We start from the raw sequence: 53,886 nt of genomic DNA, 5'->3' as shown, positions 1-53,886 counted from the left end.
GCTTATTTTTTCCCTGTCATACAAAATGTTCATTATAAAATGATTAGTAAGAATTGTAGCTGGGTGGATGTTTTTTTGTTTTTTATTCTTTAAGCGATGTGCAGCTCAGCAATATTTCACTCACAGCTCTAAATAGGATTATTTAAAATGAAGATAAACAGTGAACAGAACCCTGATCTGGTTGGTCTGATTCCAATGATTTAAATTTCTACTCTTTATTCTGACCGAGCAATACATATTTATATTTAGAATGACATTTTACCCAACATGACTTGCAAATATTGTAAAATATTATCATGAATCGTGCATTAAATACATTGCCAGAAGGCTCAAATTTGGCGCTGAACATTCTGGAGTTCTGGGAATAAGTCTTGCAGTCGCATGTATTTAACTTTAACACAAGATCTTTAGTATTTATTTCCATCACATCCAGGTCCATGTGCACAGCAAGGTGAAACGTCATGGGTCCAGAACACAAAAGAACGCATAAAATATGCAATAAAGAAATTGCAGATCAGTTTGTTTGATGTGTTGAGTGAGAAAGCTGCCTGTGTTTCTGCAGGAAATGCTCTGATGAAGAGTGGAGAGACGGAGAATCAGATCGGAGCCGCCGAAAGAGAGTTCATCCAAAGCTCGGCTATTAATTTCCTCACCCCTTTCAGGAACTTTCTGGAGGGTGATTTTAAAACTATACTGGTGAGTTTAGCCTGAGTAGTTAACTATTTGATGTAGTTTTGGACCCAAATGAAAGTTTTTATATACGCTACGTTTACGAAAATCTAAAACACAGCCGATACCCAAAAGCCTTTGTTAAAAGCCTAAGATTTAACAAATGAGTTCTAAGTGCCTCTTTGCCACCCCTATCTGTGTCCGGAGAAAATAATCTAAATCTTCACACAGTCAAGGTCATTAGCTGACTCTACACATGAGCAGTGCATTATTCTTCCTCTCTGTGGTGTTCATCCTGGTGAATAGATTTTCTGTGCGTATATGAACGCTTTCCATCATAGCATAAGCCTCTAGGTGTAAACTGTCAGAAATTCTTCTTGACAGTGGGCTGTAGATAAGCAACTGGTATTATACGCATGGAGAGAAAAATCTATATTTTAAAGGAAGGATATAACAAATAGTAATTTACATTTGTCAACATTGGCAGACTGTAAAAGTGGAGAAGTTCAACTTGTTCACAGTGTCTATCAGTTGGTGCACCCGGGTGTGCATGTTGAAGTCTGCTGTCCTGTGTACCTACAGTCACCACACATAGAATCTTATTTAATGCAGCCTGTCATAGCTTTATATAAAAATCTAACTCTGTCATGGTATTCACACTGTGAAAGTATATTCCCATATGATCCATTTTATCCAATATCAGAGTGAATTATTAAAAAATTTTATTAAAACTTCAAGCCTAGATATTGTTCTTTTAGTTTTTTTCAGGAAAGAACTGCACTGACTGATTCCCGGTTTAAAGCATTCCAGGTTTTACCCTAGAGGTCGACCTATCCATCCAATCTGTTTTGCCGATTAAAAGGCACCGGTAGTTGATATGCATACCGGTAGGTTTTCTTGGTTGCTGGAGTGGCTGAGAAGGTCCGCTGTCATTATACAGTATCGGCCCCTAGAAGCGAATTACTGACGCCATGTGCTGTTTGTTAAAGTGTTTTTTTTTTTCATTCATTTTGTATGTAACTTTTTATTTATTTGGAATGTTACTGCTTGCTTTAGTTTGAATCCATGTCTTTTATTTTTCCTAAATATTTATTAATGCAATTATTTATTAATGCATATTTATTTCATTTAGCACATTTTAATGAATCAAGACTATTTTAAGTTTTAGTTTTTTATTTTGTGATAAAGCTCAGTACTATTTTATATGGAGTGTTATGTTTGTTTTTTTTATTATCTAAAATTAATTGAAATATACTTAAAATATACCACACAGATTTTTTTTGCAGTAATTCTAAAATATTGAATGAGCAGAGAGCAGTGAGGCATGAAAAAAGTATGAAGTATTTTGTGATGATGTGATCCTGGTATTCTTTCACAACAGAAAGAACGCAAGTTGCTGCAAATCAAGCGGCTGGATCTCGATGCGGCCAAAACGAAGTTAAAGAAAGCCAAAATGGCTGAAGCAAGAGCTGCTGTGAGTTACTGCTTCATTTCTTTGATTAGTAGGTTTCAAATGGGTGTGATATTTAGATTTGATGTTTTTTTGGTACTGAATTTGGCAGATTGCTATTGTGCTGTTAGCATATTATAGTGTACTTTAATGGCTGCCTGGATTCGACTGGTAATAAGTTAGGAATGAGAAATTGATGATGTGCTGCAGGGATGGTGAAGTCCACACATCCTTCACTTAAGTAGAAGTACGGATACTCATGGTTTAAAAGACTCTGGTAAAGGTTGAAGTACTAACTACACTTTTTAACTGTAGTTAAAGTAAAGAGGTTTGGGTTCTAAAGTGTACTTAAGTAAAAGTAGCCTTTTCTACTTACTGTTTTAGTGTCACGTTGGTAACTGAAACTCACATCATATTAACATATTAATATAAAAGAATTTCACAGTTTGTAACCTAATAAATTTATCCAGGCTGAACATCCACCATAAAGAACACAAGCAGAGCAAAGATGATGATGATCATGTGATCAGGAATAAATTCAATTCAATTAATTTTTATTTGTATTGCGCTTTTGTCAATGAACACAATTTTAAAGCAGCTTTACACAGATAATGTGATAAAAATTAATAAGATTTTCTTTCTAAATGTAGGTTTGTCCCTGATGAGCGAGCAGGAATGTCTCTGTTATCAGTCATGTTTACATCACTGACACCTTCTGTCTCATCCACATTAACCCCAGACTTCTTGTTGTCTTCTCCCCTGCTTTTTGTTTGCTTTGTAAACTGGTCTGTGGTGCGTGAGAGCCAGGAATTGATACAACAGTGGTTAATTAAAAAAGCTGCGCAATGAGAAGAAACAGGTTGATGGACTGAAAACGTAGAGCAATGAGAAGATGAAATATTGATTATGTCACCAAATAGATTAAGACTAAAGTAACGAGTCTGCTCATTACAACTGATTATTTTTTATTGCATCGTGTTTCTCGTTTATCGCACCATCTTCCCAGGGACATATTAAACACGTTTAAATGAATGCCGTGTAATGGCTTTTACTTATAGTAAAGTTTAATTTTGTGTTGTGTTAGTTCCTGTTATCACTTACGTCAGCTTCTTATTTCCTCTCTTAATGTTAATGAAAAAAGAAAACAGCTGGTCATGTTTTGTAAAATCACAAAAACACACAGTCCTCAGTCCTTATGGCTTTTCTGTGGCAGAAAAATGTATAGTTGTTTCATTCACTGAGACTCCTTTTCTACTTGTTAATTAAAAACATTAATTACAGATCAACAATTCAATGTATTCACTTCAATAACAACGTTTCAAATTATATTTCAATCTTTATTTGATGTCTGAGATTAGAATATTGAATTCTCTTCATTTGTTTTGCTCTTATCTGCCTTCTGTTCAAGAATCTTTCGTTTAGCAAACCTGCTTTGGATGAAATGGTTGCAGATTGGTTGCGTAGTTTGTGTGTGTTTGTGTGTGTGTGTGTGTGTGTGTGTGTGTGTGTGTGTGTGTGTGTGTGTGTGTGTGTGTGCGTGCGTGTGTGTGTGTGTGTGTTTTGGCTAGCTGGAGGGTGTAAAGTTCCTCTTATTGAGCTGCTGATTAAGCTCAAGAGAATTTCCATGTTTGCAACAGCTGTAAAACTCTAAAAACTCTAAAAGCTCTACACATACATGTTTATATCTTTTTCGACAAATGGTGAGGATGATATTCTCATGGTTGGGACAGAACTTAAAGGCACATCATACCCTTACAAACACACACACACACACACACACACACACACACACACACACACACACACACACACACACACACACACACACACACACACACACACACACAGACTGTGCTGATGGCAGCTGACCCATTGAGCAATTCCAGATCACATGATTCAGCCTTTTTCTTTTAACTAGCAACATGGCAGTGATGCAGTGTTTCTCTACACACACCCCATGCCACTGCTCAGATGTAGCAACAGTAGTTCTTGGGTATTCAGGCCTTTAAATCAGTTTCGCAAAGCAACTTTAGAGCAATCCAGTTGCTGGGAACTCGTCTCAAATGGGTGACACTTGTGATGAAAGTGTGATCACACAGTACTGAGTGTGTTTAAAGGATGTTCAGTGTAAGTCTCTTCTACAGTCTTTATGATTATAGCAGCACTTTCTAGGTCTTCAGGGTCTAGGTGAGATTATTCACTGAAGAAGGGCGAGACTTGGGCATTAGCAGTTTTGGGGAAATTACATTTTTAGAGTATTCAGGAGAACTGCAGCAATGAGATATGAGTCAGAAGGAGAGACGATCCAATCAGAAAGAGGAATGAATCGGGTACAGGCATCACAAGAGTCTTTTTTGTGTGTGTGTGTGTGTGTGTGTGTGTGTGTGTGTGTGTGTGTGTGTGTGTGTGTGTGTGTGTGTGTGTGTTACTGGTCTGCATTGGGATTAGAGTGTAAGCATGGACATATTAAATAGAAAAGCCATTTTACTATCAGCAAAACTGATAGAAAAACAGATTCCTCATGAAGAAACAGCACTGAAAGACTTTGAGAGAGCAAAGTAAAGGAGTCTATCACCTTTATTTGCACCTTTTACTAAGTTTACTAAATTTTTCAGCTTCTTCAGATGTAAACTATAATCCTCCATGTGTTTCAAATCTGCTTATTATCTGACTTTCATTACATTCCTTGTCTCATCATATATATATATATATATTTTACCAGGCATTTTTATATGTAATTTTACCAGGGAAAACAAAGAGCAATTATTTGTGCATTACATACATGATCTCTAATCACTGTACACCCCTTTCTCTATCCCTTTCTCTCTCTCTCTCACTTTCTCTCTCTCTCTCTCTCTCTCTCTCTCTCTCTCTCTCTCTCTCTCTCTCTCTCTCTCTCTCTCTCTCACACACACACACACACACACACACACACACACACACACATACACACACACACACACACACACACACACACACACACACACACACACACAGGCTGAGCAGGAGCTGAAGGTGACCCAGAGTGAGTTTGACAGGCAAGCTGAGATAACCAGATTGCTCCTGGAGGGAATCAGCAGTACACACGTAAGCACTGCAACTTCACACGATTTCTCATTCAAGGGCAAACAGAGGCATTTATTTATTTTTTATCCGCTGCTCACGCATTCTATTAATTGTTAGCATTTACTTCATACATTGTATATTGTGTATTTCTGTCATGCAGGCTCACCACCTTCGCTGTCTGAACGACTTTGTTGAGGCTCAGGCCACGTATTACGCTCAGTGTTATCAGTACATGGTGGATCTGCAAAAACAGCTGGGAAGGTCACTTTTAATAAATAGAATTTCATATTTTTGTGGATTGATTTATAGAACATAGCCACAGTTTCTATTTTTCGATATGAGTCATTCTTGTGATGCTTTTCCTTCCTATTACAGCTTTCCTTCCTCATTCTGTTCCAACAATAACCAGTGTTCATCAGGGGCAGCAGCCACCATCTCTGTACCCACTCTGCCCGTTTCCACTGATCCCACTGCCAGTGCCAGACAGAGTCACTCAGGCTTCAGTGAGCTGTTGAGCTCTGGCGCGAGCCGCAAGGCACGGGTACTATATGATTACGATGCTGCGGGCAGCAATGAGCTCTCCTTATTGGCCGATGAAGTGAGTGCACACCAGTCTGTCTAGAGTCCTCTGCTTCATAAAATTCACTATTAGCTCTTTTATTTTTTAAACGAAATACAGCCTACAGCAGCCATTAAAAGAACTTCTGCAGATGCCATGACTTAAAACAAAATGTGAGGTTTGCTGTGAAGTAGGAATACTTCTCAGTATCTTAATTCAGTTTTATTTGTATAACACATTTAGTTTCAAAATGAAGCCTTGTTTACGATAAAACAGACTTTAAAGTTAAACGTCCTTCTCTTCCCACGTGCATCAATGACCCTGTCACCGGTTCACCACTGTCCCTTCCTTGGACCACTTTTGATAGAAACTGAACACTGCAGACCAGGAACCTTCCACAAGTGCTGCAGTTTTGAAGATGATCTGACCCAGTCGACTAGTAGTCACAATTTGGCCCCCTTCCTCAAATCCTTATGCTTGCCCATTTTTCCTGCATCTAACACATCAACTTTGAGTGGAAAATGTTCACTTGCTGCCTAATACTGTAAATCCTACCCATGAACAGGTGCCATAATGAAAAGATAATCAGTGTTATTCACTTCACCATTCATAATGTTATAATGTTATGTCTGATCGGTGTATAATTCAGCAGCCTGTGGCACCAGATAAATGTAAATTTGAATATAATTAAAGTGTAAAGTCGACCCAAATCCATTCATCATTGAGTGTAGTTAGTTTAAAATGAGTGTGTGCAGAATTCTATGCTCCACACACATGGAAATTATGTTTTAACTGGAGTGTGTGAAGTGGACATAGATCTTTATTCAAGATGTGTCAATCCACAGAGAAGCGATACGTTTAATTTCAGATCAATTTGGTTTTATTTGAGCACTTTAAACAATGGACATTGTCTCACAGTAGCTTTACAGATATTAAAGGGTTATGAAGTTTGAATTAATAAGTTCATGTGGTTTTACGTTAATCCAACGTTATAAGTTTATTCCTAATAAGCGAGCCAGTGGTAACAGTGACAAGGAAAAATTCCCTGAGATGGTATGATGAAGAAATCTTTTTTTCTGTTTACTGATGTTTGAGCACTAATACTAATAAAAAAATATTTTAGTAATAAAACCAGAGCAATTAATTATAACTAACAACCAAACATTTGTATTTAATTACACTGAGCAACAAGTTATCTGAAGAAAGAGCAGTGTGTTACAATGCTGTTCAGGCACAGTGTTCCATTGCTCTTCAGGCAAAGTGTGTTCCAATGCTGTTCAGGCATAGCATTTAAAAAAATGAACTTTTGGGCCTTTAATGGGACAATATTTACTGAGAACATGAAACACTAAGTGCTGGACCTGCTATAAAGGGTTAATTGTGTGTACTTTCTTCTTCAGGTGATTACTGTGAGCAGCATCCCAGGCATGGATTCGGATTGGCTGATGGGAGAGCGTGGGAACCAGCGGGGCAAAGTGCCAATTACATACCTAGAGCTCCTAAACTGAGTGCCAACAAAGAAAAACAAAATACACATACACTTCAAATTGGATTACACCATATCCCTTGTGTTTATTCGACTGTGCTGCATCTGTGAGCTGCTTTCTGGATATTTAGCTTCAGCAGGGAAGGAGAGTCTCGCCCAAGTCATTTCTGTTTACAAGCTGATTTAACACATAAGTGCTTCTGGTGGAAATTCCATCTTTACTGCATTGTAACTTATAACTGGAAGTCTTTTATCATGCTAAAGTAAAACTAATACAGGATTTCACAATTCACTTCAGATTGAATTTCTGAATTGACTCAGATTGAATTTCTCTCTTTTTTTTTTTTTCAGGAATTCCTGTAACTCATTGGCAGGGATAGAAATTAAAATGGTTTATTTTATTGCGAGTGATTTAGTTTATAACATCCATAGTAGCCATTGTACCTCAGATTTAATTTATCATTTTATTTGTGTATTTGCATTAAAAAAATGCCATCGATTTGAGTACAGATTGTAAACCAGTGTATTTCAAAGACTTTTTTCAAACACTCAATATTGTTTTTATTTGTGAAATAATTAGAAGAGTTGTTCAGGCATTTCGATAAAGAGAGAACAGACAGTATTGTGTACATTAACGTGTTCAGAGAAAGCACATCGTGAGGTTCTGTAGAGTTAAACGCTTGACGTAAGGTGCATCTCGTTCACTTGATTTTATACTCTTGCTTCCAGTGTCGTGTGCCTTAAATACCGCTGTGCCTTTTTATTAAGCGCTTTTTTTTTTTTGTACGACTGTACAGTGTACAATACTGCAAACGTTTAAATATGTGCAAGTCTTAATATGATGCTTTGTGTGAAAATGTTCATTTTAAGTTATGAGTTAAAAATTATAGCCAAGTAAGTGTTCAAAATCAAACACATCTTTTATTAATATACTCAGCTTTATGGCCCTCATCTCAGAGTCAGTTTGTGGTTTCTTTTTCCCGTGCTCTTGATGCATCTCAGAATAGTTCTTAATCTGGCTTCATCTAACTCGAGTTTCAGCTTGCGTATCATCCTCTCGAGGTCCACAAGTCTCCTGAATTCTTCTGCAGTTTTGTTTCATTACAAATGAATACATTTTACATTATTTACCGTATAAAGTACATGCATGAATTTTAAGAGTTTTGTGGGAAGCAGGTTTATTTGCCTTATCTATTTTTTTCTCCTGACACATTTATATTATATATAAAATGAAAAAAAATAATAATAAAAAATACATTAAATGACTACCTTTTACTGTGTGGTGTTTGAGTTTCAGCTGCATATGAATCGACCAACAGGGGTCCATTCATCAATCAGTGTTGCATTAAAACTGTATTTTTCCCAGCATTTTTATGTGTAAAATTCTTACACCTTAACTTAGCATTTCTCATTTTAGTAATATTTTACAAGTAGCTTAAATACCTAGCTACTCCTTTCTTACAAGTGTGGGTTTAATACGGGACTGAGGTTTATTCTACAGTTCTGAAGTGTATAGTTTCATGATTTGACTCATTCGTGTACAGTTTGTGTGATTTGCTAGTGCCTTCACTACACTGTTGTCAGTGCAGAGAGGGTTAAGTGGAAGTGGAGATGAGCATGCTGTTCACTTCCTGTGCTGTGGTTCTGCAAGCCGTCCGTTCCTGGTGTCCGTTACTCACTCTCGCATGCTAAAGTGGAGTCATGTTCAGTTCCTTTATGAAAATATGAATGTGAGTTCAGGGTTGGTCAGCTTCCGCTCCACCGCTCTTCTGCCTTCTGTGTCTGCTGTATGGATTGCAAAATGCTGTCTTATGGTTTGAATATTAGACAGTTGTTGGTTTTGTTTTTGTGCTTTGATTATTTCTTCATTTTAATCTTGATGTCTACATCAATTTTGACCTTTGACCTCAACAGATCTACGTAGTATTAAAGCTTCTTTGTTAAGCACATTGGTTCTTAGTGATCACCGCAGCTTATTATCAATTGCTATATAATAAAAGACAGTACAGCTACATGCAGTTTTCATGATGCAACATAACTTTTTACAGTTTGCTAACATTCAATTCAGATCTGGTGTCCCTTTTTAGAGCAAGGAAACTCAGAACACTGAATCAGTTTCGGTTTCACTAAAAGAACGTTTCCTTTTGTTTGCTTTTTTAGATTTCTGTTTATCTATTTGCTAAACATGTGAATTTCTGCCTTTCCCATGACTTCATGTGACACCGGGTGAGAATCACAAGAACTGTCAGGAGGTTCATAAAACACTTAAGCGATGTTCCTAGACTATAAATATTTAACCCCATTCTCTCATGATATAAATACTTTGAACTACTTTATAATCCCAAACTGGGTTTAGTTTGTTGAAAGCTCTTATGTCACCACCACATGACCCCTTTTTTTAATAAACTTAACTGATTATTAAGAGTCAAACCCTCATGGTGGCAGGCTGTGGCCTTCCTCTGAGATCTCCAGTTTCTCTTTCTCACCGTGCTCAAACCACCATGACCCAGAGCATCACCACAGTGGTATTCTGGTTACACTCTGGTTTAGCCTCCACACGCTGTATTCAGTAAGCTTCAAATATACAAGCAAAGGTTCCCTTGCTTCAAGCCTTCTTCATTCACTGAAACTAATTTGCCACCATTTGTTTTTTTTAGGCAAGGTAAGGCAAGTTAGAAAAAAACTAGCCCAATGAAAAGTGGGAAAACAGTAGTAAGTGTTATATTCTGTGGTCTGACCCGACGCTGAATTGGCACACTGGTCTCTGTGGATACTTGCCACAAAGGACCTCACCACTAATATGCGTTTTACTTAGATGGTTTCATAGATAGATAGATTCATAGATAGAGACACTGTATATGTCTCTCTCTCTCTCTCTCTCGCTCTCTCTCTCTCTCTATCTATCTATCTATCTATCTATCTATCTATCTATCTATCTATCTATCTATCTATCTATCTATCTATCTATCTATCTATCTATCTATCTATCTATCTAGTATATATATGTATATAGAGGGAGAGAGAAAGAGGTTTAATGTATAGTCATTTATGTTAAAATTTGGAATTACCGATTGCTTCATGACAGAAAATTGAAACTGCTTATTCTATAAAGTGTTATTTAATTTGATTTGTAAGGGTTGTGTATAAACTGCCATTCTCAAACGTTTTGCTATTTTGTTGTATTTTGGGGAAGCAAACCTCAATCCCACCTCCCCACCCCCATTCTCTCCTGAAACTGGCCAATTGCTACACAATGCATCACAACAGGAAATTTCAGTTTCCTCTGCTGTTTTTTTATGCTTTTTGCAACACACTTTTGCAATGCCTGGGCATCCAATACCTCTGCTAACTAAGTGTGTAAAAGTGAATTTCACAGTGTGCCTCATAATAATTTAAAGGCATGAAATAGAGCATGCGTAAAAAAAAAACGATAGAAAAACAAACCGCAGTAAATTGGTTTCATAAACGGAATGAGTTCCAGCTGACATTTTGGTTATTTGGGTTAACAGTTTGTATTTTTTTCTAAATATATGTTAAATAAGGTAATATAGCTAATAGCTTAATGTGTTATTTTTAATATATTCCCACCATCTACAATGCTGTGAAAAAGTATTGTGCCCTCTTCCTGTTTATTTTTTTATTTTGTATATTTGTCACACTTAAAAGATCATCAAGCAAATTTTAACATTACACAAAGATAATCCGATTAAATAAAAAATAAAAAACTGTTTTTAAATGATGATTTCATTTTTTAGGTGAAAAAAGCTGTCAAAACCTCAAATCACCCAGAACAACATCAGAACAAATAAAATCAGGAAGAGGGCGTTGTACGTTACTAGGAACACAAACTCTTGCACATTTATGCAGTTATCAAGTCCCCCATTCACATGGCATCAGCATAACATCAGAGTGTAGCATTATACATGTCAAACATGTTAAGAGAATCAAATAGTGTTACCATCACATGTCAGAATGGGAAAAAATGTGAGCTCTGTGACTTCAAATTTGTCATGGTCATTGTTACCAGAAAGGCATTCCATGTAAACTGTTTTGAAAATGTTGTGTGTAAAAATCACAGGGGATCAGCAGTTTCTAAAACAAGACCCTTCTTGTACCATCATCCATGCTACAGTTAGGATCACAGAGCTCACACTTGTTCTTCATTCTGATGTTTAATGTGAACATTAACCGGAGCTCATCATCGTTTTCAGCATGATTTTATATTATATTTCGCCACTGCCATGAGATTCTGATCAGTTAACTGCATACACGATCCTAATAAAGTGAGCAGGGAGTGTATACATCACTACTTGATGTAATCTTTCAATAGGTAAGTGTGGTGACCTTTTGATTTGGCCCATGCTATATATTTAAATATATATATATATATATATATATATATATATATATATATATATATATATATATATATATATATATATATATATATATATATATATATGTGAACTCTAATGCACTATAAATAAGTGTTTATACTACACTATTTCTAAGTTTAAAACATTTTAACTGAATGTAAAATTACAGAGTAATCAGCAATTAATGCAAGTTTACTTTCAGTTAATTTTTTTTCTAGTCTAGTACTGTTTTCTGATTACTCTGTAATCTGCAATGAATTTTAACTATGCTTCAGATGCATGTGTGCAATACTTGAGTGTACACTTTTGTTCTTCAGGAATGACAGGTCATGGTATATTACTGCATTCCTTTATTAACACACAGCAATAATGTTTAGGTTTTTTTTTTTGGGGGGGGGGGGGGTTTGAGGAAAAAAGAAAGTCAAACCATAGTAATTTATAATCAACACAATCAAAGAATGATGACGACAACAATAACAACAACAACAACAACATGCCAAAACACCGGCAGGAAATCAGTAGAGAAATACAGCCTCAATACAGTCAGGCATGTATGTGTACAGATTTATTATATACAATATTATCTCAGGTCATGAACAAACATTAAATGGAACAATATTTACATATCATTGCTCGCAAAAACTGCAGTGAAAGTCTTAAACCTTTAACATAAGAATTATGAATTTAACACAAGAATTAAAAACACACCATCATCCAAACTACTTGGAAATTGCTTTCATTGTAGTTTCATGGTTTTATTCTCTTATTTTCTCTCTCTCTCTGTAATAAAACATTAATCTTGAATCAGTCCATGTATTTTTACTTAATGTTATTTACTTAGACTAAGACTGAAGCTCGTTTATGGTAGAGTATTATAAAAGATGTATGATTTAAAAAATGAACTTTTAAAAAATGTGCATTAAAACATTAAAACGAAACATGAAAAGTCAAACCGAAAGCCGAGCTGTACTTCCTGAAATTAATTATAAGTGTAGTAGAAGAAAACAATGCCATAAAAGCTTAATTCAATTCAAGTACCTGAAAATAATAAGCACAAAACAGCTCTCTGATTGCTACCGTTTAAACATTTCTCAAATATGAATGTTGTTTTGCGCCAAAATAACCAGTTCTTTATTTTAATGATTTACAGAATATCCCAACAGGTAATCTGTAATCATTACATTTGGTTTGTAAATAAAATTAAATCTGACATAATGAACTCTGAAAGTCTCTTACAAAAGTTGAGAATCATGTACATCTGTATCTTATTTAACAAGACACTTGAATTGGTTGCAAAAAAAAAAAAAAAAGCCTGACTTTTTTGCTCCTTAGAGTAATGTGAGACTACTTCAGTATCTGTAGATTTATTAAATTTTTTTACATTTATACTTTTTTTTTTTATAGTTGCTCTTTAATATGTTGTAGGCTTCCAGCATTTCTTCTTAATTACACGTGGCAGTAGTCTTGGTCTGAAAGTCAGGAAATAAATGACAGAGACACCCACCATGGACACACCAACAGATAAAAATAGCAAAATGTACCAGAAAATAGACTCCTCTCTGCTTTTACCCCCACAAAGGACAGAATCAAAAACACCAGCTTTTATTCTCTGCTGGTGTAGGTCTACACATGTGATCTCTAAAAGATCAGCAACATGGAGGATTGTGGACTCCTCAAATGTCCTGTACCACTCTAACTGGCAGCAATTAAAATAGTTCCCATTCATATAAACAATCTGCACTCGTTTAGCTAGCACAGTGGCATGTTCTGGTTTAATTGTGGGCAACCTGTTGTCCCTCAAGTCCAGGAGCTTTAAGTTCAGTGTCATTAGAGATGCAGGAAGCTCTGATAAGGAGTTTTTGGAGATGTTTAAAGATTTTAACTGTCTAAATGGAGAAAAGTTAAAGTCCTGCAAACCTGTGTTGCTCAGGCCTAGGTGCTGTAGAGTCCCACTGAGACCTGATAAACAGTCTTGGCTAAAGTGCAGGTCTGGGTTGTGGGATAGGTCAAGATGTGTTAGTTGCGTGCCATCAAACGCTGATGGTGGAATATTGATTAAGTTGCACCCAGCAATGTGGAGCTGTTTTAATGAGGGCAAAGGTGTCCAAAGAGCACATGCTGATGAGTTTAAGTTGGGTAGCTCTATGGGATGACACATTCCCACTGTGTTATAACTGAGGTCCACGAAGCTGAGCCGGGGTAAAGTAGTGAACAGTCGAGGAGGAAGCTTCTGTATGTTGTTTAAACTCAGGTTCAAATGTGTAAGGTTATTCAGTTCACTGACTGAGCTGGAGTGTGCATGCAGTTCAGTGAGTCTGTTGTTGCTCACATCCAGCTCATATACTGTTACAGGAAGATAGTCTCCTGTTAGATTCAGTGATTCTAAGCAGTTGCTTCTCATTCTGAGCCAGTAGAGATGAGGCATTTTCTGAAGAAACCCCTGAGGGAAGTATCTCACCTGATTAACACTGAGATCCAGAAATTCCACAGAAGATATATCTCCATAAAGGTCATCGTTCCAAAGTTCTGCTGTAACATTGCTGGCATTTCCACCCAAATTGTAGAACTCAATGGTATTGGTCCAGTTTAAAGAGGTATTTTGTGAGAGATGACTGTAAAAGCCAATATGGTTATTGGGTAATAACAGTGTTTTAATGCGATTGTCGGTTGGAAGGAATGGAAAATACAGGAGCCGATTATCAGTCAAGTCCAGCGTCTCCAGCTCAAAGGTGTCTGTGATGTCCTGATTCGTTATGAACCATTCAATGAGATTGTGACTGGCATTAAGTACCAATAACTGGGTCATATCAAATTTCACGAGGCATGGCAAAGAATTGAATGCCAGATTAAGCCGCCTGAGCTTTTTTAACTTGTCAAATGCCCCATCAATCTCAAACAAGTTATTCCTTTCTAGATTCAGTTCTTTGAGTTGATGAAGATCTTGAAATGTGTACTCGTCCAATCGCAGAAGAGCATTCCTTGACAAATCTAGGAACTCAAGCGATGTGAGATTATGTAAGAGCTCAGAAACCATGTCCTCTGTGAGCCCATTGGCAGAAAAATCCAGAAATCGCAAATTGGTCAACAAACCAAGAGCCTGGGAAAGCAGCTTGTAGTCGTTGTGAAGTTCATTGCTGGCAAAATTTAGGCTCTCTATCCAATGTGACCTGGAGAACACTTGCACATCTACGGCTTTTAAATAACAGTTTGCACAGCTCAATGTGCGAAGGAAAGGATAGCTTGAGAGACATCCGTTCTGTAATTTTGAAATAATGTTCTGATTTAAAAAAAGCTCTTCTATTTGCTGTGGCAAGTTGCTGGGAACAGAAAAGAGTTGGAGGTTGTTACATATAGCCGTCTTTTGAGTCTGGAGAAAGAAAGAGAGAGAGAGAATTTATTTATTTTATAGTCTTTAATCAAAATATTTAAATACTCATTAAAAACTTTACAGCTCATTACTTTACATGGTACTTACCAGTGTGCAGGGGGTGTAAGGATGGCAAAGAACTGGTAGAACAGCCACCAAGCTAAAGTAGAGAAAGACTCTAATGCCCGGCATCTTTTCATGCTCACTAGAGTGAAGATAAAAGTGCCAGTTTGAACAGAAAACTTTTTATAAACTTTTTTTTTCGCATCTCACAGTAAAAACTTATCGTGCATGCTTTATAAACTTCATAAACAATTTTAATTAAATGCATGTCATGTTTATTTTAATGTTGTAACTCTTGTGGAAAACACAAATAACTATTATTGAAAGTTCCTTTTAAAGATGGATTGACAAATCACTTGAACTGAAAATAGTTTTTTCAAACAGACAGGCTCAAAATAATGTCTAATTGAATGTAATTTGTAATAAAACACGTCATAATGTACAGTAAACACATAATACACATTTAATTAATACGCCTAAAATCTCTGAGTGTGTGTGTGTGTATGTATATATATATATATATATATATATATATATATATATATATATATATATATATATATATATATATTACACTACATGACTGATGCAGGATAAAGCCAGTAGTATCTGTTTCAGGTTTAGTCAGATATAACATCAACGGTGTCAAAACAGTCATCAGTGCATTCACTACAGTTTTACACAGATGGTGTTCCAGACAAATTTGGATAGAAAGTGCATTAAAAAGAATCCTCCAAGTAACATTCAAGACACAATGCTTTGCAAATAATGCAACATCTACAATGAATTGTTTACTTGGCTGAAATGAATGGAGAGAGTGCACAGAGCAGAGCTGCGTCTTACCGCGGTGGTTTGGTTGGTGTGCTCCTGCCTCACTGCACACCATCACTACATCTGAAGTTGATGGAGAAAATTTAGCTGCTTCCTCGCCTCGGACTAACAAATGTGCTCTGCTAGGGTGCAGAAATGTCTATATGTATTTGCGGAAGCAAGAGAGCAACGGAAGCCAAAGTCACATGTAGAGCTGTCAAGAGACACAGTGAGACTCACAGAGCACGCACACAGCTACATCTTTATTTACACCATGCACCCGTACTTCTGCTTCACTTGCTGCACTTTCTCTGCTCTCTGGAGCATATATAGCCACAACAGATATATGCAAAGACACTTTCATAAGAACTGAAAAAGTGTGTTTGTGTATAAGTGCTTATATGCAAGTGGTCAAATATTCCATTACATTTTTAAACAGCTTTGCAAGTGACACCGAATAGAACAAAAACATAAATAAACTCTTTCAGGTATGATCACAATAAAAAAAAGTTTGTACTTAAGCCTTAACAGACCACATGAATCTTTAAAAGGAAACACGCCCATGTCAGCCACTACTGGTTTCACTCGTCAGATACTACTGAAGAGGAAACCGCTGAGAGCTCACACCCTTCCTGTCAAAAGCAAAAAGCCATCACTTTGTGCTACAAGATAAAAACCTTCATGCACCATTTGTCACACTTTAGCATTCCTGTGAAAACGTTCCTCTGTAAGCACCTAACACTATCGAGTGCATTTCATCTGTTGATGGACTTGAAAAGTTCTTGAAGTATTCTGACTCTTTTGTGTAACACATTTTAGGTTAAAAAAAAAAGAAAAAATAACTACAGCCCACACATTCAGCTTAATCCCCTGGCCACTGGAGTGAAGCCTCCACGTATCATTTAACACAGTAGGCCTGAAAGTAGTCAAGCCCAGACAACACGACTGCTTTTATAGCACAGAATATAGAGGGACCACAGGCAATAAAAATAAACTATTATTATTGAATTATTGCACATGTTCCAGGTGACTATAAGCACAGCACTGATATTTATTGCAGTAGAGATTTAAAATCCCTCATTACAGAAAACTTCTGTCTGTAAATACTACTGAAGTACCTGATAATAATAATAATTATTGATTAATTACATTAATTTCAATCAGTGTATAATGTTTATTAATTAAAATTTTTAACAGTACCTATGACAACAGGCCTCACAGCAAAGCAAACCACAGGTTTGTCGTCTTAAATGTTATTGTTTCTGTCGAGAACCAAGTGAACATAACTAGAGGTAACGGCTAACACTGATAAGCTGACTTTGAAGAGAGTAACTTTAAGAAACAGTTTCTGAAATCTGGATCTGGATCTGCAGCTGTATGAATGTATGCATTGAACTGATGCCACTTTTTTGGTTAATTGGATAACTGCATAAATGAGCAGTACATACATACATACACACAGACACACATACACACAGACACACACACACACACACACACACACACACACACACACACACACACACACACACACACATATATATATTAGGGCTGCAACAACTAATCGATAAAATAATATTGATAATAATGTAATTCGTTGTCAACGAAAGCCGCTATTGATTAGTTGCACTGCTCAAGTTACGGCAATATAACTAGTGGTGGACGAAGTACACAAACCATGTACTTGAGTTAAAGTAGAGCTACAGTAGGTAAAATATTACTCCAGTATATGCAAAAGTTCTCCCTTTAAACATTCACTTGAGTAAAAGTACAAAAGTATTTGCCTTTAAATGTACTTAAGTATCCAAAGTACTATGATTTATTATGGCTTTAAATGTTCCTATTATTATTTTTGTCACAAGATTTCCGCTTCATCAACTCAGTTTATGTGAAAAGACTTTAATGTTACACTTTAGTGCACCGATCTATTAATAGACTGATATTAATTAATCAAATACTGATTGGCATATAATAAATTATCATGAGCCCAAAACCTTCTTTTCAACGACTTAAAAGAATCTTGTAAATAAGGCCACAGGTGTTGTGGCAAGTTAAAGTCAGGAGTTTCTTCCATCATTTAATCCTTTCAAAATGTTCTGTTTAATGTTGAACTGATGCTGAAATGTATGTTCACGCCTTAGCGTGTAGACACCACCGAGCGGCAATGGCGGTTCTAGCTTGAATGACTCCCTGGGTGAACCACGCCATGACCCAGAGTCTCCACCATTGATTAGTTTCAGCTTTGAGAGCTGAGCTCCTCTCTGCTTCAGACCTACACAAGGCTGGAATGGGCTACAAGACCATCAGCAAGAAGCTTGGTGAGAAAGAGACCACTGTTGGCGTGATAATTCGAAAATGGAAGAAATACAAGATAAGTCAATCGCTATCGCTCTGGAGCTCCATGCAAATTCTCACCTCATGGGGTGAGGATGATTCTGAGAAAGGTGAGGGATCTTGGGAGAATATAATGTTTGTCAGATGAGACCAAAATTGAGCTTTTGGGCATCAACTTGACTTGACTCCAAGAACACCATCCCCACTGTCATGGAGAAGGAAACATTCTGCTTTGGGGCTGTTTCTCTGCTAAGGGTTCGAAAAGACTTCACCACATGAACAGGGAGATGAACTGTAGAATCTTGGATGAGAACCTCCTGCCCTCAGACGGAACACTGAAGATGGGTCATGGATGGTTTCTTCCAGTATGAAAATGATCAAAAACATATGGCCAAGGCAACCATCTCATGATCTTGAAGCCCATTCCAGCCTTGTGCAGGTCTACAGTTCAATCTTGTCCCTGACGTCCTTTGACAGCTCTTTGGTCTTGTCCATGGTGGTGGAGAGGTTTAAATGGGTTGATAGGTTGATTCTGTGACTGGTGTCTTTTATACACAATGAGTTGATAAAAGGAGCTCTTTCTTAAAGGGACACGACTAATTTGGTATTGGATCAAATACTTATTTTACTCGATCAAATACAAATTCATTTATAACCTTTGTTTACTGTTATTTTTTTTATGGATTTTGTTTTAAATAATGTCTCTCTGTTAAAGTAAATCTACCATAAAAATTCTAGACTGTTCATTACTTTATAAAATCAGCAGGGGATCAAATAATTATTTCCCCCACTCTAGTAAATTTTTAGTTACTGTTGTGGCTTTCAGCGAATGCTTATGCATTTGTACACCAAAGCATATTTATTCCTTTTTTAATGAGGTCTGTTAGCTTACTGCGTTTCTCAGTTCCATTCTCTTTTTATAGCATTTGTCAACTACAACAGTAAACATATCTGTTTCCAAACATGATTTACTGCAGCTTTACTATGTTCAAATGCTTGTTTTCACGTTTGTATATTTAATTTATGCATATATAATTTAATTATGTAAAATGTTATTAATTATATATTCTAGATGCTTATGTCTTCACAACTATCATTATGTTTTTTCCCAACAAAAATTGTCAAAACTACAATTTTATTTTATATGGATTTTTTTTTTAAGCATGGTTGTCAACTTGCCATCTGCAATTATCATTAAAAACAGTACAAACTTTGATTTATACAAATTGCTTTACCTTGCATACTCAAATGCTGTTTTGTTTGTTTTACAGAAAGAAGCAACCGAGGATGAATGAATTTGTTTAAAGGAGAAATCCCCCATGCACTCAACAAGCAGCCACTATAAGCTTTAAAATGTCTAAATTAACTCAATATCTGGCTTTTGCATTTGTTTAAAAGAACTTTTATACATAAATACCCTGAATTAGGATTTTATATAGTTATAAATAATAAACAATTTTTTTATTTGATTTATTGAAAAAATAATCATCCGATTAATTGATTAATCGTTTGTTGCAACCACATATGTATATATATATATATATATATATATATATATATATATATATGGGTGCAACAAACGGTTCTGTGTCACACGTGTGTGTGTATATACAGTGGTGATCAAAATTAGAGAACAATTTATAAACAATTGAACAATGCTGAAAAAATGTCATCTTCACTGCTCAACAGTTGAAGGAGTTTTTGTCTTGTCTATACTATGCTACCAGAACACCTTTTCCACAAAATAACTACGGCATTTAAAAAAACATTATTTTGCAGAAAACACACTGATCAAAATTAGAGAACACTTTCAGATTCCTTCCAGTTATTGGTGTTAATCTGGTACCTGGTGCTAATTTCCTTGATTATCTGTCACCCCCTATTTAACTGGCAGCCTAACTTCCAGTTTTACTGACTCTGCAAGATGGTGGGCCATTCTAAAGTGAATGAAAGCCTCTGGCAGCAGGTTGTCCAGATGAAGGCCAAAGGGATGACCCTATCGGCCAAAGCAAGACAAGTTGGTCGTTCCAAATCTGTGATTTCAAGAATATTAAATCTTTACAACATCACAAACTCATTCAAGTCCGCCAAGAAGGCTGGTCATCCACGGAAGACAAATACAAGAGAGGACAGAGAGAGGATCTCAATGGGCAATCGTTTCCACACTGCAGCTGGAATTGCTCACCAGTTCAGCGCTGAACAGGGGAAGGATCTGTCTCGTCATACAGTGTCTCGACGTTTAAGAGCATTTGGACTGGAAGCCCACTCTGAACTGTGGAGGAGACTGGAAGAAGAGTGGACCAAAATCACACCACAGCAGTGTGAGAGATTAGTGCTGTCCTGTGGCTGCAGATGTGCTGAAGTCATTCAGAGCAGAGGCCTGTACACTTCCTACTAATTGCTGACTGTTGTAACCTTCAGAACATTTAGTTGTAATCTTTTTCCATGCTACAGTCATTGTTGTTCTCTAATTTTGATCAGTGTGTTTTTTGCAAAATAAAGGTTTTTTTTTGGAAATGCCTTAGTTATTTTGTGGAAAAGGTGTTCTGGTAGCATGGTATAGACAGGACAAAAACTCCTTCAACTGTTGAGCAGTGAAGATGACATTATTTCAGAATTATTCAATTGTTTATAAATTGTTCTCTTATTTTGATCACCACTGTATATATTATATATATAAAAATGTGACACGGAACTGTCTTTCACAACCTCACCGTTTTTTGTGTGTGCATTTTAAGCTGTTATGCACCCAGTTTTAAGCCTCCTACTAAACCCATTAGCACCTGTTTGGTATATTTGTTCAATCATACACTGGACTCCTGACCTGATTTTACAAAATCTCTGAGTTTGTGCTAGAGTACAAAGTGTGCAGGTGTACGATTTAAAACACATAGAAATGTCACACACAAAAAAAAAACCACTTATTTGCTTAAGATTTCCCTTCTGTTCATTTCCTTTTCCTTTTGAAAATTAATAAAAATAAATGAACAAACGCTTCTATTTTTTTTTTTAAACATTCTTAATTTACTGCCTTTTTCACATCTGCCTAAAACATTTGCACATTACCACGAGGTGTCATGAACAGCCAGTGTTCAGTATGAGAGAATTGTACTCAAAGCACCAAATTTTAACTGCTCTAATACAAGATACACAAATTGGTCGGTTCCTACAAAGCAGATAAAAACAAACATCATGAACAGTTGGTTGAGTTAAAAATGCTCCTGAGGTTCCAGTGACCAGTATTCCTGCCTCACTCCTCTCCCCAGAATAAAGACATTCTATATAATTATGTGCTTTCAACATACATACATATACACACATTATATATATATATATATATATATATATATATATATATATATATATATATATATATATATATACACACACACACACACACACACACATATATATATATATATATATACACACACACACACACACACACATACATATATATATATATATATATATATATATATACACACACACACACACACACACACATATATATATATATATATATATATATATATATATATATGCGTGTGTGTGTGTGTGTGATGCTCAGGTGTCCACAGACCTAAAATATAGTGCATTTCATCTGGTCACTTCAAATAAAAATAATTAGACAATAATGTTAGATTTAGGCATGTTAGACCCAACTACTGTAATATTGAAGAATAATAAAAGATGTTAAATATTGTTAAATGTTAAATCAAACCCCATTCAATATTTTCAAACTTTAAAAAAAATCAGGTGTTTCAACAAATTGTTTATTTTGTTTGGTATATTTGTCATTTCCAATTCAAGCCGATAATAAGACAGATTTCTTCACCTTGCATTCAATAACTAGCATGATGCAAACCAATATACAGACTAACACATAGCTGTCACAGTTATGATACGCAAGATATGGGGGTGATGACAGATAAGTATTTGTGGCCACACACACCGGGTTGTAAGGAAGAATCCTTGAATATCTGGAGCTCAGGTGTATAGGATTTAAGGTGTTGTATATGTACTTGTATATTTATGGACAAAAATGCCATTACATCTGAAACATATGGAATTCTGGTTTATAAACCAGAAAAGTGAGAAATGTAACCTATGGGACATTTGCACTCAACTGCACCTGTTTCCATTGTCTTCCAGGTCTATAATTAAAATTATAATTAAATTCTGCCCCTGTTTCATCACCTAACCTTTCATTTCCCCTTACCTTTTAAATAATCTTATACAGCTGCTGTACTCTGTTTATTTTACACATATAATAAAATCCCTACCTCTGGTGCTGTGTGTGACAAGCATGTGTGTGTGTGTATATAAACTCAAAGTAGAGTGTAAACGTGGATTATTTGATTAATGTGCATTAGATACCCCCTTGTGGCAGTAAAAATAACGACAACAACAGCAAATCGTCACCTTATATATTCCATTGAACGATGAAAGACTGTTATTAAAAACAAAACAAAACTGCCACTTTTACAGACTGGCACCATATCATTTATTTATCGGTCCCATAACCTTAGTGATACCAAGGATAAAACCTAATAAATTAATATCATACACTAGTACATCACAAATAATTATTATAGTAACATGACCATGTCGTTTGGATTTCCTGCACGAACACCAATGGCAACAGACAGCTTCAACTACACTGCATGCAAAGCACTAACTCTAGTGAAGCAGTCTTGCATTTAAGTTCAAAATGGTCAAGCTGTGTAGAGGTAATCAAACATCGTTTTTGGCATGTCATTGCCTACATATAGGTTGTATTTGTGATGTGGAGTAAAATTCAAAAACCATCCAGTTTCTGTAGAATTGCAATCCTCGCAGTCCCTCATCGCTGTAACGTGTTATAAATGCATTCCTTGACTGCGGTTAAAGGTTCAAACCTGCCACTAATCAGGCTGGATTAACAAACTATAAATGGGACAGAGCCCAATGTCTGTTTATAAATTACAATTAAAATCAGCTTTAAAAACTATTGTCTTTATCCATCCGGAGATTTCTGTAATCCAGAGAGGCATCTTTTGGAGAGTTATAACCCATAATCCCGGTTAATAATCTGCATATTTCTGCCCGGATTAATCGTCTCTCTCACTGTAGACTGCTCAGAGTCATTAGGATGCCATCTGGATGCCTCCTTGGCATTTGGCTTTGTCAGCAGGGCACTGAGATCCTCCTCAGCCGTCTAGAGGTTTTCCAAGGTACACCATCGTGACTTCAGTGTTACCGTAAACAGCCGAAACAGCTGGGAAGAGGCAGGTCTTGGGCAGTCCCCTGAACGCCACTCCGAGAAACTCAAACCCTCGCTCAAACGCCAGCGTCTTGTCGTCCATGTCCAGAATCACACGTATTCGCTCTCCTATCTGGAACGTTACAAAAGAAAGAAGCATAGCTATTAATTTTACAGAAGAACATTTAGTATAAATTTCTTACACAATGTTTGAAGGGAACTGGTCAAGTGTGAACACCCCTAAAACAGTGGTCAAGAAATAAAATACATATAATATTAACATTAAGTTTAGAAATATATTTATACAAGCCTGATAAAAAAAAAAAGAAAGCATTCTAAATTTAAACCGATTTCCCCTCAACTAAGCGATTAGTTGGATATTTTTTAAATATATAAATTTTTTTTATAAACTACATTTGTTTATAGCATTTGATTTGGCTACTTTACTAAAATATGTCACTGATTACAATCCAACATTAGTGCCATTAATCAGATAATCTATTATAGCATGTCAACATTAGAGGTCGACCAATAGTGGATTTTATAGATACTGATGGGTACTGCTAGGATGGATCGTACTTGCCAGAAACCAATGAATCAACCGGGTTAATTTATTTTAAATGGATTCTGGATTTAAAAACAATGAAAAAGAGTACTGAATTTTATTTAAAAAAAAATAAATAAATATGAATACATTAATTATAGTAAAAGATATTGCGGATTATAAAAAAAAAGTGCATTCAAGAGAAACGAAATGAAAAGAAAAAAAAAAAAATACCACCCACCCCAAACAAAATAAAAACAGTAACATCCAAAATGAATTTAATAAAAGACGCTTTAACAAACAGCACGTGAAGTCGTGATTCGCCTCTAGAGGCTGCTCTTGTACTGTATAATGACACGGAAAAACTGTCAATAACAATTTTGCCGATTATTGGTGCCGGTAAATCAGCAAAACCGATGAATTGGTTGACCTCTAGTGAACATGATTAAGTGTCGACCAAATAATGCACTCAGACTACAGAAGGGTGACAGCTTTCTGTACAGGTTTAGTGGCTCCACAAACTACTGCATCTGTAAGTTCTCTCTGAGCTTCAAAGCCTTAATATGTTCAGTTCTGTCCAGATCATTTTAAATATAGGCACAATAAATATTGACTGACCTTTGTCTTCAGAACTCTCATATGCTTAATTTATCTTGCTTGTATTGTGTGTGTGAAGAATCACATCTAAAACCTTTAGGGTTGAATTCTGGTTTATGAGTCTGTTTGGAATCGAACTGAAAGCAGAACAGTGACAGATATTTATTGTGTACATACTAAACAAGGTTTTATAGGGTCAAAAAATAGCCAATAGTTTTATTGGACCAAAGAAATAGCTTAACTATAAGCATACTGGCTAAAGTAACTCTTGCTACTCGAAGCCTATCACTGCACAATAAACAGGCTTTATAACAGTTCATAAGGTGTTCAAATGTTTGTCTTAGTGATTGAAACCATGTTTTATTTTCAACCTGTCCAGTTTTCATACAAAGCACCTACCTTCTAGCCAGAGTAGAACAAGAAAATGTTTCTGATAAGGCATGATGGACCAATATGAACATATGACATGTGTTACAGCTAGAAAAACAGAGGGAGATCTCAATTCATGGCTGATTTCCACATTACCATAAATAAATAATTGCAAATAAGAATTACTCTTGTGCAAGCATGAGAAACTTTGATATCAAAAGCACAGTGCAGACTCTGATACTTCAGATAGAGAGAGAGCAGTGCTGCTCTGTAACTTCCATTAAATACAGAAATGCAAGTTGCATACTATATTCCGTCTAATCAATAATAGATTTACTGCCAACTATTTTTTATATCTGAATGGTTTTGGTGCAGTCCTACTGGATGGCATTGCTGGATGTGCTTCACAACAAAGAACAAAACCATATTCATGTATACCAGGGATGGTAAGATTCACTGATCGGTGAAAAAGTTTACGATGTGATGCATCAATTTGAAAAGGGATACAATGTCGCATTTGTATTGTGATGCATCGTTCTGAACATATTTGCATTGGTAAGAGCTGATTGATTTCTATATAATTAGTAGTAGATGCGCTATACTTTTATTATTTATAAAGTGACTAATAATGTGTGACCAATATGTTATTTCTCCTCACTAAACTGTTTCTCAAGCACATTTTTTCAGCACTATACTACGGATGCCGAGGCATGTCCTGAGAGTCACATAGAATACAGATTGACATGGCAGAGGTAGAGCTGCATTTTCCTGGAGACAGAACAGGAAAAGAACGTCTGGTTTTATTGAATCTATTTTTTTGCACTACAAAGGGCCTGTTTGTGAAGGGGCCATGCGTTAGAAGTCAGAAGTCACTAAAGTAAATTGCTGATTCATATTTTTTCCCATTGCATTAAATTGCACAGAATCGCATTGTGTTGAATCAAATCGCACTGCAACATAATAGAAGTGAATTGTATTGCATCACATTGGTAGCTGCTTCATGTGTATCTAACATATTGTACAGTAAGAGTGTAGTGGAGGTGAAGAGATTTTCTGATAGGGTGATGAACATAAAGTGGAAGTTGAAGGGGTGATGATAAATGTCATCAATGCTTATGATCCACAAGACGGCTGCGAGATGGAGGAAAATGAAAAATTCTGGAGTGAATTAGATGAAGTGGTAGATGGTGGTCCTAGGAATAAAAAATTAGTGATTGTGGCAGACTCAAATGGGCATGTTGTTAAAGGGAACAGAGGTGATGAGGAGGTGATGGGTAGGTATGGCCTTAAGGGGAGGAATGTAGAAGGACAGTTGGTGGTAGGTTTTGCTAAAAGGATGATTAAGGCAGTGGTGAACACTTATTTTAAGAAGAAGGATGATCATAGGGTGACATATAAGAGTGGAGGAAGGTGCACACAGGTGGACTATGTTCTATGTAGGAGATGCAACCTGAAAGAGATTAGAGACTGTAAGGTGTTGGCAGGGGACGGTGTAGCTAGACAGCATCGGATGGTGGTCTGTAAGATGGTTTGGAGGTAAAGAAGAAGAGGAGGAGAATGAAGACTGAAAGAAGAATAAGATGGTGGAAACTGAATGAGGAAGACTGTAGTGTGAGATTCAGGGAAGAGGTCAGACAGAGGTTTTGTGGTGGTGAAGAGGTGCTGGATGACTGGGTAACTACTGCAGAAGTGTTAAGGGAGGAAGCTAGAAAGGTACTTGGTGTGACATCTGGAAATAGAAAGGAAGACAAAGAGACGTGGTGGTGGAATGAGGAAGTGCAAGAGAGCATAAGGAGAAAGAGGTTGGCAAAACAGAATTGGAATCGACAGAGAGATGAGAAAAGTAGGCAGGAGTACAAGGAGATGCGGCAGCAGGTAAAGAGGGAGGTGGCGAAAGCCAAGGAAAAGCCAAAAGGAGGAGCTGTATGAGAGGTTGAACTCTAAGGATGGAGAAAAGGATTTGTACTGATTGGCCAGGCAGAGGAACCGAGCTGGGAAGGATGTGCTGCAAGTTAGAGCAATAAAGGATGGAGAGGGAAATGTGTTGACTAGTGAGGAGAGTGTGTTGAGAAGATGGAGGGAGTATTTTGAGCAGCTGATGAATGAGGAAAATCAGAGAGAGAAAAGGTTGGATGATGTGGAGTTGGTGAAGCAGGAAGTGGATAGGATTAGTAAAGAGGAAGTGAGAGCAGCTATTAAGAGGATGAAGAGTGAAAAGTCGGTAGGACCAGATGACATACCGGTAGAAGCATGGAGATGTTTAGGAGAGATGGCAGTGGAGTTTTTAACCAGATTGTTTAACAGGATTCTGGAAGGGGAGAGGATGCCTGAGGAATGGAGAAGGAGTGTGCTGGTACCGATCTTTAAGCATAAGGGAGATGTGCAGACCTGCAGTAACTACAGGGGAATTAAGTTTATCAGTCACACCATGAAGTTATGGGAAAGCCAGGCTGAGAGAAGAGGTGACCATCTGTGAGCAACAGTATTGTTTCATGCCGAGGAAGAGCACCACAGATGCCTTATTTGCTTTGAGGATGTTGATGGAGAAGTATAGAGAAGGTCAGAAGGAGTTGCATTGCGTATTTGTGGATTTAGAGAAAGCGTACGACAGAGTAGAGGAGTTGTGGTATTGTATGAGGAAGTCAGGTGTGTCAGAGAAGTATGTGAGGGTGGTGCAGGACATGTATGAGGACAGTGTGACAGCAGTGAAGTGTGCAGTAGAAACAACATACTGGTTCAAGATAAAGGACAGACGAGGTCAGACAGGCGTCTCCATGGACTATGATGTTTGCGGATGATATTGTGATTTTTGGTGAGAGTAGTGAGCAGGTTGGGAAGAGCCTGGAGAGGTAGAGGTACATGCTGGGGATAACGGGAATGAAGGCCAGTAGGAGTAAGACAGAGTACATGTGTGTAAATAAGAGGGAGGGCAGTGAAGTGGTGCGGTTGCAGGGAGAAGAGGTGGAGAAGGTGGAGGAGTTCAGGTACCTGGGGTCAACAGTGCAAAGTAATGGAGAGTGTGTTACAGAAGTAAAGAAAAGAGTGCAGGCAGGGTGGAGTGGGTGGAGAAGAGTGATAGCAGGATTGATTTGTGATAGAAGAGTATCTGCGAGAGTGAAAGGGAAAGTTTATAGGACTGTGGTGAGACCTGCGATGTTGTATGGTTTAGAGACAGTGGCATTGAGAAAAAAACAGGAGGTGGAGCTGGAGGTAGCAGAGCTGAAGATGTTGAGGTTTTCGTTGACGACGATGGACAGGATTAGAAATAAGTTTATTAGAGGGACAGCGCATGTAGGACGTTTTGGAGACAAGGTGAGGGAGGTAAGATTGAGATGGTTTGGACATGTGCAGAGGAGGAACATTGGGTATATCAGTAGGAGAATGCTGAGGATGGAGCCACCAGGAAGGAGGAAAAGAGGAAGGCCAAGGAGGTGGTTTATGGATGTGGTGAGGGAAGACATGCAGGTAGTTGGTTTGAAAGAGGCAAATGTAGAGGACAGGGGGGTGTGGAGGTGTGGTGATCCGCTGTGGAGACCCCTAATGGGAGCAGCCGAAAGAAAAAGAATGCAACGTCATATTTATTTCCATCAAGATTTGCATGACATTTTAGCTAAGATCCTGTATTGGCGATTGCGGTTTATTCCTCATGCTCTCTGAACCACTCTTTTATAATTTTAGCCTGATTAAATTTGGCATCATCATCTTCCAGGCCATCAGGGGGAAAATACACTATTGATGGGATAGCCTGATCTTTCAGTACATTCAAGTGCTCGGCAGAGTTCATCTTATTGCTGCATAATGTTACTGGACCTGACCGCTTCAGAGTGTGTTTTAGGGAAACACAGAATCTTCTGCTGCAGAATTTTAGCGCAACCTAGAAAGGAGCACTCATGTCAGCGGTATTATTTTAAAGCAGTAGTGTCACCGATACATCACAACTGGACACGTATCCTGCTGAAATACCTATTTGCAGAAGCGATAATCCACTTGACTACCGGTGCAGGAATAAAGAGCGATTTCAATCACTTGCATAGAGTTTTTTTTTTTTATCTGCCCCAAGCAACAGCACAGTGTGTGAAAGTCTATTCAGTACAGCATCTCAAGTTCACAATGAGAGGAGGAACCTTCTCTCTTACCAGAAAGCTGAGCAACTGTTGTTCTCGAAGAGAAACCTGCCACTTTTATTGAAATAGAAAGCAGTCCAATTTGTTATGTGCAGTTACATAAAAATTTGTGGAGCCTTAAAAACTTGTGGCTACATCTGTTATTTACAGTTTGAAGTCGGTTCTACTTTGTATTTCTGCTGTTTTGCACAAAAATTATTCATTTTTATTTTGTTTGAAAAGAAGTTTGTTCCAAAATATTTTGACACGTTTGTTTTTTCCAATTTGTTCAATGAAAAATTTAAAGTGAGATTATTTTATTGGTTGTAGTTTTTCAGTTCAGATTAATAAATTAAAAATTGTCTAAAAAATGTAAATGTCTAATATTAATACAATAAAGTATGCAAAAAGTATTTTTAAATAATTTTACAATAAGCCATTTTTGGTTTCAGCCAAGTGTATCCTGAGATTTCAGTTCTGACCAGAATTTTCATTCCGATGCATCCCTTGTTTGTTTAGTAGGCACTAGGCATGATGGGTACACCAATTCATGCACTTCCCTTCTGTGAACACGATCATTTAGCAGTTCACTACTATCCTTTCAGCTTTTAACAATACCCTGGACATTCCTTAACCCAATTCCAGAGATTTTGGAAGTTACCGTAGTTGTTTACATTACCTGATGTAAGCTAACAGTTTGCCCCTTTCAGAAAGACAGAAAATCTTTTCCCGACCATGGGATCCATCTCCGACATGGTAATTAAAGAAATGAGAAGCTCTATAATGCATCAGCTTGGATTAAATTACCTATTGCCAGCTGAAACAATAATCATGGCAATATTGATCCAATCAAAGACTCTTATTACGCTTATTTAAATTCAAACAGTGACCTTTCTTTGGACTGGAAAACGTAATTGTGAACGAGTCACGAGTCAAGACTTTCCATAAAAATCTCCATGAACAGGCTAGTACAGGCAGAAAGTATCACAGCTACCATAATTCTATAAATATAGAAGCTGAAAGTGGATCCACATGAACAGACTAAAGATTATTGCAGTTAGAGAGCAACTCAAGAGATAGGAGGATGGGTTTAGACTGTAATTAATATAAATAGTTTGCCACAACAGCTTAAGAGTGAAAATTGCACGAACAGTTATGCATTTAAGGACCACAACCTCTCATGGTTTCTTCCTCATTCCATCTCAGGGAGTTTTTACTTGCCAATAATTGTGCTCATTACGAATAAACTTACAGGCACTAACATAAAAATTCTAATTCTATAACCTATTTATCTGAGTAAAACTGCATTGGGACAATGTCCATTGTTAAAAGTGCTACACAAATAAAACTGAATTGAACTGAATTGAATCGATGCTTGTATCTATTCATTTAAGGACGATGATTGATGAAATTCCGAAGTAAGAATGGGAGCTTTAAGGATGGATTTGGACTGTAGTTATAACAACAGTCTTGACTTAGGACTACAGTTTACTGCTGATCACCATAACTGTACCCCACAACATCGTATATCTCCAATAAATGGACTTTTGGTGCCACCCACATGAGTATGTGTTCCCCCTTTTAAATCTGGTTCCTCTCAAGGTTTCTTCCTTATGCCATCTCGGGGAGTTTTTCCTTGACACAGTCACCACTCTCACGCTCATTAGATACAAACTTACACTTATAAAGAACATATTAATTTTTTATCACCACATAATCTGTGTAAAGCAGCTTTGAGAAAATGTTCATTGTTAAATGAATACAAATAAAAATTAATTGAATTTATGTTGTTATTTCAGCAACAGCATGATTTATTTCCCTAATTTAATCAGGTTACCTAATAGTGAGCTTAAAATTATTATTATTATTATTATTATTGTGAATTAAGCTGCTCACACTACACAATTCCACCAGACATTTCCTACTATATTGTGTCAAAATTTACAGGATGATGCCAGTCATAAATCTGATTGTGAATGTGGAATAATGTGTTTTACGTGTCAGATTACATGATGTTAATATATTTTGCTATACAGCTACTGAACTACTGAAAGTTTTCTGTCACCGCCAGAAATTTGTCATCATTAGTCGGAGCTGGACTAAATCTGCCCCTGGTGAGTCACATTATACCCCAAAACTAAACTTATGACCAAAGATTATCTTTTACAATGTGGATTATCTCTGCAATGGGACACTGTATAGAACAGACCTGGGCAAACTACGGCCCGCGGGCCACATCTGGCCCTTTGTACGTCCCTGTCCGGCCCGCGTGAGGCCAATCATAAATTACAGGGATGCACCGAAAATTTGGCCAGCGGAAAATTTTCGGCCGACATACCTAAATCACCAAAACAACACGGCAGAAACACAATTGTAATGACGCAATAAAAAGCGCAGCAGCACACGGTTACCTGGATAAGAGCAACATGTCTGCGGTGTGCGGAGAGCGATTTGCAAAACATGCAATGCTAAAATTTCAAGAGGGGGTGTATCTGCAAAGAGTTTCTCCAAGTTGGGTTTAATGTATCACCTGAAATCCAAACATCACGATTGGCATTCTAAATATGAGAAGAACACGGCACAGAAAAGTAAAGTCAATCCGAGCATGCGCACTCCGTCTGTAGAGGACGTTTTTGAAAAGGCAGGAAAGTTTTCCAGTGATGGTGCCAAGGCAAAAGGCATAACACAAAAAAAGATGGAATTCATTGCCTTAGATCAGTGGTCTCTAGTGGCTCGACAGGTTGATCTTTGAAACATTCCCCGTGGATCCTGAAAATAATAATTATTATAATATAATATTTATTACACGGCTCTTCACGGCACTTGAATGGGCTTCCAAACTTTTGGCGGTCAATTATTTTTGTTTAACAGACCCGTTGCTAATAATAATTGACCGCTGCCTGTCTGTCAATACTATGAACGGTAACAAATAAATAACAATATATAATAATAAATAAAAAACTTTTGTAATTTATTTATTCTTTGAATTGCAATGCATTGATTTTAGTGAGGTTAGTACACACTCATAGCCATAAATGCAATGGTTCTAATAATTGACAATCTTTTCTTTCGGTTTTGGCCTTGGTTTCCTCATTTTTGGTTTTTGGTTTCGGCCAAGAATTTTCATTTGGTGCATCCCTAAAATATTATCGTTGGTGTGGCCCTCTGACACATTTCGGGTTTCTAATGTGGCCCCTTGCAAAAATTAATTGCCCACCCCTGGTATAGAATAACAGCCAGACCAAACACAAAATACTGTCCAGTGTAAAGCCGGGAATGACGATGATTTGAAAGCTAGCTAGTTCCCTGGTCTAGTCAGTCTCATTAGCTAAAAAGCTTTCGAAAAAGACCTTCAAAGTAGCTGAAACGGTTTGCATACAGAACATCAATACCTGGTTCAGAACGGGATTTTTTTCTGGCTTACCTGGTACTTGGGTGCGTTATTGCACTGCGGGAAGTTTCCGTTGACCTCACCGTTGTGAAGCAGGTTATTATCAACAAGATTCCAGCCCCAGCTCTGATCATCACTCCCCAGGAGTGCAACATAGCCCTGGCACTGCATGGGCGCCCTCTTGGTTGCGATGCCAATCACTGCCACGGTGCCCAGCGGTCCCTCCCACCAGATTTCCCAAGCATGTCTGCCCTCCGTGAAGCCAATTTTTGCCCGAGCGCCATCAGTACTCTGAGCAATCGGGTTGCGATGGAGAGTGAAGCCATTTTTCTTGACATACACATTCCTGGAGCAGTCATGGGAGCTCAGTGCATGCTGAAATGACTTCAACTGTGGAGGAAAGAACAGAGAGACAGAAAGAGGTGATACCACCAGTCTCATTAACTAAAGTTCAACTATTCTTTCTTGTATTTATCTTTTTTTAGGCATTATGACTTCTTTCGGAGAAATAGATACATTATCTTTTCTCATTCCAGTGGAAGCAAACAGCACTTTAGGACAACACACACTATCACATGACTTATATATTTACATCTTTTTTGTTTCTTTTTGCATGTGATGCCAAGAACGTCAATGAAATGAGGAAGTGTAGGAAGCGTTTTAAGCTGTGTTGCTTAATGAAATGAGTTGGTGCAGTGACATCATTTTAATCCTGGTTTAATTCATTCATCAGAATGTAGGAAAAAAAAAAACTCAATAGTGCACAGATATCACAGGCATCATCAGCACTTTTTTATGACCCTGACTTACTCTCAAGCACAGGCAGCTGAATGGACATTTATTTTTATGTATTAATTGTCTCATGGTCTTGTATTTAACATTAAATTATTATATATATATTTTTAAATGTCATTAAAAGGATGCGGTTAATGTAAATGTCTGGGGTCATACTTCAGCTGGCTTTTCCGTTACTGATCTGAGGGAGAAAGTAGCTTGGTGCTTAAGGCAGAGGACTTTGGATCTGAAAGTCATGAGTGCCACTCCAGGGCCCCTGAGCAAGGCTCTTAACCCCATAGCTATTCAGCTGTATGAATGAGATAAATGTAAGTCACCCTGGATAAGGGCATCTGCTAAATGCCATAAATGTAAATAACTAAAGATATTGTGATGTGATTTGAAAGCATGGAGTGTATCCATACTGTAATGCATCAGATATACATATACACACACACACACACACACACACACACACACACACACACACACACACACTGCGGTGATTCAAAGATTACAATCGGTCACGGGGAACGCGTTTGGAGAAATCGCTAAAATCCCCCAGCTGGGTTTGTGTGTGTGTGTGTGTGTGTGTGTGTGTGTGTGTGTGTGTGTGTGTGTGTGTGTGTGTGTGTGTTGTGTGTGTGTAAAATCCAATGACGTCGTGTATAAAACAATGTTATTGCCTCTCTACAGTGACGTCATGACTAAGAGGTGAACTGCTGTGCTTTCTGCAGATCATCAGCACTGTTTTTGCTAAATTATTTATTATATTAAATTAATATCTTACACTAATTATTATATTAAATAACATGCTGCAAAATGTGAGAATGTGGATATGGCTTTGTTTTTAATTTAATACACATTTCACGCGTGCACACGCGCACACACACAGTTACTACGACCCAGATTACCAGATTTAAATCCGTTTCAATTCGCGATCACACTGTAGTCAGTGAATGCGGCACGACAGTGTGTGTTTCATATCTTACTTTTCCTTTGTAAGTGGCCAGGTTGCAGAGGATATCGGAGCGCAGCGCCTCTTCGCTGAGTGAACGCGCACACTGGCTCCGCCACACCTCGCTATTTTCATCCGCCAGGCAGCGGTTCCAGTGCCAGCAGACCAGCGAGCAGCGCATCAGGTCCGATAGATCCAAGTAGGAGAAAATGTGCTCCAAAACGCGGATCGGCAGCCGCCCAGCGACCCCCGAAGCCCCGCATGCCGCGCCCGAGCCGGTGCCCGCGCCGGAGCCGCCAACGCTGGCGGCAGCAGCAGGCGCCACGCCGGACATGTAGAGCTGGACCGCGACTCGTTGCCAATGCGCCGAACAGCCGGCGGTCTCGAAGCACCGGAGCCGGTCAGGACCAAGCCAGGATTCCTGCAAACATATTTGTGCTGGGAGCGGCCGCCCGACACCTTCCACTGTGTGTTTGTAGAGAAACCAGCAAATCTTGGTGCACCATTGTAAAGGTCCTGGTAGGGCGTACACTAAAATACACTGCGCTCCAAAATTAATTAAAAAACAACCTAATATACAAATTACAGCTATACTAATTTATACACGATTAAAACTCTCTTGAGGAAAGCTGAATTATTTTACATACTCTGTTCCGAAATAAAGAGACGCTTATTGTCTCTTATTATACTACAATCCTGAAAGGACCTGCTTAACGATGACGTCTCTGTTATTCAGTTCGCCGACAGGGGGCGCCGAGAGGTTGAAACGCAAACGGTTGCTGGCTGCGTTCCAATCGGAGAACTGGACTAAATAAATGGTGACCAGAAATAACCAGGCGGATTTAAAGCGTCTATGAGATTGCTGAAATATCTTCATTCTGTAATTTGCTTCAGAGAAAATACAAAAGAATAGCTGAAAATGCGTCCAAACAAAATAATTGATGTGCAAGTGGTTCAATCCTGGCACCTAAACAATTTGCACATGTATTATTTTTATTCTGAAGGTATTTTAACTGTTCTTGTGTATTTAATCTTTCATTTTTCTTATTAAAATTATATAGGAACAACAACTGCAACTCCTGTAAAATGCCACAATCCAGTAATCAGCTAGTTAACAGATTAGTTACCTTTTAACAAATAATAAAATATATGTATTTAGATAAACCTGTGAAATCAGGTTTTATATCCAGGTAACTTATCATGAAGGTTATGTTTAAATGTCCAGTGTGCCAAGTTTGCTCTTTGGGCCAGTGGATAAAGGTTTTTCACCCTTTAGAATCATATATTTTCTAATCACATACAATCATCATAGGTATCTTAAGGCATTGGGCTTTGAATCCACTGGTTGTGAGTTCTAATCCCAGCCACATCAAACTACCACTCCTGAGCAAGGCCTTTAACTTCATATCTGCTTAGTTGTATGAATGAGATAAATGTAAGTTGCTCTGGATAAGGGGGTCTGCCAAATGCGGTAAATATAAAATGTATATATAGCCAACACACATCAGCAACATTTTACCAAGGGATAAATCTTTCTTTAAATCATTCTTTGAAGGTCCTTAGGCCTGGCCACCACTGAAAGAGCCCTGGATCTGATGACCATTTCACAGGCCCACTGTGAACCTCATGAAAAAGGTATGCATAGGAGCAATTCCCCCTCTGTCAGATCACCAGACACCTCCTTTACCACATAGGGTGCAGAATGATGCAAGAAACAGGCGACAGTCCGCACAGCAATGTTTCCTACAAAGTACATTTACACACCTTTCAGGACTATTTTAACAGTTGAACAGCTATTTGTTTATTGGGCCATTTGTTCATCTGTCACATTACAAAGACATGGTAATCCCTCTCTAAGAAAAGACTGGCCCATGAGGTCCCATGTGGTGACACAAGCCTATAAATGAACTGGGCATTAATCCCTTACCCTGGTGTCCTGTGATGAGTGTAGCAAATAATACATCACTGTCATTTTGTGACTTTGTTGAAGGTCTCAGCACACAAGAAATATTAAGGTTTAGACACGACTTCATTATTCATTATTCTTTATTTGATCTTTTTCAATTTTAGTGAGATATTGTCACTGTAGAAATGTTTCCCTAATGAACGAGCCACCAGCCAATAGCAAGGCAAAAAGCAAAAACTCCCTGACAGGATATCGGGAAGAAACCTTAAACGAGATCAGACTCAAAAGGAAACGGGTGACACTGGATATTGTGATTATAAATACATTTCCTGAATAACTGTGCACTACAGGGACAAAAACTGCAAGTATATACCCAGGGAATTCGATACACTTTTGACATGCAGTCTATCTTGTTCAAGTTATAAACAGTTCACTGATCAAAACCAATAATGTGGCAACTGCAGTCCTAAAGCCATCGTTTTGTTCTTAGAACAATGCCAAACACCAGAAAAAGAGTAGCCTAGCATTTATACACATGCCACAAAATGCTAATTCAGAAACTTTAAACATTTACCTCACATTTAGGTAGGAAAGTCAGATGTCTATGAATACACAGGCAGACACATGAACACGGATTACATGAAATATTTCCCTATATACAGCTCAGTCGTAAGATCCAGACTGCATTTTTAATTAACTACATTTATGTATTGTGCAGAACTTGTTCATGTGACTTTGTTTCGAGATGATATGCGTCATTAAAGTTGAGAGAGAAGTTGTGCGGCTCCATCCACATTCACTGGCTCCTGGACTTTCTTCCTTGTGTTCTGGAAAACACATTTTTGACAAACTTTAAATCAGAATGAATGATGGTACAGTGATCTTCTAGTCATTTAAACATACAGTCGATTAGACCATGACATTTAGTTCTGGAGGACCACAGAACCCAGAAGTTTGTTTCTCCCCTGCATCCCCAACTCCCATCCTTCCCTTCACCTGATGTTGAATAAGGCAGATTGCTGAGCTTTTCTGTGCTGCAGCCGTCCAGCACTGGAGTCCCGATTGAACTGTCCACTGTCAGAAATGGCAATAATATTGTATGAAAGACATGATGAGCATATTACCAGTGTTTTCCCTGTAGATTTTTTGGCTGTGGATTTTGAAAAGCTCTTCATATCCCGCTGTACCGCTGAAAACATCTGGTTCAAGTTCTCCACTTTTTCTTTTTTCAGGGTGTTTATCTTTCAAAAAGAGAGTGGTTTGTCAAAAATGTCATTTCACAAACAATTATTATTTAAATGCTTGTTATAAATCTACAGAAATGCTGTTAATAATAAAAAAATCCATGTTTCCACAACCTCACACAACACAAGATTTAATTATTTAATTTTTTTAAGAACTGCATGTACTGGAATAATTTTGTTTACACACATTTTACTTTGTAATACAAAATGAATACACAATTCTTTCCTGCAGTTGATACTTCCTGTTTGTATTTCACTTGTTTCTTTTGAGACTTGTGGAGTTCAGAGCAGGTCTTAGAGGCAGATTCAGGGGAAAAGTGCTTACGTGTTTTAATGAAGTCTTCACTGGCTTGGTTTTGGATTTGGGCTTGGCCTGCTTGGTAGCCACTTGAAATACATTCTGTTGTTTTTTACCCTTCTGTTTATTTTTCGCCATGTTTTCCTTGAAACAGATTGTACACATGCAGTTGTAGGTGGTTAAACAGCCCGCAAGAAGAGACTACAGGAAATGTCTCTATGTGGAGATCAACAAAAATGCTTTAGAAAAGAAAAATGTAAGAAAGCTTTAAACTTACACTATATATATTCTTCTTGTACCGTCTCAGCACATGTATTTATAGTCCTTAAGCACCTTCTTCTTCTGATTAATGTGGGCTGGTGAGTGAGGAGCATTACTGCCCCCTACTGTTACACACATACACACGCACACACGCAAACCCTTATGAAATTGCAGCCGTTTAAAATAATATAAAATTTTCAGATTTGACCAGGTTCACCAAACCAAACACACATTTTACTTCTCTTCCCTCACATACCTGTTATAGACTAAATGGCAATCTAAAAGTTTTTGGTGTGATGCAGTTACTATAACACACCAAAAGCTGATTATCTTACTATAACTACACGTCCTGAAGTCTTCAATTTCTATTATACCACAACACCTGTAATTTTACAGTTGTAAAATATTTAAGTGAAATATATGGGTTTACTAACTTCAGCCTAAATACATCTTGATAGATTCTATATGGTACCTTTCACAGTAACCTGTATATACTGCTTATGCTTTGCTATCCTGAGCAGTGAGTAGTAATTAACATGTATCAAGCAGAACTGGAGAACAGAAGGGGTTAAGATCACTGCTACACCGACATTAGTGCCCTGGGATCTATCACAAGATATCATGGAAAACCTTCCCAGAAGTTAATTTAAGGGGGAATTCAATTTTGAATAAGTTAACTTAAATATGTGAGCTTTATTATTGAGAACATTGAGGGCACATTGTTTTAATTGGGAGTTTAATGACATTTATATCTTTCTGCTCGGCAGTGCAGGCATATATCCGTAAGTACGGTGACTGTGAATACTGTTAATTTTGCAAGTTAAATACAGCATATAATGAATCTTAATATGACTATTTTAATGTAGGTGCTTTCTGTAAGGAAGTGTGCATTCCTGTCTGGATAACACAATCTAAAGCATTACAAACAAATGGTGATTGGGTTTGTGACTTTAACATATTTGATAGTATGTGGATATTTGCCCTCAACCAAGTTCTTTAATATGGAGTTGGACCCTCTTTTGGTAGGAATCTTCTCTTTTCTAGACACTGTGTAGTCAGAGATATCAGTTAGGGAGCTCCTGGGTTCAGGGGTTCAGGCAGTTTTCTCATTTTCTTCTACATCAGCCATGACCTCATGGACAGGCCAGTAGGTCAGTGAAGGGAAATTGTATTGACATTCAGTGTAATTTGACTTACTGTAGGAGTCCATTAAATATCAAACCAAGCTGTTATACAGTAAGGGCAGAATACTGAAAATGCTAGATGTTTTTAAATAACTTTACACTTCATAGATATGATGATATTTAAATCATACACTGCTCAGTCTGTGAAATCTGGCAACAAGACATTAGCAGATCTTTTAAACTCAAGTTCTGTAAACTGTGAGCTGTGGACTCAATGCACTAAACTCCCAGCACATCCCACAAATACACAATCATATTGGGATTTTGTACTGAGGAATTTGTAGGCCAAGTCAACACCTTGAACTTATGTTTCTCAACCCATTCTTGAACATATTTTTCAGTGTGGAGTCTAGTTTTAATGCCCACCTTCCCACTGGGTGGACAGGGATTAACATTGGCACACTGACACCTTTTTTAATTCACTTTTCAGCAGGTAGCGGTACAGTTTCCTTATGTTATATCAGACCTGACAGGTTATCCTTTGCTCCCCCATGCATCAATAAAAATTGAGAGATTTCCCCACGTTGTCCAGTTGTTCCTGTAAAGTCAGTTTTGTAAATATCCTTGTAAGTGTATCTGCAACCTAATTAATTTCTTCTCCTCTGTCAGCCATTGTGGAATGAAAAAAACAGCTATTAAATCCACAGAAATAAATTTGAGTTTGTGCAGTGTGCAAGGGATGGGGTGTGCTAGCTCTGACTAGTGAGGTCTCTGACCATCCAATCAAGGACTTGACAATGCAGACGTTATTGTACGCCTGCTAGAAGGCCCCAGTGTGGCCAACTTGAAATCTGATTGGTTAAAGCAACAAGTACTTTAGCTACAGATGGCTGCAGTGCTGATTATGCCGGCGTAAAGGCCCCAGCAACATGTTATGTGATGGCTGAAATCTGATTGGATTAAAATTGTAACATAAACTCACACCCGGTTGCGCTGCTTCAAGGTGAGAATAGACTGTTGTGAATAACTTCATAAAAAAATATGGACAAAAAATATATAAAAATGTTTAATATAAAAAAAAAAATACAAAATAAATGAAAAAGTTATTTATTCTAATAGAGTTTAGGCCAGCAGACTTGCTGGTAGCACTACTTGCTGGTAGTTAATATGCCCACAGCCCACGTCTTACTAACACAGTGCTCCTGGTTAGTTTGTGAAAATGGGAAATTACGCACATCCTTAACCTCGAGACGTTACATTTCTCTCCACCACCAGGTGGCGCTGAAGACTGAACAGATTTGGTCCTGTTACTGCTGAGTGTGTTCCTTCACTGCAAAGCTATGTGACTATTCATCTCACACTCAGTGTGTCACTGATGAATGTGCTTATTCATGTGTTCGTGCTTTTCTGCATTTCCCAGGGCAGTCAACCACTAAACAGGGTAAAAGGGCTTAGTATGTAGTTACCAAAAAGATTAGTAAAGGCTTACCGAGCAAATGTGGACATTAGGACGAAAAGGGACCAGAATATGAGCGCGTTTAAAAGTCACAGACGGAGACGGCCATTACCATCTGTAGAGACAGCTGAGAGAGAGGAGAGAGAGAGAGAGAGAGAGAGAGAGAGAGAGAGAGAGAGAGAGAGAGAGAGAGAGAGATGTGTGTCATCATCGATTGCGTTAGTACCCCCTCCTCCTACTGATTTTGCGCGCCCTGCGTGTGTGTGTGTGTGTGTGTGTGTGTGTGTGTGATTACACAGGCAAATCCCATCCAGTAAGAGGACCGGGGTTGAGGGACCGCTATATAAACCACGGCGCGCCAGTAACAGTAAGTTACTGGCGCTATTACGCACTCGAGCCACCGCAAGCGGAGCCACTCGAAACCGTATCAAGCGTGACAATGTCTCAGGGATGGGGATACGGAGCAGATAACGGCAAGTCTCTCTATCACTTCTTTCTACCACTGACTAAAAGAGTGAGGGAACGGACGAATGGATGAATGAGAGATTCCCATGCACTGTCCGCGCATCGTGTTTCTGTGACCTTGTTGGGTGTCGCATTCGCACCGCAGTGCTGAATTCAGTGCAGCAGATCTGAAATAGCTCCACAGGGCGCACTTAGAGCAGATGGAGGAGATTTTCTACAGAAATGCTAAATTGCGAAAAGCGTGTGTACGCTGAGCTGATCCTTAACGTTTGTCATTGCAGGACCCGACACATGGCATGAGAAGTTTCCGATAGCGAATGGACCTCGCCAGTCTCCTATCGACATTGTGACCGCTGATGCTCAGTATGACCCTGAACTCAGGCCACTCACACTGCATTATGATCCCTCAGTCTCACTGGATATCATCAACAATGGACACTCGGTCCAGGTCACTTTTGCAGATGACGAGGACGCATCAAGTAAGTTAATTCTTTCCTACATTTAGATTAGAAATGGCACCAAACTGCAGTGTTGTGTTAAACTTGTTCATGTGATCATTACTGTTTAAATACCCCCCTGTTGGACCCATATTTCTTAACATCATTGAATACAAACTTGAAAGTTAAATTAGCACAGTTAGGTCGAACTCAGTTTTGTAGGTCTTCATTTGCATGTTATTTTGCTGTGTCCTGATCTGAGTTTTTTGAATAGAATATACAGAATATGAAATCTGGACTATGAATCCACTGCCCACATTAGCTTATATATTGACCTGAACAAAGTTTTGACCAAAACTATTATGATTACTGAACACTGTGATTCATCAGCTCACTCGGAAAAACACTTCTATAAGATCAGATTTCTATAAATACAAAATAAAACATTTAGTGGGGTTATTTGGATATGGTAGACTATCATTGCATGAAAGTGCTGCAAAGGTCAAAGGTATATTAATATCTGTAATTAAAGCTCTCTGAAAAAAAACAACAACAGGATCCTGCAGATGATGTGCAATTATTCCGTTGTGTCTGCTAGCTTTGTGTTGTCATATTTTCCCAATACTCAAAAGCCCTAATGGGGAAGTATAAGCAGAAATGTAACACTCAAAAAGGTCCTTTTGAACCTTTGACTCACATGCTGTTAAACATTAAACACTGCACTACATGCACATGTGTCAGTCTGTGGGAGGAGGAATTTGAGCACAATTGAGGACTGTTATGCACAAAGGTGTTTTTAAAGTGAACTTTAAAGTATCACCCTGTTACAGAGATACGCACATTGTGTTATCTGTGTGAACCAATCAAACTCTGTACATGTAAGAAAGTGTTTTTGTGTTATGGATGGTAGTGTTGGTTCTATCATTTCCCCTTTCTTATTAATTTGTGGTTTTCTCTAACTGTAGCTGCTTGTAATTACGACAGAAGTTACTTTATTCCACCAATAAGGTCTTTTACAGATCCAGTTCCTATGAAATGGTAAATCATCATCTGTTTTTTGTGTTCTGTGCTTTCATTCTCAGCGCTGACAGGGGGACCCATAACCGGAACTTACAGACTTAAACAGTTTCATTTTCACTGGGGATCGAGCAATAATAAGGGCTCAGAGCACACTGTTGATGGGAAAATGTACGCCGCTGAAGTATGTATCATCCACATCCTAATTCCTATCCTAGTGCCTACACAAGGTTCTAGGATTCAGTAGATTTTGAGACTTTTCTTTTTTCCATGCGCAATATATGCACAGTTTTAGAAATAACAAATTGTGATTAGATATAGAACACATTGTAAGCTTTGGTGCACCTTTGCTAAAGATGTGGTTTATGTTCTCTAGCTCCATCTAGTTCACTGGAATACGGCATATCCCAACTTTGGCGAAGCTGCTAGCAAGTCTGATGGCCTCGCTGTGGTTGGAGTCTTCCTGGAGGTTCCCACACTTTTTTATTGCTTTATTCCTTACTTATAAATTGTAATAAAACAGAATGCGCTATAAAGCACTGTGGAGAGAAGGATGTCTTTAGTATGTTTCTATTGTGTTTGATTTTGTATATTACCTTTAACAGATTGGTGATGATAATTCTCAAATCCAAAAGGTTCTTGATGCACTGGATGCCATTAAAGGAAAGGCATGTTCTCTTAAAGTTCTGTAAAGGACAAATTTTGAAGATTTATCGTGAGATAAGTTGGGTAATCATGATCTGGCTTTCCTCCCAGGGAACACAGTCATCATTTGCAGACTTTGATCCCACTTTGCTGCTGCCTAACACTCTGGACTACTGGACATACGATGGCTCCTTGACCACACCCCCACTGCTCGAGAGTGTTACATGGATTGTCTGCAGGAAGTCAATCAGTGTTAGCCCTGCACAGGTCCTGTCCATGTCATTGTTCAGTGTTCAGTGGATTTTAGCCAGCCAGAGTTTTAAAGTTTGAGTTGTTTGAACTATTCTAGACTATTTAGCCTTCTCAGTTTGCATTCTTCTTGTTCCTGTGATCTGCTGGTCCAGCAGAGGTAGCTGCCAGTTGCACCCTTGTGAAAGTTCACACTTCTTAGAGAAATGTTATAATCCCTAAAGGAATATTCTTATTGAACCTCAGGACTCTGTGAGCACTACCATTCATTCCATTTTCCATATTTTATAGATTATATATTATATTATGATGTGTTTCTTTCTCTTTTATGAAAAACAGATGGAGAAATTCCGTGGCTTGCTCTTCTCAGGGGAGAAGGAGCCTGAGTGCCATATGATGGATAACTACCGCCCACCCCAGCCTCTTAAAGACCGCAAAGTTCGCACATCTTCTGAATGAGCTGCTTCAGGAATGAGCTGCTTCGCCCCCCCCCCCCCCCCGACGTTGCTGTTTTGTTTTGACTTTAGAATAATAATTTCCTGCCATCTGGCAAAAGCACTATGAGTCTTTGCTTCTTTTGCTTTCTACTTTTAATATATATAGTCAGAGAAAGATGTTTGCTTCTGTGGGGATAGTGTGGGTATATTCTTGATATATCATCATATTTCACCAAAACCTAGACACAAGCAAACCAAAAGTCCAACTCCATGCAAGACAAAATGTCTACACATATGTTGCCTAAAACATTTGCACAGTACTATTTGTGTCATGGCATCATTCCTACACACCATTAAACCATCAAAACATGTGACATCTGCCAGATCCCTCAGAGAAATGTAATGGCAAATACTTGTGTATGGAATCCTCAAAACAGAAGTTTGTTTGACATTTGATGTCTTCTAGAGCAGCTTAGAATGAACTGTGATCTTTGTGTAAACATGTATGTAGAGTGCTCACTTTTTATGATTCTTTAAAGATACTGTATTTAATGTACACAAAGTTGCTGCTGGGTTATCCTCAAAGGAAGGGCTAATGTTAAAGAAATATGCATACTGTCTTACCCCAGACCACAGTCAGGTCACTGAAACGTTTGTTCAGCAAATTTTTAAGGTCCAGTTTCTTTTCTCATTTTGACCTCATGGGACCCAAGAATTTTTGCTGATTATTTGAACTGAAAGTGTCAGATATGATGATTGTATTAGATCTGAAGTGTATTTAATTATTTAGGAATCTTTAGGACTACATTCTGCTAAATGCAATATTATTAGAAGAGTTTAATAATAGAGTAATAGAGTTTAATAATAAATATGTGATATGTATATTAGATGATATGTTTTAATGTCAATTAATGTGCACTAAATAAGACAGCTAATTAAAAACCAAATAACTTTTACACTAGACTGTTTAATTGATATTTATATTCATTAAAATCTTTGAATGAATTGTTGAGCAGCTGTTGATTTTGTATTGAATTTTATTTTGACAAATCTATCCAGCAAAGACCCTTTAATTATAGTTGATGGCCTGAAAAGAAAAAAAATGAACGAAAAAGAGAATAAAACTGGCTGGAAAAATACTATAAGTGAAAATGATAATGCAAGATTATTTAGAGGAAAAAATAGAGAAAGAACACCATGAAGGCCATGATCAGCAGGTGAAGAAAATGAGGTACAGTAACATGAACAGGAAGAAGAAAACCTGTCAGAAAGGCTTAAAGAGACCAACAACATCATTATAGAAGCTGCAGGATTATCTGACAAGCACTGGTCATTCCCTGCATGTGACAACACTCATATTCTTCACAGGTCTGAGATATGGGGCACACTGGTGTTATAATGTTAACACATTATAGTATTACTAAAGGAAATAAGTAACATATGTAACCCTAAAGTGAAAACTTTTACACCAGTTTATGTTTGTTCAAGATTAAAAGGTCAACATTTCTTACTCTGTTACAGTACATGTTACTTTTTTTTTTAGCCAGTGACACTGTAAAGGGTTTACTGCATTTTTCTAACAAGTCTTAAAAGCATACATTATGTACTTTTTTTCACAATTTTCCAAGAAACAATTGATCTTCTGTTAAATTTTCAAAACAAAACAAAAAACACCACAATGTCACATTAAAAACATTTATTATAACACTGTCAGATTACAAACATACCCACATATGCACAATAATACTTTAGGTCTGCAGTATGACAGTGAAAATATATGCAATGCACAATCCGGACCATAATTCATCTGAAGATCAAATGGTTTAAAAATAACACAGCTTGCTTATTTTCACTACCATTATAACTCTTTCTGGGTTTTTAGTGCATGGTGATGAACATCAAAACTTACATTCTCATCTTCCAAGTAATAGTCATGATCTCTCATACTAATTCCGTACACACAATAAATTCAGGAAGGCACTCTGTGCCAAGGTGCTTGACCTACTTTACAGATCTGACATTACTGAGCCATCTCATTTGGAAGTCATCCTGGGCCACCTTTAAATTCAACAAGTACCATCTTTCCAAAGCCAAGAGACAATCTGCTCTGACCAAAATACTCCCAGTATACTGGCTTTTGTGACTAGTGTTTTGGGGAGATTTAAAAAAAACCAATCATTATTGCAGTTAAATATTAGGTTTACTTTCATAAGGCATGTACCACATATGCAGAATTGCTCATATCAGGAGGTTTGGCAGAAGATTTCTTTCAGGAAATATTTTTGTAAAAGTCTCCCTTGTTAAAGGATGGAATGTGTCTTCTTTAAGGATAAGGGAAAATATGATGATAGCAAAAGATTCCAAGATTTATCATCTTTCGGCATGTATATGGGCACGTTGCACAACAAACACCCAGACTGTATGCCATTTAAACCGGTTCTGCTGCTTATTGTAGCATCATCCAAAGCATGCAAGCCAGCAAGATCATCAGCACTTAGATCCTCTTGCAGAATGTACCACAAGAACAGGTTTTACTGCCAGCTAAGCAACTCCATAAAAAATGTTGTTTGTTAGATTCACAGGAAAACTGTTGGCTGTGTTCAAGCATTAAAATGTATATAACAAACACACCCATTTGAGCTCATAAATGCAAAGAAGTGTAGAAACCGTTGCATACTTTCTAATTATGCTGCATCACAATTCCGTCAATATAACCGTTTTATTTCTGAATATGCCCAGGTTTAAACAAATCCAACTTTTTTGATATGGAAATTTAAGCAAATGTATCAGTTACAACAACCAATGCTTTTGTTACATCTAGATTAGACTACTTTAACGCTTTACTGTCTGGGTGTTCGAGTAAGTGCATAAATAAACTTCAGTTAGTCCAGAATGCAGCAGCAAGAGTCCTTACTAGATCTAGAAAATATGACCACATCACCCCTGTTTTATTCAGTCTACACTGCTCCCAATTACATCTCTCATTGATTATAAAATACTGCTGCTGACGTATAAAGCATTTAACATTCTCGCGCCACAGTATCTGAGTGAACTTCTGTACCAATATGATCTCCCACACCTACTTATATCAAAAGGTGCAGGCTATTTGTTGGTACTTCAAATAATGAAGACTGGGATATTTGTATGCTGTTGTTCCCTCACTCTCACACGTTCACTCAGGTTTGTTGATGGTGGTGTGGTGGCATCTCTTATCCCAGAGATCCCTCATGTCTGTGTTACCTTCTGGCTCTTCCTTTTAGTTATACTTCTGAGGTTCCAATGACCAGTGCTCCTGCCCCTCTTCCCTCATCGGATCTGCCCGTTCCGTCCTGGCCTGCCTCTGGATGGTGTTCTCTTCGATTGGAGGCCACTCTGTGCAGCTGGGGATGTTTCACATCAATGGCCTGTAAATTGATGAAATTACGGAGTAGGAACAGGAGCTTTAAGGATGGATTTGAACTGTAGTTAATGTCAACAGTGTGCTACACTGATTCAGTACTACAGTTTGCATCTGATCACCATCACTGCACACCTCAACATCGTTTAGCTGTAATCAATGGACAATGGTGACACCCAAATTAGGATGGTTCCAACTGAATTAAATTGAATTGAATTGAACCTGATCAAACTATCTTTTGGTTTTATTTTTCCTGCTGTCAAATATTGTGCTAAGCACTAATTCTCTTGGTTCAACAGTTTCCTATTTTGCTGTTTAAAGCTTCAGAATCTAACAATGTAAATGGATTTCCAGTGTCCTGTCACAACAAATAGTGCATGCCTTGTCTGATAATAATTTTCAAAACCCATTTTCTCTATAGATTAAACAAATCCATTTACAGTAGACTGGGCTAATCCAGCAACTTTCCTCAGACACATAGCGATCTCTAAGATGTTAATTGTGTCACAATTCTAGCATATTGTTAATTAAGAAAAAACCCAGAAAGTAACAAATACTGAATACGGTACATTTACGGTCAAGATTCTTTCTCCTGGAACAAAAACACTGGGCTAAACTAATGTGCCTAGCAAGCATTTTGAACATTTTACTTAAACAATTAAAACTGTTCATGACCCAGAAAAACACAAGGATTATATTTCACTTTGCTAACATCGATGGTGTGAATGAAAGTAAGCATGTTGTGTAGAATCATGTTGTAAAAACTGCCAAAAGTGTGCAGTGTTAATTTCCTGGAAGGGCTTTCCTCAATAATAAGGTTATCCTGTGCATTATTGCAGTAAATGGACAAATGCAGGGGTTGATCTGACTGCACAGAAAGGGTTTGTGAAGAGGCAGATTCCAAGTCTTTTTGCAAATATGTTTGTGGTGGAAAAATGAAGGAGTAATACAATTAAATAAGAAGTCTTGACTAAATTTCTAGCAAATGTTTGACTGTGAGACTTTCAAAGAACTGATATGTTTTACATAGTTATAATGTAATGTTGTCCAGCCATACACATACTGTAACATTGTTAATAACCTTGTATAAACTGATAAAATATCCAAAATAAAGTTATGGGAATGTTATTTTTCAAATTCTAAAAACATTAAAACATTTAAACCTTTAAAAAAAAGTTAGAAAAGTTCGAAAGTTTTCCTAATCAAAATCTTGCGCTTATCAACAATTAAATCAAATTATACAAAGTATCAGTTAAAAATTCCTTAAGACATGGCTCAGTAATTCTGAACTTTACACCATTTTCAGCTGAAGAGGATAGAGGGAGCATGGTACTTTATGTAGCGAGGACTCTTACTTTAGTCCTTTGCATTGTGTTCTATTATGTAGCTTTATGTTGTTTTATGTTGTTTTATTTTGTTTTATGTAGCACCAGGGTTCTAGAGGAACGTTGTCTCATTTCACTGTGTACTGCTTCAGCTATATCGGGTTGAAATGACAATAAAAGCTTCTTGACTTAAAAGTCCCAGCACCACCCTGAGAGAAGTGGCCAAAAGCCACAGATGCAAAATGCAATCTTGTCAATGTAGTCAGGAGTTTGAGATTAAGTAGAGATGCCGGGCATAATGCTGACAGCTACATCTATATATAAGGATTAAATAGATTGATAAAAAAGTATAAACTATAGAAAATATATGTATATACAGGAATTCTAAATGGGGATGGATGCATATGGCAGATACTGACAGTACAAATTAAAGTGATTTATTGTGATTGTCCTTAAAGTGTCCATGTGCAGTAAGGTGTGGTATAAAGTGACACTGTGCTGTGCAAGTTCAGAGTTCAAGTGACAGTCCAGAGTTAAGGTTTCATATAATAGTGCAAAAATGTTGTGCAGAAATAAGGGAAGACGGAGAGAGATGTCCAGTATTAGATCCTGGGTGTTTCCCGGTTTTAACAGCAGATCCCTACATGTGTACCTTGTTTAATATTACCTATAACTCATTACACATTCATTCCATTATCTTTTAGCATCACCCTATATCAGTAAACTTAGTCATGTCATGATTAGCTTCCAATGCAGAATACCTGTGTTGCTGTGTCACAACCAACCATAGAAGAACTATGCAGACAAGATGGCATCGAGATGACCTCACTGGCAGGAAGCCTGTGCTGATGCAGCCACTGTTTGTTCCTCTTCTGTAAAGGAGGAAGATACAAGCATAAAGTCTAAGTTAGCATACAGCAGAATGTTGAAATAAAGACATATTAACTGTTCAGTCGTAAGACAATATGATATTTTCCTATAATAAGTGTCATTGTTGTATGCTAGATGTTTCTAGTAAAATTATATTATATTATAGATTATTTTAAAATTATATGAGAAAAAATAGTGAATTTGTGCAAGAAGTAGTTTGTTCATTTTAACCCTAGTCTTTATTCTCTTTACTCCAGACTCTCTGAACACTGGCTGAATTTGGTAAACTGATAAGATTTGACTATGTGATAAGATTTTTAGAAAAAAGATTGGCCTGCTGCTTTAGCTGCATTACAATATACACTGTAAGGTAAAGGTTTTAAGCACATAAGACCAAACAAAATAATACAAAACAGCAGCTGAATAATGGAATAGACTTCTGTGAAAATGATTAACTCTCAGATCATAATGAGTCATTTATTAGCACTGAAAGGTAAACCCATTAAAGCTACAAATAAAAGATTGAATGACTATGTTTTTTTTGACTGGTTAACATTTTTGATTTAATTTTGGTCCTTAACGATTAGACAGGCTTAGTTTAGATTAGATTAGATTAGATTAGATTTAATTTTGTCAATACAATGTCATAATGTTCCTAATGTAATTCAATAATACAAATCATAATAACAATCATTTCTATATTCACTTATGCCTAATCAATAGCTGAATTAGCCCAGGGGTGGGCAATAAATTTTTACAAGGGGCCACATGAGAAACCTGAATTGTGTCAGAGGGCCACACCAACGATAATATTTTAGGAATGCACCGAAATGAAAAATCAATTCAAAAGTCAATGAAATCGTGTTATGCCTTTTGCCTTGGCACCATCACTGGAAAACTTTCCTGCCTTTTCAAAAACGTCCACTACAGACGGAGTGCGCATGCTCGGATTGACTTTACTTTTCTGTGCCGTGTTCTTCTCATTTAGAATGGCAATCGGAATGTTTGGATTTCATGTGATAAATTAAACCCGACTTGGAGAAACTCTTTGCAGATACACCCCCTCTTGAAATTTCAGCATTGCATGTTTTGCAAATCGCTCTCCGCACACCGCAGACATGTTGCTCTTATCCAGATAACCGTGTGCTGCTGCGCTTTTTATTGCGTCATTACAATTGTGTTTCTGCCGTGTTGTTTTGGTGATTTAGGTATTTCGGCCGAAAATTTTCAGTGCATCCGTGTAATTTATGATTGGCCTCACGCGGGCCGGACAGGGACATACAAAGGGCCGGATGTGGCCCGCGGGCCGTAGTTTGCCCAGGTCTGAATTAGCCCATCCACCCAATGCTGATTTGTTCATGCTGACATGCCGTTCTGCTCCTCAGTGGTTGTAAAGATTGAATATGTGAGTTTATGTATCCTTTCTGGCAGCCGAAAACTGGCAGTATTCCTTTGACCTCTCTTATTGACAAGGAGTTTCCACTCACAGACCTGTTGTTCATTCAAAGTTTTCCTTTTCGCCCAACATTTTGTTTAAACTCTTCTTATTCTGTTTAAACGATTCTTATGTGAGATCAGCAGTATATGAAATACACCAGCCCTGGTATCAACATCCATGCCACTGTTAGTCACATAGATCAAATTTTTTTCTTCATACATGATGTATGATGTGAACCTTAACTGAAGCTTATGACCTGTATTTGCATGCCACTGATACCATATGATCAGCTGATTGCATAACTGACTGCATGAGTGTGGATTGTATTTTCAAATTTTAGAAGATACAAAATACAATTATTTAAACAAAAATGCTAAATATTGGCTATACAAAAAGTTTTAAAGTGTCATCTTTCTTCCCATGCCCTCAGAACGGAACTAAATGTCACCTTCTAATAGCATCTCATGACTAAGTTGAGTGTAAGTCATTCTGCACTTTGAAAAGTCAAGTAACCCTGATGAAGTGAACTATATATAAATCTCTGTGGCTACTGTGATCACACACACACACACACACACACACACACACACACACACACACACACACACACACACACACACACACACAAACACACACAAACACACACAAACACAAACAAACCATGGTTATTGGTACAACAGCGGACCACATCGGGTTCCACTCCTGCCACCTATGAACTGAAATCTGATGTTACAGGGGGAATCACTGAAACAGAGCAGTTGGAAAAAGATTACTTAGTCTGCTGAATCTCAATTTATGCTAACACCGACGAGGATATGTGTATATGTGTGTAAGTACACTGTTCACAGAGATTAATATTATGCAGAATGATTTTTCTAGCACACATGCCTCTTAATAATATTTGAGCTAATTTTATGATCCTTTATGTGCATTGTTGCTAACCACATGCTTTATGCTCATCCTTTATGAACATAATTTACCATCATGTTATAATGGTTACTTCCAGCATGATAATGCAGCATGTGAAAAAGCACAAATCATCTCAAATGGTTCTCATGAATTCATGGTTCTATTAAAATAACAGTACATTCAGTGTACTTTATTCACCCCCACAATAACTGAATCCAAATGATCACCTATGAGTTGTTAAGACAGAAGAATTGCAGATTTCTTACACCTTGTAAAAGTTTTGCGAGATGTTCCAATTACATTATTATTATTATTATTATTAGCAGTCAATGTAGTTAAAATCACAACTTTATTACATAATATTCACCTAAGGACTGTTCTCCAACCCAATTCCAGTCACTTCGTAGACTGAACTAAAGTGCCAGTGTTTCTACATTGTTCATTATTATCAAGACAAATGTTGCATGCATAGTTGAATGACGGTTTCTGTTTTCCAACACATTCCATCACTCTCCTAGTAAATGACGTATCTTATGACATGATATTTAATATAATGAAATCTAATGATTATGATAATGGTATCTACTAACAAGGTTTACAAACAGCAGATAGTTTTATCCAATAATTTCATTTATTAGCTCATGGAAACATATACAATAATTCTGCACTCATTGGTCCAGTCTCTAAGTAGCTCAAAATAGGCATGGAAAGTTGACTTGCCTGAACAATGGTTTGTTTTTTCCTCAGAGACTGTGTCTGAAATCACAACCTACACCGTGATTCACTATACAATACATTAGTTTACTAGTAAAGTTCACTTGACAGAGTGAATAAAAAACATATGAGCCATAGTAGACGAAGTACATGTACTGAATAAAAATACAGATACACTTGGTGAAGTATGACTCCAAAACAGTAAAAGTGCTTTCTTTATACTTTTACTTGAGTAAAACTACAAAAGTATTTGCCTTCAAATGTACTAAAGTATCCAAAGTACTATGATTTTTTATGGCTATAATGGTCCTATTATTATTATTTTTGTCACAGAACACTGCTTAATCAACTCAGTTCATGTGAAAAGACTCTAATGTTACTATCAGCACAACAATCTAATTATAGAATGATATTAATAAGTTAAACACTAATTTACATATAAGAAATTATCATGAGCCCAAAACCTTACTTTCAACGACTTAAAAAAACATGTAAATAAGGCCACGGGTGCTGTGGCGAGTTCGAGTCAGGAGTTTCATCCATCATTTATTCCTCTCAAAATGTTGTTTGCTGTTGAACTGACGCTGAACAGTATGTTCACAATAAGTTGACACCACCAAGCAGCAATGTAGGTTTTAGCTTAAATGACTCTCAAGGTGAGAAACACCAGGACCCAAATTCTCCACAATTGATTAGTTTCAGCTTTGAGTAGCTTTTATCTGCTTGATGAGTAAAACACTTGATGAGTAAAACATTCCCAGAGCAGTCCACAAATTTGGAGACATTTCTGACAGCTCCATTTCATGTATAAATATTACCCTAAATGCATTTATTATGCAATTAAATACACATGTCATTGTGCACAATTTATCAAACTCTCAGAACCAGGAACCAAACATCTCCTTGGCTAATTGTAGCCATAAGATACATACAACATTTCTCTTATTATATGTCTTTTAAATGATCCTTTTAGGCTGCACTGGAGATTCCGCTTACTGAATTAACCTATTCAGTACAATCACAGAAAACCTCAATTAAAAGTAACCAAATCAATAAGTGCTAGTTAAACTACAAACAAACTAGACAGGAGGTTGTAATTGTTTTGTTGCATGATAAACTACATAGTATAAATTATAATGTTATAAGAAGCTAAAAGAAATATTGTTGCTCTATGTGTAAAAGCATAGCAGTGTGTGTGACCATGCCCTTGTTTACTTGGCGTTTAACTTTTATAAGATTATGAATAATTTCAAATAAGTGTCATGCTAATTATCATAGCAATACAATTCAGAAAATTATTTTAGCTTTTAACACTATTAGGAAGGCTTAATTTATTTTTTAAAGACTTTTTAAGAAATTGAGCCAGCCACCACTGACAATAGTTTCTAAATTTTTCTTTATTTCTCTTACCAGAAATGTTTTCAGTGTTTTGCAGTTTTTTCTTAGGTTGCCAATAATCTACTGGGTTTTTTTTTTGTTTTTTTTTTGCAGTTTGCTTCTGTAAAAATGTACAGTATATTGAATATAGTAAAA

The 53,886-nt window shown here is 37.4% G+C and overlaps 5 protein-coding genes across 5 annotated transcripts in view; 2 read left to right on the top strand and 3 right to left on the bottom strand.

The window, feature by feature from the left end:
• sh3glb1a (SH3-domain GRB2-like endophilin B1a) overlaps positions 1 to 8,496 on the top strand; it is a 25,355-nt gene extending 16,859 nt beyond the window's left edge. Inside the window, exons 4-9 of the mRNA XM_083538345.1 lie at positions 563 to 696; positions 2,051 to 2,143; positions 5,117 to 5,206; positions 5,346 to 5,446; positions 5,561 to 5,783; positions 7,145 to 8,496. Of these exons, the coding sequence (XP_083394471.1) occupies positions 563 to 696; positions 2,051 to 2,143; positions 5,117 to 5,206; positions 5,346 to 5,446; positions 5,561 to 5,783; positions 7,145 to 7,252 (749 nt within the window). The 3' untranslated portion in view covers positions 7,253 to 8,496. The remainder of the gene's footprint in view (positions 1 to 562; positions 697 to 2,050; positions 2,144 to 5,116; positions 5,207 to 5,345; positions 5,447 to 5,560; positions 5,784 to 7,144) is intronic.
• A 3,660-nt stretch (positions 8,497 to 12,156) lies between these two features.
• On the bottom strand, positions 12,157 to 16,176 carry nrros (negative regulator of reactive oxygen species). The gene is made up of 3 exons (XM_083536994.1): positions 15,880 to 16,176; positions 15,082 to 15,178; positions 12,157 to 14,973 (listed from the first exon to the last, which is right to left on the bottom strand). The coding sequence occupies exons 2-3, from the start codon at positions 15,163 to 15,165 to the stop codon at positions 13,018 to 13,020; spliced, it is 2,040 nt and encodes a 679-aa protein (XP_083393120.1). The 5' UTR covers positions 15,166 to 15,178; positions 15,880 to 16,176; the 3' UTR covers positions 12,157 to 13,017.
• A 5,763-nt stretch (positions 16,177 to 21,939) lies between these two features.
• On the bottom strand, positions 21,940 to 34,495 carry fbxo45 (F-box protein 45; the record flags this gene model as incomplete). Its single annotated transcript, XM_083538891.1, has 3 exons — positions 21,940 to 23,558; positions 32,463 to 32,819; positions 34,196 to 34,495. The coding sequence occupies 3 exons, from the start codon at positions 34,493 to 34,495 to the stop codon at positions 23,373 to 23,375; spliced, it is 843 nt and encodes a 280-aa protein (XP_083395017.1). The 3' UTR covers positions 21,940 to 23,372.
• A 1,694-nt stretch (positions 34,496 to 36,189) lies between these two features.
• Positions 36,190 to 38,012, bottom strand: rbis (ribosomal biogenesis factor). Its single transcript, XM_083540174.1, has 4 exons — positions 37,889 to 38,012; positions 37,637 to 37,753; positions 37,192 to 37,308; positions 36,190 to 36,894 (listed from the first exon to the last, which is right to left on the bottom strand). Exons 2-4 carry the CDS (start codon positions 37,745 to 37,747, stop codon positions 36,826 to 36,828), a joined length of 297 nt encoding a protein of 98 aa, XP_083396300.1. The 5' UTR covers positions 37,748 to 37,753; positions 37,889 to 38,012; the 3' UTR covers positions 36,190 to 36,825.
• Positions 38,013 to 40,568: 2,556 nt separating this feature from the next.
• Positions 40,569 to 44,705, top strand: LOC310724740 (carbonic anhydrase 2-like). Its single transcript, XM_083539021.1, has 7 exons — positions 40,569 to 40,923; positions 41,197 to 41,394; positions 42,435 to 42,553; positions 42,746 to 42,838; positions 42,975 to 43,037; positions 43,126 to 43,281; positions 43,603 to 44,705. Exons 1-7 carry the CDS (start codon positions 40,890 to 40,892, stop codon positions 43,720 to 43,722), a joined length of 783 nt encoding a protein of 260 aa, XP_083395147.1. The 5' UTR covers positions 40,569 to 40,889; the 3' UTR covers positions 43,723 to 44,705.
• Positions 44,706 to 53,886: the final 9,181 nt, after the last annotated feature.

This window comes from Silurus aristotelis (assembly GCF_946808225.1).
Source record: "Silurus aristotelis genome assembly, chromosome: 1".
Taxonomy (NCBI): Eukaryota; Metazoa; Chordata; class Actinopteri; order Siluriformes; family Siluridae; genus Silurus; species Silurus aristotelis.
The sequence above is the reverse complement of the archived record's forward strand: the minus strand, read 5'-3'. Positions and strand labels throughout refer to the sequence as shown.

Coding starts and splice junctions, on each gene's coding strand:
- nrros (XM_083536994.1), bottom strand. CDS start 15,165: ATGCCGGGCATTAGAGTCTTTCTCTACTTTAGCTTGGTGGCTGTTCTA. Junction 14,974..15,081: donor CTTACACCCCCTGCACACTG/GTAAGTACCATG, acceptor TTCTTTCTCCAG/ACTCAAAAGACGGCTATATG.
- rbis (XM_083540174.1), bottom strand. CDS start 37,747: ATGGCGAAAAATAAACAGAAGGGTAAAAAACAACAGAATGTATTTCAA. Junction 37,309..37,636: donor TGAAGACTTCATTAAAACAC/GTAAGCACTTTT, acceptor TCTTTTTGAAAG/ATAAACACCCTGAAAAAAGA. Junction 36,895..37,191: donor AATCTACAGGGAAAACACTG/GTAATATGCTCA, acceptor TGTGTTTTCCAG/AACACAAGGAAGAAAGTCCA.
- LOC310724740 (XM_083539021.1), top strand. CDS start 40,890: ATGTCTCAGGGATGGGGATACGGAGCAGATAACG. Junction 40,924..41,196: donor GGGATACGGAGCAGATAACG/GCAAGTCTCTCT, acceptor TTGTCATTGCAG/GACCCGACACATGGCATGAG. Junction 41,395..42,434: donor AGATGACGAGGACGCATCAA/GTAAGTTAATTC, acceptor TTTCATTCTCAG/CGCTGACAGGGGGACCCATA.